The sequence below is a fragment of the Globicephala melas genome, chromosome 1 (assembly GCF_963455315.2).
Source record: "Globicephala melas chromosome 1, mGloMel1.2, whole genome shotgun sequence".
Lineage (NCBI taxonomy): Eukaryota > Metazoa > Chordata > Mammalia > Artiodactyla > Delphinidae > Globicephala > Globicephala melas.
Genome location: NC_083314.1, coordinates 169,113,221 through 169,184,650, shown reverse-complemented (window position 1 = coordinate 169,184,650; position 71,430 = coordinate 169,113,221). Strand labels below are relative to the sequence as shown.

At 48.8% G+C, this 71,430-nt stretch overlaps 1 protein-coding gene across 1 annotated transcript; it reads left to right on the top strand.

Annotated features, from left to right (window-relative positions):
- The first annotated feature begins 34,289 nt into the window (after nucleotides 1-34,289).
- GRHL3 (grainyhead like transcription factor 3) lies at nucleotides 34,290-68,817 on the top strand. The gene is made up of 16 exons (XM_030874431.2): nucleotides 34,290-34,396; nucleotides 46,158-46,344; nucleotides 49,084-49,145; nucleotides 51,362-51,707; nucleotides 51,965-52,038; nucleotides 52,498-52,651; nucleotides 52,855-52,966; nucleotides 54,372-54,466; nucleotides 56,702-56,860; nucleotides 57,450-57,528; nucleotides 57,650-57,783; nucleotides 59,482-59,516; nucleotides 60,713-60,801; nucleotides 61,653-61,738; nucleotides 64,188-64,252; nucleotides 68,703-68,817. Exons 1-16 carry the CDS (start codon nucleotides 34,380-34,382, stop codon nucleotides 68,815-68,817), a joined length of 1,809 nt encoding a protein of 602 aa, XP_030730291.1. The 5' UTR covers nucleotides 34,290-34,379.
- Nucleotides 68,818-71,430: the final 2,613 nt, after the last annotated feature.

Sequence of the window (71,430 nt, the reverse complement as noted above, 5' to 3'; positions counted from 1 at the left end):
ACTCCCACAAATCTGCCACCTCTATTCTGCTATGAACCTTTTAATGCACTAGCTTTCCTTACATATAAAGCTATCCCTCTATCCATTCATTAACATGTCTATTTTATTATGCATTTCAAACAAAGTTGCAGAATTCAGTTTCCTTCCTCTAAATACTTCAGCATGCCTGTCATTAAAGAGTTTAATGTTTGTTCACAATGTTTGTCCTTTTGATACAAAATTTATATATAATGAAATGCACAAATCTTAAGTGTGCAGTTATTGAGATTTGATAAACATATACACATGTGGAACCCCCAACCCTATCAAGATATAGAACATTCCCATCACCCCAGAAAGTTCTCTCCTGCCCTATCCAAGTCAATACTCATGCTTACCACCTCCCACTCCCCCACCCCACACCTCTAGGCAACCACTCTTCTGATATTTTTCTACAATAGATTATTTTGCCTATTCTAGAAGTTCATATAAATGGAATCATACAGTATATACTCTTTTGCGTAAGGCTGCTTTCACTCAGCTTAATGTTCTTGAGATTCATCTATACTGTTACACATATCAGTAACGTGTTCCTTTTCATTGGGTAGTATTCTACTGTAGGAATGTACCACAGTTTGTTTGCCCATTCTCCCACTGATGGATACGTGGGCTGTTCCCAGCTTGGAGCTATTGTGAAGAAGATGCTATGAACACTCTTGTACAAGCTCGTTTGGAAATATATGCTTTTATTTCTGTTGAATAAATACTTAGGACTGCGCTTTGTTATTATAAAAAACTGACATCCTTTTCCAAAGTGATTGATCATTTTCTGTTACCACCAAAAATGAATGAGAGCTCCAGTTGCTCCACTATCTTGTCAACATTTGGTATTGTCAGGCTCTTGAATGTTTCAGATAAGTATGTACTAATATCTCATTGTGGTTTTAATTTATATTTCCATGAAAAGGTGGATATAGCTCCATGTCAAGGGTCACAGCTTAGCGAGCAGAGTACGTGCTCTCTTGCGCAGACCACATCCTGTCCAACTGTACATGGCATCCCTGCTTCCCATCTTCCTGTCTAGTGGGCACAGTGAATAAGAGCCAGCCCTTGAGGTACCATCTTTATTTTAAAGAAAAATAGCATTTATAGTGGTTGAGAATGGCCTCTGCAGTCAGACTATCTGGATTCAGATCCCAGCCCCACCACATAACAGCTGGGTGGTGATGAACAAATTACTTAACATTTCTAACTTGTTCTCTCAAATCTACTCATAGGTTTGTTGTGAAGATTAAGGAGATAATACACATAATATGCTTAGCACAGTGCCTGGCACACAGTAAACACTAGTAAATGTTAGCTGTTTTGTTATTGTTGTATCTGACTAGAAAAGTTATATATGATTATTGTAGAAAACTTAGAAAGTAAATAAAAGTAGAAAGAAGTTTAGAGTCATCCTAACCCCACTACTCAAAAATAACTGTTATTAACACTTGGTGCTTTTTTTTTTTTTTTTTATTTCCTACGTAAAATTTTTTAAAAAACAGAGTTGACATCATACTCTATATACAGTTTCATTTCCTCTTTCCTATATTTAACTCGACATCATTAACATCTTGCCATGTCATTGCATATTCTTTGAATATTCTACACTTAAAGGGTGTGTAATGTTCCAGCAACAGATATACCACATTCAGAATGTGTCCTACGTGTGTAAGGTGATAAGGCAGTGAGTTCAGGATCAATGACTCTAGATACAGTCTTGACTACATGGGATATTTCCTTAAGAAATTTTTAAAGCCATTAACAAACATTGCCAAATTGGAGCACCATGTTAAAAACATGTTTTCACTTTTCCCTGAACATAAATGTATGAGGCAATAAAAAACGAAAAAAAATGTTGTAAAGAAAAGAAGTGAGACCATATACGAATGTGAAAAAATATTCTACAGTATAGAAAGTAAAAGGCTCTCCTCCCTCTCTTTACAATCCCACTGGTAAAGGACAATCACTTTGACATACATGCTTCCAGACCTTTTTTCCGTACATATACAGCCATAGGTATAAGTACACTAACCCAAGGGTATGGGGGTTCTGGAGCCTGCCCAAGCCTGGTTCCAGTCCTGACTCTGGCATGTGTAACTGTGTGACCTTGGGCAAGTTAACTAGCCTCCCCGGACCCTGTTTTAAAGGTCTCAGGCTATTGTTTCTGTAGGGATTTTCAAAACATCTCCAAGGCCCTCAACCTCCTCAACCCTGGATAGCAGAAGGAGAGTGGATGAGTGCCCATTCTTGAAGCTGGGAGTCACCTGAGCCCCTTGGGCCAGACTTCCCTGCTGAACTGCTTCCCCAGACTCCCCACACCACGGGCAAATTTGGGGCCCCCCAGAACTGCAGCAGCTAGAATGGATTCACCTGGACAAATGGGAAATAGCACAAGTTTCCTATGCAGATGGGTGGCCCAATGCTCACTCAGGAGGGTGTGGTTACCTGGGAATTGGTGGGTGTCTGGGCCTCACGTACCACTTAGAGGCCCAATCAAAGTCACCCTGTCCCTGTCGTGGGGGTGGGAGGGATACCACCACTTAGAGCTTCCTCAAAAACAACATCACCCTCTCCAGCCCGGGGAGTCAAGCTGTGATTGTCACTGTGGCACAGGGGGACAGCTCACCGGACTTCTTTTTTTAATTTAATTTTTACTTTATATTGGAGTATAGTTTATTTACAATGTTGTGTTAGTTTCAGGTGTACAGCAAAGTGATTCAGTTACTCATGAATATATATCCACTCTTTTTCAGATTCTTTTCCCATGTAGGTTGTTACAGAATGTTGAGTAGAGTTCCCTGTGCTATACAGTAGGTCCTGTTGATTATCTCTTTTATATATAGTAGTGTGTATCTGTTAATCCCAAACTCCTGGTTTATCCTGGACTTTTAAATAAATGTGGAGCAGGTCACAGTGAGCAGCCCTCTCCTCGCTTAGGTCTTCACCAGGAATCGCCAAATGCCACCTTCAGTTTACTCGCCCAGGATCCCAGTCACATGGGTGTTTTCATCACCTCTCCAAGCTGACCTTATTCAACAACACAGGGAAAATCAATGGTGTGATTAATTATTAATCAGTGGTGTGATGAATTGAACTAAAACCACAAGACACGCCCTGTTTTGTCTGGAGACTCCGCAGAGCTGCCTCCTCCAGGGGGAGGGAACTGGGCCACTTGTTTGGCTTATTTACTTACGTGCGTGCATCTGGCCTACTACATCGCATAGTGATTCATTTCAGGACAGGTCCATGCACCCAAGGTGGAACCAGGCTGGGGAAGGATGCTGGAATCCGGGAATCAGCTTCCCTGTAACCTCAGCAGCAGAATTCTCCTGTTTTCCATTCACCCTCTCTCTCTTTCATGATGTGTTTCCTCCCCGGAAATCTCATTAACCCTGAGACTTTCTGAACATTTTCCCCAGGTAGATGGGGCTGGCCTTTGGAGGGAGGGGTTACTCAGGTTGAGTTTCCAGGAAAACCCCACGTGCTCAGGATGCATCTGTGGACCCCCGGGAAGGTTACATAACCTCCTCAAGCCTCAGTTTCCTCATCTGCAAGAGAAGTTTCCTTGTGGGGCGTTGCAGGGTTTCAATAATATGACACCATGTGCCAAGCTTGCTTCCGGGCCTTTGCATGTGCTGTTCACTCTCCCTGAGACACAATTCCCCTCTGTCCACCGCAGCCCTAGCCCCGTCGCTTGATCGACACCAACAATCTTTCCAGCGGAAGGCAAATGTTATTTCTTCAGAGAACACCCACAACCTGGTCAGGTGCCCGGTGAAGAGCACCCACAGTTCCTCCTACTTGCCCTCCCCGGCCTCTTCACAGCTATGATTTAAGTAACGTCCGCCTCCTCGGCCCATACTGGGGGCCCCACAGAGTAGGGCTGGGTCTGAGTGGCTCATCCCTCCGTCCCCAGTCCCTGCACAGGTCGGAGCCTTGGTTGGCACTCAGAAAACGTCAGAGTCCTTTTCAGAACCACGGCCTGTGGATCTGAAACCTCCGACACCCGCCTGAGGCCCTTAGGCTTGGCATCTTGTGGGATGAAGTTTGGGCGGAGGCCAAGGAGACTGCGGCAGAAGCCTCGGGGTTCAGCCTGGGGAGCCTCGTGGCTCTGAGCCCCAGGCTGAGCTCCCCTAGAACTTGGGGTTCAGTCTGTTCCCTGATTCTGTGGTCACATTACTGGTGGGCAGGCTCAGACAGGCCAGCTCTGAAGCACAGTCCACTGGGGCGGGCAAACCCTGGGCCTCACCCTGTACCCAGCACGCACACAGGCTGCTACACGCCTGGTGAAACTCAGAGGGCTGCCTCCCCCATGCAGTTCCACCTTGTGTCCATTCCAGGAGAAAGGAAAGCGTCTGACAGAGAGCGTGGCCTCATCAGGCTCCTGCCCAGGAGGGAAAACACACAGACACGCAGGCTAATAAGCACACACGCGCACACACACACTCCACTCGGAGAAAACTCGGGAGCCAGGCCCAGCCCTCTGCTGTGGTTTTTCACGGGCCCAAATATTTCTCCTCCTTGGGTTATGGGCTGAGGAGGGTGGGAATCCTGATAAACATGGCCCAGGGCCACGGGGACCTGGCTGTCTGTGTGCCCTGGGCAGTTACACTGAGAATAAGAATAATGCCCACAGCAGCAGGCCTTTTATCAAAGACTTACTATGTGCCAGGCACTGCGCAAGGCTCTTGGGAGACAGTAATGAACAAAAGAGGTAAGAAGCTCTGCCCTCGTGCACCTTATGGTTGGAGAAGACAGCTGATAAATGAACTAAATAAGTAACTTATATAGCGGGTTAGGTGACAAATCCTACGTAGGAAAATAAAACAGGAAAGAAATGTGGGGCTGGGCAGGGGACGTTGAAAGTCTAAACAGTGTGACCAGGAAAGGTCTCTCTGAGAAGGTGACCCCTCACGGTCTCACATAACCTTCTTAACAAGCTCTTGAAGTTATGACTATTTCATCCCCATTTTATGGATGAGGGAACTGAGGCTGAGAAGGGAAATGAACTTGCTCAGGACCTGTGAGGGCAGAGTCAGAATTTGAACCCAGGCCTTCCTGACATCAAAGCCCTAACCTGCCCTGAGAGCCTGCCTGCCGGACCCAAGGCCCCAGCCTGCCATGCCCCTTGAAGTGCAGGTCTGCAGGACCCGGAGCTGTGTTCATAATTCCAGCCACTGGGTTACCTGAAGAGGGCCGGGCATGTGTCTCCAAGTCAGACCTGTTTGGGCTGGACAGCCCGGCCCATGAAAAAGTTCTTTTGTGCTTTCTCGAAGGGCCTCACAAGAGGGTTAAACACCCTCACATTAGTGCTAATTTGGGGCTGCCTTTCCTATTCAGCCAGTGACAAAGCCGGGTGTTTGCACAAGGGCCTGAGGAATGGGACCACACGCACTGCCAGGGAGCAGGCTCCGTGCCCGCAGCCACGCTGCCCTCGCAGGCACCTGTTTCTCTCTGCAGAGATTCCTGGTCTTCCTGCTCTAGCTCTGCCCCGCCGCCATCTGAACAAGCCTTTGTCCCCCCACCCATCCCCGTAAAAACCCACTGGGGAAGAACAGAAGCCCCATGTACAAAGGACACCGTTGGATCTTGATTCAGTTACGAACCCCCATCGACATGAACCAAAAATGTGTGTCATAAGGCAAAATGGAAACAACCTCATTGTACATCAAAGGGAGAAATGGTTAAATAAACGAGAGAACATGCACACCACAGATGTTTAAAAAGAGCGAGGCAGATCTGAGGGCGCAGAAACACAGAAAGTGCTGCGCAACCTGCTGTTATGTGAAGAAAAAAATGGCAAAATAATATATATATATATGTGTATATATATATATATATATATATATATAGTGGGCTCTTATTTAGGCTAATTTTAAAACAGTCCCAAGTAGGTGCCTAGAGGCTTTGATATGATTGTAAACACATATGAGTCTGTTAAGAAGATTTAAAAATCATTGCACTTTGGTCAGAAAAATAATAAAAATATGTTATAAACGCTTAAAAATATAGAGGGTCTGAAAAGAATCCATCAAATTGTTAATGGGGAAGGAGCAGTTGGACGCAGGTGGGGATGGAGAAATGAAGGCAGACTTTCAATGTTTTGTTGCATTTTCCCCTGAAAGTTTTAAAATATTGGGAATATATGTGTGTATATATATATATATATTTATGTATGACCATATCTGTGTGTGTGTGAGAGAGAAGTACTTTTTTTAAAATAAATTTATTTTATTTATTTATTTTTGGCTGTGTTGGGTCTTAGTTGCTGCTCGTGGGCTTTCTCTAATTGCTGCGAGTGGGGGCTACTCTTCGTTGTGGTGCGCTGGCTTCTCATTGCGGTGGCTTCTGTTGCGGAGCGTGGGCTCTAGGCGCGTGGGCTTCAGTAGTTGTGGCACAGGGGCTCAGTAGTTGTGGCACAGGGGCTCAGTAGTTGTGGCTTGCGAGCTCTAGAGCGCAGGCTCAGTAGTTGTGGCGCACGGGCTTTGTTGCTCCGCGGCATGTGAGATCTTCCCGGACCGGGGCTTGAACCCGTGTCCTCTGTATTGGCAGGCAGATTCTTAACCACTGCACCACCAGGGAAACCCGAGAGAAGTACTTCTAATGAAGAACTCCCATTTTGTTATGCACAGCCAATTCTCGTTATTTGTGACAGTTACATCCTATGACGTTGACACGAACCAATGAATTGAATGAGACAATTCTGAACCAATGATCCTACAGGAAATACAGGGTTAAGTTCCTGCAAGCCTCTGATCACAATATTTTCATCCACTGACTAACATACAATCTTGTTGTGTGTGTTTCTGTTTAAATGCATCTTATTTAATATAAATCGTTGACTCACTAACATCGACCCCAGCCTGTAACTCGTGGCCAATTGAAGCTTCTGACACATGTGTGTTCTCCGTAAGCCCCCTCACGACTTTCCTGCTGTAGGACACCGGACAGCACTTCAGCACTAAGCTTGGGAGCCATTTTAAACAGCGAAATCAGCAAGAAAAAGCACAAAAATGTGAAAAGCGTGACACCAAATAGCGCACAAAAAGGATCCATGTTTTTGTTTTTGTTTTTCTTTGCCAGCCGCACCGAGTGCTTGTGGGATCTTAGTTGCCCAACCAGGGATTGAACCTGGAGTCCTCGGCAGTGAGAGCACGGCGTCCTAACCACTGGACTGCCAGGAGATTCCCCAGGACCTATGTTTACAGTATAAGAACTGACATAAGAAGGCAGAGCCACGGCCGGGAATGTGCTGCTGGGCGAATCAGGTTTTTGTCACTTTGTGCATGTCCCAGGATGATCACGAAAGTGCCTTGAGTATTGATTTGGGGACTACAAAGAAATTTTAGCGAGTGGGCATGTTCACAAATGGGGATTGACTGTATATACTTCAGCCTTCCTCCCACACCTGGGATCACTCTCATCTTGGGTTTTTAAGGTTCCATTTGGCTTCTGCAAGCTCCCTGGTGCTCACAGCAGACCACTGTCAGGCTGTGTGATCAATATCTGAGCTCAGTTTCCTCTCCCTTGCAGGGTCGAGCGTCTGCACACTGCCTAACACAGTGCCTGACATGTAGCAGGTGCTCAAAAACGGCCAATGTTACCATCACCACCATCGTCCCGTGATGGGCATTGGGGGTTCCACTGAGGTTTGGTAAAGGGCTGTTTACACCAGAACTCCAGGCTGGCATCCTTTTCACGTATTCTTTGTCCCACCTTTCCCTTCTCTGGCTGCACCTACAAAAGCAGACAACAATCTGAATATTGGAACATTGAAGCCAATAAAATGACTTCCTGACACCAGGTTGAATGGGAACTTTTCCCTTTGAAATGATGGTCCTCTTCTCTTCTCTCCCATCACCTCAGGTGTGACCCTGGGGCTCTGCTCTCTCCTTGGGATTCCCATGAGTCTGCTTAGCACAGATCTCGCTGCTTATGGTTAACAGTAAAAAAAAAAAAAAAAAAAAAAAGCTTCAGGCTCGGAGCCAGGATGGCAACTCACTAGGGCTGGGCTGCTGCTTACTCATCAATATTCCCTGTGCTCAGCACAGATCAGTGCCTTGTGAAAGGCTATCAGCTGAAAAAATAGGGCCCAGGAGTGAACGGAGCTTCCCACTCCAAACCTCCCCCAGTACCAAGTAGAAGGCAAAGAACACGTGTCAGCAGTGTGTGCTCAAGAAGCAGTATCTCACTTACTGGTATTTTCAGCTTAGTCTAGTGTATCTAAATTTCCTAAATGGCCCTAGACACATTTTTTCACTCTAACGAAACTGTGATTTCATTAGAAATTTCACCCTAATGCAACCTGGGAGAATAATGTAAATTTCAATTTTTAATTTTAAGAAACTTTTAATACTGGAGAGAATAGTCAGAAAAACGAAGGGAGCAGTGGACAGAGTTAGCACTCAAAATATATTTGTGGAGGGGTAGGAAAAGGGAGGAGGCTAAATGCCTGACAACTGGATGACCAGACAAACTAGCAAATGAACCAATGCATGAATGAAATGGAACCACTGTATCTCCCCTACACCTGACCACGGCTGGAAAGGGAGAGTGGTGAAGTGAGTTGGCCAATATAGAACAGGCATTAGCACAGCAGGTATATTTGCTATGTGACTGGCTCTGTGCTGTGCCTTTTGAATGTATTAACTAACTGAAACCTCAAGCCAATTTCTACAAGATAATTATTGCTGTCCCCATCTTACAGATGAGCAGACTGAGGCCCCTGAGAAGCAAAGCAACTTGCCCAACCTCACAAGGCTGGTTAGCAGGGCAACTGGACTTGAACCCACACGGCTGGCTCCAGAAGCTGCCCTCCCAGCCACTATAAGACACTGTCCCTCTGGGCTGTGATGGCTCTGGTCCCTCAGAGACACTCCCAGGAGGCCAACACCCTACCCGGTGGTGCGAGAGAGGGGTTGTGCCCTGCTCAGGATGGTGCCTAGATCCTGCTGCCCAAATCACTGGGTCCGGACTCCTTTGCTGCCTCTTTCCCATTTCTCCACAGTCTGGTTCCAACAGAACTTTTTGCATCTTATCTCTTTCTTCTTCTTTTCCTGTACCAAGTGCTGCGTCCCAGCCCGGCTGCTCCCTGGTCACACCCATGCGTTCCTGTCTCTACGCCTATCCTACTGCTGCTCCTGCCCTGGCCCAGAATGCGTTCTATTGCAATCCTCTCCACATCTCCAAGCCAAGCTTCCATGCTACCTAGCCCATGAAGACCTCCCTGGTTGTCCCTGCTGGAATGCATCACACCTTGCCTGCCTTTAGGCGTCAGTAGTTAACTATCATACCCACCCCCGCCCCCCCCACCCCGCCCTGGTCCTCTCCCCCTCCGCCCACCATTCCCATCCTAAGAAAGTCTCATTGACCAACAGCGTGCGCTGCAACTTCACACCCCTCCCCACCCCAGACCTTAAGATGCTGGAGAGCAGGGAGCTTAGTCCGCCTCATGCCCTTGTCCCCACAACCTGGCACTGCAACTGACATAGTAAATGAACATACCTCTGACCTTTTGGATACAATGAGGGTATTAACAGTAAAAGTCGATGACAGTTTAAAAGTCATCTGCTCCATGAGTCCATGTTCCGCTGCTAGCTGCTAATAACATGCTGGCGTCCCAAAGTCCTTAATTCCAGGACTCCTTAAGACTCCCTCGGTACACACCGCTTTTCATCACGCTTCTGTGCCTTTGCCATGCTGTTCCAATATTTGGAATGTTCTTTCCCATCTCAGTTGCTCAGAGAGAGAATCCAATCCTTGTAAACTTGGTTCAATGTCCCCTCCTCTAAGAAGCCTTCCCTGATCACTTAGCGCCCTCCTTTGCCCCAGAGTGAACCACTTCTTCTTTCGAGTTTCTCTGCACGTCACACCTACCTGGGAGGTTACCAGGCTTGCTGCTGTACTGCAATGGGTATTTCCATGTGTCTGTCCCCTGATAGCTCTTTGAGGCCAGGAACATGTCACATCATCTCTATGGCCCCAGGACCAAACATGGTAATGTTCAAGCATATTTTGGGGTAGATTTCTCCAAAAGAAAATCTATGTGTATTTGGATAAATTACTACACATGTAGTGCTTAGAACAGCATCTGGCACATAATAACTGCTACAGACATATGAGCAATTGATACAGCCCAACGGAGCTGTGGTGAGGATTAGATCAGATCATACTTAAAATGTGCCCTGTCCAGAGCCTGGTATATGGTAAGAGTTCAATTGACAGAAGCTGTTATTTAGTATGAATTTAGCTCAAATTCAGCACATTACATATGAGCTCTTGGGGAAGAAAAACAAACCTGGACAGAAACTCCAAGGCTTTCGATCTCACTCTGCAATCTCCTGTGAAAGGGAAGTGGGTGTGTCCTGCTGCCTGACTCAGAGAGAGGCGCCCCCTCCCACCTGGTCCTACCCGTCTTCTTGTGTCTGCCCATCCATGCAGTGATCAGACTTGACCCTGGAGAGTAGCAAAGATCCTATCACTGCCCCAGGGTGGGGGCTGGCAGGAGGGGTTATAATTATGGGTTTCACTGAAATTGTGGCTATAAGGAACGCTGCTTTCTGCGGCTCCTCTAAGGGTTCTGTGGGCCCCTCCACGACCCCTCCTGCCTGGGTGCCCCCAGAAGTCAGCACTCCCAGCCCAGCGACTAACTTAACTGTGTGTGCTAAGCACTTTATGTGAAGTATCTCATTTAATGCCCACAAAGGGCATTCTTTTCCCCATTTCACAGATGAGGAAACCGAGGCTCAGGGAGGCAAAGGGGGTGGCCAAGACAGGCTCCAAGGTCTTTTTGAACCTCGGGCCCGTGATCTTAACCTCCACTTGGTACCAAATGGTACCATTTGCGTCCCAAATGGTACCAAAATCTGGTAGTAATCATACAGTTAGGAAACTGGCCTCTGGACCCCAAGAGCCCTGGGTTTGATTCTTGGCTCTGACCTGTGTCATCCCGGGCAGTCACATCACCTCTCTGAGCCTGGGTTTCCTCCCAGGTTTGTTGTGAGGACTAGCTGAGAAAATGTATGTAAGTGTCTGTAAGTGCCTGGGACAGATAAGGGTTCAGTAAGACTCGGATAATATTCATTCACTGTCATTGTCGTCGTTAGGCTGCAGAGTCCTGAAATCACTGTCTACATACATACAGACATCAAGGCGTTAAGAAACCTCTTGGTATTAGACATGCCACATGCGACATTTCCAATTTTGTCCGGATCCTGAGTCATGAAAAAATGCACTGAGTCCTGGGCTTTCCGTTTTGCTTTTATTAAGCCATCGAGTTGTGGGATGTATAGTAAGCAACAGGATCTTCAATGGAAAGCAAATGAAATGGAACCCTGATTTGCTGTGTGAGTTGCATCCAGTCAATGAACCTCTCTGTTCCTGAGTTTCTCTCTGAGGTTCATAGTGACCATAGGGTAGAGCCCGGAGCTCTCGGAGGGAAAGGGGTTTTAGAAGCCCTGGGTCATCCTGTCCTTGTTTCCCTTTTCCTGTCTTCTGTTTCCGTGATGAATGCCTGGGAGGGGAAGATGTGCAACAGGGAGGAGGAAAGGGAGGGAACTGTTATTTACCGATCTGGGAGCAAGACAAAGCACAGAGCCTCATGTCTCCTGTGACCCACTTCCCTCTGTGGCCCCGAGCAAGTAACACCCTGGCTCACGGTGACTATGCTACGATCACCTCCCTCCAACTTACTCACCTCTCCAGGCGAAGCAGGAAGGAAATACCGTGCCTGGCATTGGGCAATGCCAAGGCCCAGGCAGGGCTCCATTAAACCCCGAAATGAACCCCGGGTCCCATCTGCTGGGCCCCATCCACAAGTGTGCTGGGGCTTCCTAAGTAATTTGTGAGCTTCTTCACTTTGCCTGTTTTTTGTGTGTTTGTTTGTTTGTTTTTGTTTTGCGGTACGCGGGCCTCTCACTGTTGTGGCCTCTCCCGTTGCAGAGCACAGGCTCTGGACGCACAGGCTCAGCGGCCATGGCTCACGGGCCCAGCCGCTCCGCGGCATGTGGGATCCTCCCGGACCGGGGCACGAACCCGTGTCCCCTGCATCGGCAGGCGTACTCTCAACCACTGCGCCACCAGGGAAGCCCGACTTTGCCTGTTTTTATGTTCCTCTTATTAACGAGTGGGCTTAGGACATTCAGGACTTCCTTAATTATGGCTTCCTCCTTCCTGAGCATTCTGTCTTAGGATTTTTGACACTGTTCTAGACAACTCGGTCTTTCCACTGGAAACGACAAGGTGCGGGATGAGAGACGGAGATGCCAGGCCCAGATGGGCTCTTGCTCCCCAGGGCCACCAGCCCACCACCTCCTGTCCCCGGCGGGCAAACCCCACACACAGCCAGAGTGGACCTGCGGAGATTCCGTACACACATTTCTTTTAAAATTCAGAGGCCCAACACTTGGTCTCTAAAGGTAGTAGAGTTCTATCTGGTTCACTGCTCTTTTGAGCTTCCTGGTTTCTGAGGTAGGTCCGTGGGGCAGCTTTTAACTTTTGAGGCACTTTTCCCTCAATTTCTCTCGGGCTGAGATGGGTGGGGGGGGAAGGGTTGGAGGTGAGGGGACACAGTCTCAGTGAACAAAAACGCCTTTCTTTTCATTCCATGGCATTCGACACACCAGCACGCTTAATAAAACAGGTGGCAGGCCCGGCGAATCCAGGTGCTGATTCAGCCCTGACACCACTTCCCTTTCATCTTGGGCCTCAACTGTTTAACAGCCGCTTAAGGAGAAGAGATGGAAGAGTTGATCTCCTTAATACGCCATCCTGAAACTGCTGTGCGTAAGCGTGCTCCTCTCCCCGGAGGCTGGGGGCATCGTTTCTGGTTATATTAGTAATTTATCTGGTGTGTCTAAGAACTATTCATAAGGTCATCCTAAAAAACAACAACAACAAAGATGAACCATTGATATGGTTTTTTTGGGGGAAAAAAAAGCAAGTTTATAAAACACAGTATCTGGTGTGCAATTCCATTTTTTGGTGGAAAAAAGATCCACTTATGGACAGAAATACAGTTTGGAAGGTTTAAAAGGTAGCACTGAATGTTGGTATAATGCGGTTTAAAATTTTTTTAGTTATTTATTGCCTTTGGCAATTTTGAAAAATTTCTCCAACAAACATACATAATTAGAAATTTTCTTAAAAAAAGAGAATCCCACAACCCCCAGGATATCCATGGTTAATCAAACCCAGGCTTAGCTTAAACTGTCTCTCCAAAGCAGACAAAAAATCTAGATGTCAGTAGCTAATTTCCACTTTTATCCCTCATTCCTCAATTCAGGCCCACCTCCCCCAAAGCCCAGGGGGTTGAAGCTAATGAGAAATTATCGTTCATCATTTGTGTTTGACTCTGTAGCACATTTTTTCCCCTAGACCTGGTTTCTCCCCATAATGAGAGCTGTCACCGAAGTACGCAGGGGTGGGAGCGGCTGTCTTTCCACAGCCCTAAAATGTTTAGTTTCTCCAGCCTCTGCTTTCTCCTGAAAGGCCAGGGATTAGAACTACTGTTCCGTTCTCAGAGGGGGTTTGTTTATAAAAATTTTCTGTTTAAACCTGGGTTGAGGTAACCAGAACCTCGAGTGTGGAACCAGCCTTCTCTCTCCCATCTGTCTGGGGCTGTATCCTCTGCAGAAGCCAGGCACAAGCGAGGACTCAGAGAGAGGCTTCTGTTACTGTCTCTTCAGCTCTCTCGAAAATGGCCTGCCTCCCCCCTCACCTGAAGTTAAGCCTGGAAAGTCTTGGCATCACGTCACTTTAAGGAAGGAGAAGGGCTTATAAAAAAGATCTAGAAGATCGGGAAGATGACAACCGGTCGTTTGAGAGTAAAACAACATTTTTGGCTGATGAAGCTTGAAAACTGATTTTGAAACCTCAGATCCTAGTTCCCAGGGGAAGGGGAGAAAAACCCTCCAGGCAGGCCATCGCTCCTCGGATGTTCTCCTGAGCCTCCCTTCCACTCACGGTCACAAAGCACCTTGGTCCGTGAGGAGGGCCTTCCGAGTGGCCCAGCGCTCCCTTGGGCCTGCTGCCCTGCTGCTGTTTCAGATGACAGGATGCAAGCTTCAGAGGGAGGCAACCTCCCAGGAGATTATATTCACCCCAAGGAAGACTTGTGCGAGGAGGGCTTGGGGGAGACAGGGTATTCGTATGAATACCACGTGCACAGTGGGCGCTCGATACATGAATCTTGGAAAGCTGTCGTTAGGAATGTGAACTTTGGAGCTGGTGGATCTGGGTTCACATCCCAGGGCTGGCACTGAGACCTGAGTGGTCCTGAGCAAAGGAGAGCTGAATGCCCATGACCTAGGGCTGCTGAGGAGATGAAGTAGGAAAGCTGTCTTGCAGCGCAGAAATGAAAGCATAAAACAATAGTTGGCAGCACGAGGGAACTTAGGGAGTGTCAGAGCTGTGCTGTATCTTGACTGTGGCGGAGGACACACAGTGTCACGCATCGTCAAAACCCACAGAACTGCACACCACAAAGAGTGAATTGTACTTGATGTACATTTTTTAAAAATTATCTCAAAGATTTCTTCTGGTTTTGACATTCTGTGGATTTCCTCACCTGTAAGACAGAGTTGTTATTGGAAAGGAATGATTAAACGGATATGTTTTTGCATTATGATGGGAAAAAAGATGTGTATCCTTTTATAATTTCATTCACTCACCTCAGTGTCCTGATACCCGTCAGCCTCTGGTCCCTTCAGGATTTACCCAGGCCAGAGATGGCCAAGGATGCCCCTCAGAGCCTCTTGTGGTCGGTCACCTGGAGCAGCAATACCTCAGAGCTGCACCATCCAGTATGGTAGCCCTGGCACACGGCTATTGAGACTTGAAATGTGGCTATTGCTACTGAAGGACTGAATATTAAATTTTATTTAATTTTTCGTTAATTTACATTTAAACTTGGAAACTGAATCAGTGTAAAATATTTTCCTATTAAAGGCAACTTTATTCAGACAGAGAAAGACAAATATCATATGATATCACTTGTATGTGGAATATAAAAAAATGATTCAAATGAACTTATTTACAAAATAGCAACTGACTCACAGACGTAGAAAACAAACTTATGGTTACCAAAGGGGAAAGGTGGCAGGGTGCAGGGTGGAGGATAGATTAGAAGGTTGGGATTAACATACACACACTACTATATATAAAATAGATAATCAAAAGGGACCTAGTGTATAGCACAGGGAACTCTACTCAATACTCTGTAATAACCTATACGGGAAAAGAATCTGCAAAAGAATAGATATGTGTATATGTATAACTAAATCACTTTGTTATACACTTGAAACTAACACAACATTGTAAATCAAATATACTCCAATATAAAAAAGAAAAAAAGGACAAAAAAAAGACAACTTTATTGCTTTGGTAGGACTACATTTTAATTTTTAATATATTGTATAATTAACTTTAAAAATTGAGATATAATTCCTATATCATTAAATTCACTCTTTGAACGTATACAACTCAATGGCTATTCATACATTCGCAAGGTTGTGCAACCATCTCCACTAATTCCAGAACATCTCTTCACCCCCAAAAGAAACCCTGTACCTATTAGCAGTCACTCCACAATCCCCCCGACTCCCAGCCCCTGGCAACTATCATCTACTTCCTGTCTCTATGTACTTGCCTATTCTGGACATTTCATATAAATGGAATCATGCAATATATGGTCTTTTGTGTCTGGTTTCCTTCCCTTAGCCTCTGTTTTCAAGGTTTCCTCACGTTGTACTTTATTCCTTTTTAAGGCTGAATAATACTGCATTGTATGAATATACCACCTTTTGTTAATTCACCAGTTGGTGAACATCTAGGTTTTTCCACTTTTTGGCCATTAGCCCTTGAAAATGTAGCATCCAAATTGAGATGTGTTATAGTATAAAATATATACCAGATTTCAAAGACTTGTACAAAAAAAGGAATATAAGATCTCCTCATTAATACTCTATTTATACTGACTACACACTGAAACTATTTTTAATACATTGGGTTAAATAAAATAGATCATTTTTTAAAAAGAGAGCTTAAGAACAAGGCAGGGGAGGTGTGAGCTGTTGAGGAGGGGGCGGGGACTGTCCCCCCAGGATCTCGCCCTTCAGTGCCCCCTGCCCAGTGGTGAGCCTGAATGAGGAGCAGAGTGGGCCAGGCAGCAGGAACAGCCACCCTTGGAGTCACCCTGCCTTGGCACCGAGGGGAGCTGCAGAGAGGACAAGTCCAGGCAGGAGTTGGTGAATGATCTCCCCCTGGGAGGGGAGCCGGGATTGGAACTATTGGGCAAAAGGAGTCATTGGAGCGGCCAGTGACAACAGCGCCTTCTCCTTGTATCTGGCTTGTGCCGGCCCACAGAGTTGCTCAAGTCCCCACAAGCTCCTGGGCTCCTGTCCTCGCCTGGGAGCAAAGGCAGCAATGGGAGAGGCTTGTTCCTCTGGGCACCAGGTGGCTGGCTCCTGAGCAGCCATTGCGAGGCTGGAGCCCAGGCCCTGCTCTGTCACTACCTTGCTGTGTGTCCTTGGGCAAGTCCCTTCCAGTCTCTGGGCCTTGTCAGAACTGGATTAGATCATTTGGAAGGTGTTTTCCAGCTTTAACCTTTTAGGGTTCTGCAAAAAGTCCTGGCTTTATCCTTACCAGCTGTGTAACTTCTCTGCTCCTCATTTCCCCGTCTTTAAGATGGAGAAAATAGGGACTTCCCTGGTGGTCCAGTGGTTAAGAATCCGCACTTCCAATGCAGGGAGCATGGTTTCGACTCCTGGTCGGAGAACTAAGATCCCTCATGCTGCATGGCGTAGCCAAAAAATAAAAATAAAAAAAAAAAGATGGAGTAAATAATCGTTACCTCACCGTGATACTGCAAGGTTTAAATGACATAGTCATTGCTGACACTTAGCACTCACTATGTACCAAGCACTGTTGTAATTGCTTTGCACAGATGAGTTTATTTAATCTTCCCACCAAACCCTCTAAGGCAGGTCTCATTAGTCCCATTGTCCAAATTCATATAGTGAGGATGCTTCAGAGCAAGGGTTTTGAACCCACAATGCCCAGCTCCAGAGTCTGTTTCCTTATCCACATGCCAACCTGCCTCCAGCACAGATGGGAAGCATAATAAATCCTCGATAACTGTTGGAAGGGAGAGAATCCCATGATTGTTAAAATACCTCTGCTGGAATCACTATTAAGCAGAGGGGGACACCAAGCCCCAAAGGATAAGGTGACGTGTCCTGGGCCACTGCCAAAATGGTGACAGTGTGAAACCCGAGTATCCTGGCTCAGAGCTCCCCTAAGTATTTGAAACTGGACTGGATCTCTAGTGATACATGCAAATCTGCCGGCAGATACAGAGCCCCGGCCCAGGCTGATCTCAGAACTTATCACATGTCTGATTAATATCTGAATATCAGGGCAGCGCTTCTGGAACTGCCTTTGCCTTCCTCTGTGCAGAGTCGCTGAATTTCCTCCAGGTACCATTCTTAGTTGTTAGGTTTTGCATTATTAAGAAATGGCTGTTCAGGGCACTTAAAGTCACTCTGTCTTCTGAGACTCAGTTCAGATATTTCGTGAGTGTTTATTATGAATAGAGCATGTACTAGGCATGGGAGCTACACGTAGAAGGAACTGCCTCCCTGCCCTGCCCTCTGGGAGTTCCCAGTTGAATCAAACAGATAGAAGAAATCTCCTTGCTCAAGAATAATTGCTTATAGATGGACAAAAATGATAAAAGCCAGTGTTGGTGATGGTACAGGGAAACAGCCACTCTCATTCCTTGCTGGTGGGGAAGGAACTTGGTGCAAACTTTCTGGAGGGCAGTTTGGTAACAGGCATAAAAAATCATAAAATTGTGCCTACCCTAAAAACCCCTGCAATTCTACTTCTTGAAATTGGCCCCAAGGAAATAATGATGGCTGGGCACAAAGATTTAGCCATAGTTAATTTCACGCAGCATTGTTTCTAATAATGAAATATTGGATATGACCTAAATATCCATCAATGGAGGACTGATAAATGAGGTCAGGTCTTCCATATAAAGGTCGTCATGAAATATCTGATGTTGGAAACAGATTCAGATTGTTGGCTAGTGGGGGTAAAAAAGCAGGTTACAAACAGTAGCTATGGTGTGATGGCCCTTTTTTTTTTGGAAGAATATGCATTTGCTATAATAAGAGCTAACATTTGTTGAGTCACTTTTAGGCATTGTTTCAACCGTATAACATAGATGCTCTGTTTAAAATTTAAAAAAAGTTTTTATATCATAGATGCTCTTTTTATTTTCATTTTACAGTTGAGGAAATGAGGCTCAGAAAGTTCAAGAGACTAGCCCACAGGTATACAGCTAGGATTAGAGTCCAGCCAGAGAGGCTGTGCCTTTAATTGTGGGGCGACGGTCTTCCTCTAAACAGAATAAAGGGTAGGAAAGAACAATGGTGGTTCTCTTTGGATGGAAAATTATCAGAATTTAATTTTTTTCTTCATTATATTTACCTGCATTTTCATTTTTTCCCCCTCTCAAAGACCATGGGTTGCTTTTGAAATGAGAAAAATCATTATTTTATTTCAAAAACCACTGACCTGTTGAATTCTACAAATCAAAGAAACCGAAAGCTTGACCTGTCAAAAGGGTTTTTCCCTGGCAAGTCCTCCACTTGCCAGAGGGTTGTTTCAGGCTGAGGGCAGAGAACCCTAAGTTCTGATCTTCAGAACTGTAATGGGGGAACCTCATCCCCCGCCAGCCCCCCTCAGGCAGAATCCCAAAGGGCAAGGTTCCAGCTGGTGGAACTTCCCATCAACCCCTGAATTCCAAGGCCTGGACTTCACCGGCAATTAAAAGGTGGGCACTCAGGTCATAGTGGCCCCATTCTTCCTGTTGCAAGCCTTCCAACCAATCCACTTCAGAATGAGGTAGGCAAGGAGAAGCCCAAAGCAGGTGGCAAAGATGCTTAAAAAACAAAAGAAACATTTTTTTTTTTGTCCCAAATCAGCTAGGGATCCCCTGGAGTCATCCCCACCAGGGAGTTAGCTGACTTTTTTTCCTCTTGGCCTGACTGGCTGCTGTGATGTGTTTATGATGAAAGTATCTGTCACAACAGCTCTTAGAGGACTATAGCCTGGGTTTCCACCCTCTGAGGAAGGGAGGGGTTGGGAACAGGCCACAGCACTGTTGGGGGAGGGGGAGGAGGAGGCAGGGAGTTGTAATCATAGTAAAAATAGCAAAATGATAATAAGCTCAACAAACATTTACTGAGAACTCACACATTCTGAGAGGTTTACATGCATTGTCTCATTGAATGAATCCTCCCTTAAAAGCCATGAGGTAGGCACTGTTATTATACCAGTCTCGACGGTGGGAGAACCCAGGCTGAGTGATATTAAATAACTTGCCCATGGTCATGTTGTGCGGCTGATAAATGGTAAAGTTAGGGTTATAAACCCAAGTCCTCCTCTTGCTAAGTACCCATTTCCTGGAGCTGTGGGAGACCCCCAAAGCCTTTACTTCCCAGAAAACACACACACACACACACACACACACACATTTTCAATTTCAGGGAAACTGCTGTTTTCAAGTCTCTTGGCCAGAAAGATGTCACATTTCTCCTGGATTTATGTGAAGCCACTTTGGAGGCAGTCCAGCTAAATGGATCTGAGATCAGGCAGTCCTTGGTTTGCATCCTATTTCCAGCACGACACATTTCTGTGACCTTAGGCCTCAGTATTCTCGGTGTACAATGGAGACTCATAATAATAATACATACACACACACACACACACACACACACACATGCACACGATCACATAAAGCTTGGAAACAAAGATACTATTAACTTGCCTGTATTATAATGTAATACAGCTAAACCATTCACATTTGTTATGCATGTTTTTCTGTTTTCAGACTTAATGGCTACTCTGAATTTATCTCATGGGGGTTGTGTGTGTGTGTGTATACCTATATATACTTGTGTAAACACATGCATATATATATATAATTAAATATATGTGTAAGGAACTTAGCACACAGCTTGGCACACAGTAGGTGCTTAATACATGATAGCCGTTTTTGTTGTTCTTTTTTTTTTTTTTTTTTGTGGTACGTGGGCCTCTCACTGTTGTGGCCTCTCCTGTTGCGGAGCACAGGCTCCGGACGCGCAGGCTCAGCAGCCATGGCTCACGGGCCCAGCCGCTCCGCGGCATGCGGGATCCTCCCGGACCGGGGCACGAACCCGCGTCCCCTGCATCGGCAGGCGGACTCTCAACCACTGCGCCACCAGGGAAGCCCTGTTGTTCTTTATTTTTATGAATCTAGCCTCAACTCAATCTCGCAAACATTTGTCAAATACTTGCTGTGTGAGGGCCTTCCATGAATAATTATGGAAGGCTGTCTATGTTGAGTGATGGGCTGCCAGTGTAGACAGAGTGCTTTGAGGAATAACAAAGGAGTGCATTCTTGGCAGGGAGATCTAACTGGTAAGATTTTAATTTTTAGATTAAATTTACAATACGGGGAAATACACAAATCTTAAATGTACAATTCAATGAATTCTGACAAATGTACACACTCATATAACCACCACTGGAGTCAAGATATAGACTTTTCCATACCTCAAAAGCCCCTTTGCGTCCCTTCCAATCAATCCTACTCCTCAAAGGCAACCACAGCTCTGTTTTTTTCCACAATAGATTAGTTTTGCTTATTTTTGATCTTCGTATAAATGGAATCATTCATAATGTCCTCTTTTTGTGTCTGGCTTTCATTTAACATGGGTGGCGGGTTCTGAACTGAGCCTCGTTGCTAGGATTGAATAAGTATCAGTGCGGGCAGGGGAGGGAATCTGAGGCAAAAAGAATAGCCTGAGAAAAGGCAGGAAGGGAGAAAGACAAACATAAAGTGCTTTGGGGGAGGTGCTGTGACTAGAATAAGGGGTACTCAATGGGGAGTGGTAAGAAAGAAGGATGAAAAGGTAGGTTGGAGTTTTATTTCGCAGGGTTTTAAATGCCAGGTCACGGCATGTGGACTTGATCCTGAAGGAAACAGGTTGCCACACAGGATTCCTGGACAGAAAAGTGGACTGATGAGATCTGGGTTTTGAGACGATATATACACAACAGGAAGCATAAAATCGAGTAGGAAGAGTCTGGAGGCCAGGAGACCAATTATTTGATCATTCATTCATTCACCCAAAAAGTACTTATCTGATTCTGGGCTCTGGACTTTGATTATTCTCCAGTACATTCCATCCCTGGCTCTGGTCCTTGGAATAGGAAGTAAGTGCCGTAAACCCTGTCTGCTGGTTGTTTCAAATTCTACTCCTCCTCTTCCCAAATTCTGAAAAATCCCTGATTTTTTTCTGAAAGTAGCATCCTCATCAAATCTTAAGAGAATCTTCATCCCCATTTAGTATGTAATTCTCAAAGACCCTACTGAGCAGACATCACCTTAGATTATTTTGCACGTTAGACTAGCCCAGAGAAATATGAAGGTCAATTTTATACTTTGGTGGTGGGCTGGGGGTAGCATTTCTCTAAGTGTGTTCCACAACGGATCACTGGTTCTATGGGTTTTCTAGGTATGTGGTGGAGATGGGGGCAGGGGGAGATGATTTCATGGTCATCTCAGTTTGGGAAACCTTGGGTTGAAAAAACAAACAAAACAGGATCCCTAACTGCAGAAATTTTCAGACACTTGATAGCTGTATACTGTTCATTTCTAATGAGAGCATCTGGTATGAAGCTTTTCCCAAGTATTTCGATCCCAGAACCTTTTCCGCCTGGAGCATCTTTGGCATTCTTGGGTCTCCCAGAATGTATTTGTGGGATTCCCTGACATGACTTGAGGGGACTCGGAAGCAGTTTGGGTCCAGGAGAGTTACAGAGCAAACTGCCCAGGAAGGTTGAGCCAGAGCAGGGTAGAGCCCACGGCTGTGAAGAAGAGGGAGCTACTTCCTCAGGAAGGCATAGGGAAAGGAGCAAAGGAAGTGGGCTTGAGCTGGGCCTAGCAGTTACACAGAAGTAGGAAGAGGAAAGAAACTTCCAGCTAGAGACGGAACTGGCTCAGGGCTGGACTGGAGCCTGGAAAGGACACCCACACGGCAGAATTCTCACAGAAACGTTATCTTCAAAACTGGCTGCATCTGGACCCTGCATTTGCTGGACAGGAAGAAAAGGACCATGGTTACTGGCCATTGGACATGACAGTGATCAGGAAATAGCGTCCCCCATCGCAATATCTATCCCTAGAACCAGCCTCTTTCCCACAGACAGAGGAGCCCTGAGCTGTCAAAGGACTAAAAGACGATCAGGTGTGTCTTCCAGAAAACCGAGTCTGAGATTTCATAAAAGGTGAGCAGATCTCTGCCTGAGCAGACTTCACCAAGAAAGCTTCTTTTAAGTTTGCACACTGAAGTCCTGGCTGCAGCAGATGTTCTGCAATAACACAAGTTCCAGCACCACCACTTACTCTAAGCAAATCACCTTACTTCTCTGGACCTCAGTTTTCTCACCTGAAAAATTAAAATCATATTTTTTCCCCACAGTGAAGCCAATATTTTTTTTTAAGTAAGATAATGGGTATAAGATGTCTGGTACGATGTTGGGTACTCAGGGCTTCATAAAAGATACCTCTGTTTGTTAGTTACCACCAATAAATTCCTCTTAGGCCCACCGTCTCTGTAAAGGGAAATTTGTTACGTTAAAATGGTGAAGTGATGTTTTACTATAGAGGGTAAAAACTGGTAGAACGAGTTGAAACCAATTGCTTTTCATTTTCTGCAAATCCCACACGCCTCATCCCCCTGCGGGTTCAAACAGAGCATAAGAATAACTCAGTGGGACTCTGCACTAACGGAGACACAATGGGGAGGGACCCTTAGGGATGCTGAACGCCTCCTCCATTCCCAGCATCTGTCTCCTGCAGGGGGTGGCTCAGACTGCTTGGGGGGCCAAGAAGGGGGGTAGTGTCAGAGGTCACTAGACCAAAAAGAAAGCGTTCTAGTTCCCTGGCGGGGCCTGTTTTATGACAGATCAGAACATTCCCAGGCTCCAGAGGAAACATCCCTCCCTTGCCATAAACTAATCCATTCTGGTAGAGTGAAGGGTGATGCTTGCTCAAGGCACAGAAGGGTAAAATCCCAGGGTATGATGCTGGGGGCTGGCTAGTTCATTGCGATGCCTGCTTTGCTTTCTACACGGAGTCCTGGCTGTGGCTCTAGAAAGCATCTTGGGGTCTTTTTAACAGTTCCTTGGGTCGAGAAGCTTCAGCCTAGAGGCTGCTGGATGGGGCGGCTTTTGAAGATGGTGTCAAGGTCCTGGGATTTGTGAAATGTAATCTTGGCAGATAAAGGCATCTGGTACTAATTCTTTTTTCCTTTCTTTCTTCTTTTTTTTTTTTTTGTACCTTCAAAGTCACAGTTCACAGATCTTACACAGCTAGAAAGAACCCAAGTGACCTTCAAACCCAAAACTTTCATTTCACAGTTGAAGAAACTGTGGCTCAGAGAAGGGAGTTAACTTGCCTAAGGTCAACACAGCCAATGAGCAGCAGAGTTGGAACTCAAACCCCAATCTGTTGACTCTGGGTCCAGCACTGTCTCCCCCACTGCAAGACAATAGTACTGATAACCACTATGTGCTGGGCACTATATTAAATGCTCCACATGCAGTTAACCCTCATAACCACCCTATGAAGTAAATACTTTTATTATTCCCATTTTACAGATGAGGAAACAGACTCCGAGACACAAGTTATGAAGCTCAGGGTCCTAGCTAACAAAAAGCTGAGCCAGGTTTTGAACCTGGCTCTAGGGCTCTAGAGACCTGGAGCTTGTCATCATGAACACTAAACTATCTAATGCACAATTAAGTCTTTAAACTGAGAGCTTTAACTTTCCACACCCCAAGCCACATCATAGGCTTCAGGGAACCCCCAGGGACTGGAGAGTGGAAGAGAGTGAAACGTAAGCTCCCGAGCTTGTCCCATCCAGACAGGGCTGTGTCTGAGATGCCACTTAGTCCAAATGAAATACTGTGACCCTCTATTGCTTCATAAATCCAGAGGCCACTAGTAGTTTGGAAATATGTACAAACAGCCAAAGCCACTGGCTAGAGAGTCAAGTCACCGTCATCTGCCTATCAAGACTCTCATCTCCACAGAGGTTTCCCTAGGGCCCATCAATGGGTAAAACTGTGGGTATCTGCACATGACCTCGGAGGGTACGAATGACTGAGTTTATTGTGAAAGGGGAGTAGGTTGAGGCTGAAGGAAATCTCTCTTTAGGGAGAGCTGTCAGGCTGTGACTCAGATTTCAAAGGCTCCTGGACAGAGGGGAACACTTATGCTCACATGCCCTGTGAGGCTGAGGAACCTGGTGACTAACTTCCATCACCAGGCACACCTGCCCTGGGCTGAGTGGCAGGAGCAAAGGAAGAGGCAAGAGAGGAACTCACTCTTTCACTGGGGAGGCCAGATAGGCCCATCCCTAATGATAGCAACAATAGCTCACTTTATCAGGACTTAGTGTACAAGAGTGGTGTAAATGTTTGGCATGTGTTACCTCATTTAAAACCCTACGGGGGGGCAGGGAAGGGTAAGCTGTGACAAAGTGAGAGAGTGGCGTGGGCATATATACACTACCAAACGTAAAATAGATAGCTAGTGGGAAGCAGCCGCATAGCACAGGGAGATCAGCTCGGTGCTTTGTGACCACCTAGAGGGGTGGGATAGGGAGGGTGGGAGGGAGACGCAAGAGGGAGGAGATATGGGGATATATGTATATGTATAGCTGATTCACTTTGTTATAAAGCAGAAACTAACACCATTGTAAAGCAATTATACTCCAATAAAGATGTTAAAAAAATAAATAAAATAAAAATAAAACCCTACAGGCACTTCCCTGGTGGCACAGTGGTTAAGAATCCACCTGCCAGTGCAGGGGACACGGGTTTGAGCCCTGGTCCAGGAAGATCCCACATGCCGTGGAGCAACTAAACCCGTGTGCCACAACTACTGATCTTGCACTCTAGAGCCCGTGCACCTCAACTACTGAGCCCGCGTGCCACAACTACTGAAGCCTGTGCACCTAGGGCTCGTGCTCCACAGAAATAGAAGCCACCGCAATGGGAAGCCCGCGTACCACAACCAAGAGTAGCCACTGCTCCCTGCAACTAGAGAAAGCCTGCGCACAGCAACGAGGACTCAAGGCAAACCAAAAAAACAAACAAACAAACCCTACAAGGTAGGAGTGACTTTAAAGATGAGGAAACTGAGGATCAAAGAGATCAAAGGACTTGCCCAAGGTCACACAGGCAGTAAATAGTAGAGTCAATATTTGAACTCAAGTAGTTCATCTCCAGAATCTAAGCTCTCAACTAGATGTGCTCTACCGTCTGTGCGTGCGTGTGCATGCGTGTGTGTGTGTGTGCTGGGGCAGGTGCTCTGCAGTACAGACTCCTGCATCACCTGGAGGGTGAGATTAGAGAATTCTCATGGAATCCTCCAACACACATGAATCCGTGAAATTCGATAGCAAAAAAGATTGAGCAAAACTCCAGTTGTAGATAGAGAAACGAGGAAAGGTTTTCCCCAGTAGAGGGATTTGATGAACGTTCACCCACCAGGCTTCCTTGTGGGCAGAAAGAGACAGTATCCGTTTCTCTCCGCAGCCTGTGGTACACATGCCTGACCAGAGCAGGTCCTCACTAGATTTACTGAATGACTGCTTGTTCAGGCAACAGAAAGTGGTGGTTCGGAAACTGAGTTTTTGAGGCAAACAGCCTGAGCTCAGTTCCCAGCTTGGTCACTCTAGGGCCGCGTGACATGATGAGGTTCCTTAGCCTGTGTCCACACCTGTAAGACAGAGGTGATGGCTGTAACGAAACCTCTGGGCATTTGTGAGGATTGAGTGGAACAGGGTGGGTAATGTGCTTAGCACAGTCTGGCATATAGTTAAGTATTAAAAAAATGAGAGCTACTCATTAAAGAATACCTTTTTAAATAAGTATTAAAAAAATGAATAATGTGTGAACACAGCTGGGTCAAGAAGTGGAGGAGGTTCCAGAGCAATTGGGGAATGCAACGGGGGGGTGATGGAGTCAAATAAATGAGCCTAGTCTGGGAGGGACAGCTGGCCACAGCATGGCACATGCCCAGGCAGCGTGGGCAGCCTGTCCAGACACCAGCTGAAAGGTGAGTTGGGGCGAGTGAGGGGCGGTGAATGGTTGGTGACCTTTGCGTGACCGCCTTCCCAAGGGCAGAGCCCGAGGGGCCTGATCCCGGTGTAAGATATGGCTCTTAGGCCCCTCTAGACCACAGTTTCTAAATCATTCCCCTTTCCCTTCCCTACTGCTTGACCACCTTACCCCAAACTGAGGGACTTAAAATTCTTCTGGGCAGGCCAGCCGTGGATTCAGAAAAACCCTCCCCTGAATGCCCAAGGTCCAAGGTCAAGCACTTAACCTCTGACCACATGGCCTCTGCCTTCCACAGAAGGTACTGAGCTCAGAAGGCCCTAGCAAATCCCTTCCCCTCCTACCACATCCCCCTCCAGTGAGATCAGATCTAAACAAACACCAGAGGCAGCCTAGGAAGGAAAACCCTGAAGGAAAAGGAAGGGACCTTATGGATTAACTGTGCCTATTTGAACCTCCCTGAGCCTGAAGCAGGCCACACCCCATCCACCCCACCCGACCGCACCTCACTCTAACCTAGGAAGGCAGCCCTGACCCCAGACACTCACTTCTTCCATTCAGCACTGGGGTACCAGGACCCCCTCCGTCCAAGCCAGGCCTTGGACATTTTTCCTCTGTAGTTCCGCAAGGAAATCCTCATCTGAATCCCCAAGTCCCCAGTTTGACTCCTTCAGATAGATGAAAGAGAGGGGGAAATACATTTTTAGCCTTGTTGCCAGGGTGGTAGGGATTAACAGGTGTTTCTCAGCAAAACTCTCTTATTTGGAAGTGGGCAGTATCTTGTTCAATGGCCCTTTTCTGATGCAGGCTGATGATGGCCCACAGTAGCAGGTGGGCTACTAGGGCCCGAGGCCAGGTCCCTGGAAAGAGTGGACCTCAGGGGCTGAGCCAGCTGGGTTCTGTTCTTTCCAGTGGGTCCTCTCCTTCCAGGATTGAGGCTACATTCTTCCTGGCACTCCTCTCTCTAGCTGCCTCCTGTTCTGTCTGGTTCCTGGCAACAGAGAAGGAATCTCCAGACAGCACTCTGGCCTCTTCTTCCTTCTCAGCTCAGGGGTAAGGCTTCTCTGATTTATTACTCTTTAATAACTGTAAATAGTTTCTTTTTTTCTATTAACGGAAGAAATAATGTCGACAGATAAGCAAAAAGAACAAGCTATAAATCACCCCTGATCCTATCACCCATGATATTCTCTGGTGTGTATCTTTCCTCTTTTTTCTCTATTCATGTAAATGGATTTTAAAAATAGGAATGGATTAATTTACTAAAGGTAGAGTAAGTGAAAGACTTAAAGTAGGGAATCAGACCCAGGTTCAAGGCCAGCTCAGAGACTCCCTGGAAATGACCCTGGGTAAGTCACTTCAGTCCTAGGCCTCACTTTCCTCATCTGTAAAATAAGGATAATGGTACTTACTTCACAGCGTTGTCTTGAGGATTAAATGAGATTAAACAACTGAGCCCGGTGCCTTGCACACAGCAAAGACAAAAATGCTAACAATTGTGCTGTAAGTGTAGGAAGTAATTTCCATGGTGCTAAGGGGCCTTCTGTAGCATCCTTTTGAACCATGACTCAGTATCCAACTACAATTCAAGTACCTTAATTTACTTCACTGAATCTCTGCTGAAGGGTATTTATATTAATTCTAATTTTTCAGGATTGTAACAATGCTCTGATGCATATCCTTGCAGATAACTCTTTGCATACAGATTATTTGCTTAGGCGAAATTCCTATGAGTGAAACTGTTAGGTCAAAGGATGGGCTAAAATCGAAAGCCCAAGTCTGGACTGATTCACACTCACTGCGGCAAGGAGAGCCTGTTTTCTCTCACCCTTGCCAACACCAGGGCTCAGCATCTTTTCTCTCATCTTTATCCACTTGATAAGTGGAAAAAACAAACTAACAAACCCTGCCTGTTTGCTTGTTTCCAGGGCTTTCAAACTTTCTCTTGTTTTTTTTTTCAGGGGAGCTTCCAGGATGGCTTTAGACCCCATGATTCCTCATGTCCTTCCATTCCTCTAGAAGGAATGTAGGCCATGTTATTGGCAGAACTGTGATAAAAATCTAAAGTACAGAGTGTAAAAGGGCCTGGAGGCTGCCCACTCCTTGTCCTGACTCTTCATGAGCACAACTTCCAGGTCGTTCCACGCCTTCAAATCAGGGCTATATTCTCTATGTCTGGTGTGTGGCCTATCCCTCCACTTAAGTCCAGTGACAGGGTAGAGAATATTAGGATGAAACAGACCTTTAGGTGAACATCCAGGATGGTACTTACGGGACCCACGGGATCCATAATGGTGTCTACGGTAACGCTTTATCCCAAACTTGAGGTTCCAATCCAAACTCCTTTGCTTAAGTAGGGGTGCTTTCTCTAAACCTCAGTTTATGTATCAAATGGGGCCAGTAATACATTGTGCCCCCACCTCTCTGTGGCCTTATCAGAGGAGATAAAGCATAGGAAAACACTTTGTAAACTGAAAAGAGCTTTACACATAGAAGGGGCTCTTTCTAAGGGAGGCTGAGCGCTGAGTGCTGTGAACTAAGCTGTGTATTGAGGCTAGAAATAGGTGGTGGCTGGGGACCCCTTCCTAAGCTGAGTGCTCACCTATAACACCAGCTACCCACTACTCCTTGCCACTGGCTCTACATTGAGCTCTTATTTAATCCTCAGGTCAACCCCACTGAGGGATGATGGGGACACTGAAATTTACAAAATTGAGTCACTGGCCCAAAGGTATATGCTAAGAAAAGGGAGGGCAGGGATTCAAACTTTGGAGGTCTTCCCTGTGGGGTGGGGTAGAAGGCCACACAGCTGATTTGTCCAGAATGATCTTGTGTAAATTATACACACTCATTTTTCATTTATTCAACAAATATTTATTGAACACTTGTTGAGATCTGGGACAGGTGCCATGTGAGATTCATTTTTCCTTGTAGAGTTTCTGCAGTCCAGAAGCTAACAAATCCTTCCTTTCTTCCTTCCTTCCCTCTTTCCTTCCTTCCTTCCATCCGTCCATCCATCCATCTTAGGCTTTGTTCCAGAAAGGAACTCAGGAGACTGAAAGGACCGTTTCCATGGTTTTGGGGTCGGGTAGAGGTTGCTTTGACCCTATCTCTGTTACTAAGTAGATAGCCAAGTGACCTTAGATGAGTTACCTCATCTCTCTGAGTCTGTTCCTCTTCTGTAAGATGGGGACAATTACGACAACTACTCCACAGGACTCAAGAGAATTACATGATACACAATAAAGCTCCTGGACTGTGTCTGGCAGTAAGGCACTAAGGACACTGGGTTACCTCCTTTAATCCTCGCGGTGATCATGTCACTGAGGAGGAAACGTGGGTAATGAAGAGGTGAAGTTGCTTGTCCAAGGTCTTGGGCAGTTGACTCCAGAGTTACTCCTTTAGGAACCTGGTCAGTCTCCAGGAGTTTGCCAATCTCTGTCTGGGATGAATTATGCGATCCCATAATGCAGGGAGGAGTGAGATAAAGCATCTAAAGACAGTATCATAGAGTAAGTGCTCAGCAAATGATAATAATTCTGATTAAGATCCGATTCCTGAGCTGACTAGAGCCTGCAGGTTGGACAGCCCCCCAGTCTCTATCCATGGACCTCACAGGGAAGCTCTGAGCAAGGACTGAATTTTTACTATCTTTATCTCCATGTTTACTCCAGGAAGAATAGGGACATGATGACCATTGAGTCAAAGGGCATTTATTTTGGTTTAATGACATTTACACTGGGGCTTTGTTTAGAATTCCTAATTACAAAAGCACCATCAATGCAGAAAATTTGGTGGGAGAGGGGAGATAGGGAAACAATTAAAATCCTATCATTTCAGCACCCACAGAGAAGCACTGTTGACATTTGGGTATTTGTCCTTTCTATATTTTTATATATGCCAACAAATTTTCATTAAGTTTGGGATAATCATGAAGTTTTTTTATATATATATAAATTTATTTATTTATTTATTTCTGGCCGCGTTGGGTCTTCGTTGCTGCGTGCGGGCTTTTCTCTAGTTGTGGCAAGCAAGAACTACTCTTCGTAGTGGTGCGTGGGCTTCTCATTGCAGCGGCTTCTCTCGTAGAGCCTGGGCTCTAGGCGTGTGGGCTTCAGCAGTTGTGGCTTGTGGGCTCCAGAGCACAGGCTCAGTAGCTTTGGCACATGGGCTTAGTTGCTCCGCGGCATGTGGGATCTTCCCAGATGAGGGCTCGAACCTGCGTCCCCTGCATTGGCAGGCAGATTCTCAACCACTGTGCCACCAGGGAAGCCCAACCATGAAGTTTTAATGTGTTAGAAAAGGAAGGGCTGTTAGCAGGACCATCATGCCCAATAGTGCAAGTCTCCTGCTGTAAACAGCCCTGTGACTGTGCAGTGCACAACCTTCACAGATGTACAAAGCAGCCCTGGCTCTCAGCACTCACTTACTCAGTGGTCCTAACCTTTACTCCTCCCCAGCATGCCAAGAATGTCACCCTCTTTTGGAACAGTGGCTCACGGGCAGTCATGACCCTGGAAAGCAGAGGGAGGAATGAAGGACTGTGCCATCCTCCGGAGGGGCAGATCACGAAGTCTGGAGGAGGAATATTTCTTTTCCAGAACTAATCTAGAAAAGAAAACCTAGGTGACGATATGTACCTCCGCCCTTACAGTGATTCACTAATCTTGTCTTATAGAGAGGGAAACCAAGGCTCTGAGAAAAGAGATTTACCCAGTCACACATCTAGCTGGCAAGCAGCCAGCGGTTGGGCAGAACTTGAACCCAGGATAATTCCTAACTTAGTCTAGTTCTACAAGAGTGGAGGCAGAAAGATGTGGGTTCAAATCTCAACTCTTTCACTTAATTAGCTTTTGACTTTTGACAAATCATTTAACCCCTCTGAATCTCAGTTTCTTTGCTTGTAAAGTGAGGTAACAGCTTCCTCACTGAGTTTAAATGCGAATTAAATGAGGGGAAAAGAAGCTTTCCTAACAATTAGTGAGTGCTCTGTGCCAGGCGCTGCACAATGCACTTCACATACATTATCTCATTTAATTCTCACAATAAGCCCATGAGGGGGATACTATTTTTATAACAATTTACAGGTGAGGAAACAGGTGAGGAAAGCTTAAGTCACTTGCCCAACATCACACAGCCAGTAAGTGGCTGGGCTGGGATTTCAACCCAGGTCTGCCAGTCTCAGAGCAATACTATCAGATGACACAGGTAACTCTTAGCACTGTGTTTGCAAAATGCAAACATGAAATGAATAGCAGCCATCATTGTTTACTATTACTGTGAATATAATTATTATGTCACATAGGATTGGATGGTCTCTGTTTTCAATCTCCTCCGCCAAGAAACCAAGAACGGGGCCAATCTGAGAAGGGGAAGAGATGCCAGCCCAGCCAAGCCCTGGGCCATGCCCATGCTACCGAGGAGAAGGAGAGGGGCGAGAGCGGGAGCGAAGCTTGGGTGGTGTCTAAAACCTTGGCGTCTCTGAGGCTTTCAACGAAGGCCTACAACAGCCAGTACCTCCATATTGGGAGGCTCAGCTCCTGCTGGAGGGGTCTGGTGACCTTATAGACTGGCTCATGGTACCCTGCCTACCTACCCCAGACCACTAGTCCCTCTATCTCATCCAGGGTGCCTTCTGGAGCCTTCCGTGTGTGGAGACATAGAAAGCCTGGGCCCCATGATTTGGGCCTCTGCTGATCTCTGCAGATGGGTGCGGGTGATTAAAGACGCAAGATCCAGAGGTAGATGGAAAGGACCCATTTTAAAGAGCCCAGCGAGCACAGACACGCTGCCTGGAATACCAGCCTCCACCTGAGCCCAGCCAGCATGAGTCACCCCCATGGCCCTTTACCTGTGAGTTGCAACACAGCTGACAGAAACTCCACAGCCTTTCAGGAGGTGGGCGGACAGGTACACAGACAAGCGTGCCATCCCTTGGGCTATAGTAAGCTCTGCAGTTACAACTGGCACCAAATGGCCCTCCTGCCACCAGTAACCCCTGTCAAATGCTTGGGTACCCAGGCTATGCTGCCAGATCAGATCCCAGCTCCAGCTCTACCACTCCCAGGCCCTGCAGCTTGAGTAACTTATTTAATCACTTCGTACCTCAGTTTCCTCATCTCTAAAACAAGCATAACAGAAGTGCCCATCGCATAGGGTGGCTGTAAGGATTAGATGAGACAATGTATGCAGAGGCTTAGCACAATGCCTGACGCAGGCGGTACACTGAACGCCCACCATGTGCCAGACACTGTGGAAGGCGCTGAAGCTACAACAGTGAACAGACAGACAAGGTCTCTGCTCTTATGGAGTTCACACTCCAGAAGAAGGGGAGAAAGACAATAAACAATTAGAAACATGTCCAAAAGTCATAAGGGATTTGCAGAGAACCAAATTAAGTGGCGTGATACAGTGACTGAATGTCTGCTTTGACAAGGGTGGCAGGAGAGGCCTGCTCTGAGGAGGTGGCTTCATTAGCAATTATTATTTGCTATTATTTGTCACGACCCCCTTGGCTATCCCCAACACAGCCTCCAGTGAGAAACCAACCTGACAGTTCTCAAACCTGGTACCCCCTTTCCACAGGCATGACTGCACCCCAAGGGGGCTGCTCTGGATCCTTACTTTACCTTGAAAACCTCCATCAAATTGGCAGGAGTAGCTGAAACTCCGCCTTTCCGTGAGAGAGAAAGGAGTGGGCCAAGGTGAGGCTCCCAGGAAGACAGAGCAAAGAGATAATTTGCCAAAAGGGGGGTGGTGGGGGGAGAACAGAAAGAGAGAAAGGAGAAACAAAAGATACCAAGATTGGCTTAGATTCAATTTCAAATTAATCCTGGTGGAAGCTCTAAAAAAAACCTCTAGCATTCTCCTGTCTGTGTTTGTGGACCTTCTGGGTTTACCAACCTTGTTTTTTACAGGAGACAGCTCATGGCAATCATTCACAATTACTTAGTCTAACGGGCAACTGATTTCTCCTGCGTTTCCAACACAGAATGAAGCACTTATTAGAGTTTGTGAAGTGACTGGCGAGCTAAGGCTTTGGAGGTGACTGACTTCGACTTTTCCATCCCTTCTGTGCTGGCCGGAGGTATGTGGTTTGCTCACCCCTCATTGAGATCTGTATCACACCAAATAACAGGCTGCCTCCCACCCTACTGCCCCACCCCCCCACACCACCAACACCCGCCCCCAGACTATAAACTCCTCTAAGAGCAGTGACCCTGTCTTTTTGGCCTCTGTCACCTCAGAACCCAGAGTAGGGCCTGGCACACCACAGGTGCTCAATAAATGTCTGCTGAATTGTGGCCACTGACTTCAGCTCAAAGGGAAAGCCAAATTTGCAGTGAGATGACTGAAGATTCAGATCTGGGCTCTGACACTCACTAGCTCATGCCCTTGGGCAAGTCACGTTACCTCTCTGGCTTCCATTTCCTCACCTGTGAAGTGTGTGTATTGGGGAGGAAGAGAGCGTGATAATCATAGCTACCACAGTGGGTCACTGTGAAAGTCAAAAGAAATCACCTGAATAACTGAAGAAGACTATTCAGAAATAAGATGTCGTTATCTTAAAGGGAAGCTCTAGGAAAAAGAAAGGGAACTTTTACAGAGACCCACAGGGGAAGATCTGCTCTCTCTTTTGAGAATTCCCTGGTGGCTGTGAAGTAGTTGATGCTGGGTAGAAGAGGGGCCCAAGGAATTTGCGGGGGTGGGGGGATGTTCCGGGGTATCCAGGATACTAACTAGAAACAGGAATCGAGGTTTCCTGCAGCCAAGTATCTGTTTGTCCCTGTACTTTTCCTCTGGCTATCTTCTCTCCAACATTTTTCTCTCCTCCCTCCTCCTTAATCTCCACCCCCCACCCCCTCACCAAGGAAGGAATTGGCCAGCTCCACCCATGGCTCCGCCCCCAGCTCGGCAGGCCAAGAGTTAACAGCTGCACCTGTTGAGGTATACCTGCTGTCGCCGGCACCTGTACCTGTAGCCAATCAGCGGCAGAGCTGCCGGGAACCTACCTGTCAGCAGAATCCCGACACTGAAACCTCAACATAAATCAAACACTTCCCTGGGCAGGGAATGTCTGTGTCAGGCAAGAATTAGAGACGAGCGGTCAGCAGAGCCTTGGTGTGCGGTGCCGATCCATCCGTCAAGCCTGCGAGCCTGGGAGCAGGAAGATGTCGAATGAACTTGAGTGAGTAAACACCAGTGGATGCCTGGCGCGCTGTGAGCATGGAGTCTGGATGGGGTTTCTAGAAGGGGAAAGAGCAGGGAGGCTGGCGCCAAGATTCACAGAGCAATTTGTAAGGGTAAATGAATGGGCTGACGATCTCATTTTGGCGTGCTGAGGCAAGCCCCGTCTCAAGCTAGAGCTGAGTGTTTCCCTGGGAAAAAAAATTTTTTTTCCTTTCTCTCTCTGCTGAGCAGTTTCGAGCCAGGTAGGGAAACACAGGACTGAAACTGTGAAGGCTTTCAGCACCACTTTCTGATACTGTGAAGGGGGCCTTGGAAATCAGAGACAGCTCCAGTCCCATCTAGGCTTTCTATCTTCTTGCCAAAAGGAACTTCTTTGAGGTGGTTCTAAGAACTGTCTTAGGCAGAGAGTTGGGTTTCTCTAAAGGGACTTGTTTGTTGGGTTGGAACAGTCCCAAGTGGGAAGGTGAAGTGTGCTGGTTAAACATATGCACTCTTTAGTCAGCTTGACCTAGGTTCAAATCCAGGCTCCATTCCTCATGGGCTGAGATCTTGATTTGGGCAAGTCATTCAACTGACCTGTGCTTCATTTTCCTCATCTAGAAAATGGGTACAAGAATGTTTTGTAGGATTCTTGAGAGAGTTGTGTGATAAAGGCTGTAAAATGCTTAGCACAGAGCCGAAGTCTGAAGATGCACTCAAATAACATGTGGTTGATTTCATCCAGAGGCGGTTCTAAGGCTGAGGAGGCTGAGATGTGGTTTTCAGTGAGGTCATCTCTACTGCCTGACAGGACACAGGTGCCTTCCTGCCCATATCTGGGATTTAGAATCCCCGCTGGCTGATGATGACTTTCACCATGGACCCCTGGCTTGGGGTCCAGACCTCAGAGAAGGTGGGATGAGGCTGGGATTCTGCGCTGCCGTAGCCTGGGTTTGGGAAGCTGGCAGAAGCCAGGCTTCTAAAACACAGACTATCCTCTTCCTGCCACCCTCAGAGGTGAGTAGGCAGAGTCAAGGATTGAACAATCTTTTTTTCTAGCTACTCCTTACTAGACTGTTTTAAGAACTTGAAGACCTGAGAGCAGAGCAGTTGGTGGGTCCTGACCGCAGACAAGTTTCCACGATACCAGTCAGCTCTTGGATTCTCTGGGGTTAGCTATGTTCATGGTACAATCACTGGGCATCGGATTTCTCTTGAATGGGCTCCCTGGGGCTGATAACATGTTAACAACTAGGATAAGAACAGGGGCAGTGGAGCCAATACCTGGGTTCAAGTTCCAGCTGCCACTAATTAGCTGTGTGACCTTGGCCAAGTCACTTCACCAGTCTGAATGTCAGTTTCCTCATCTGTAAATTGTGGCCATATTGGGACCCACTTAATGGAGCTGCTGCGGTATCCAGTAACTTTAGACAAGCAATTGACTTAAAGGCTGGTAAGGAGCAATCTAAGATAGCCTTGTTACTTCATACAGAAATAACCAATCAATGAGCATTTCTGAAACTCTTGCCTTCTATTTTTCCATACTTTGAAAACAAAAAACATCTTCTGATGTGTCTCCATCCCACTCAGATCTGTTGGTTAAAACAGCAGAGGCTGCGGACAGAAATGTATTCATTGGTGCCCCTTAGGGGGTAAATGTCCTGAAGCTGGGTTACTTGAACAAAAAGGTTTCCTGCATTTCTCCTCCTTAATGATTTGAGTTTGAAGTCAGAACTCCTTACAGTAGAGGCTTCTCCGGTTGGGGTGGGGTGAGGGGAACCTGTGCCTGCTGTGTAATTGCTGGCAGACTCTGAAGTCACCATTAAAGATTACAATGACAGTGTCTCAGTGCCTGGGGGCTCAAGTGCCTTTACTGATAAGGGGGGTTGAGGGGTGGAATCCGCTGCTTGGCTTGCAAGTTTTGAGCTCCTGCTGCTGCTGCATTCCCCCCAAACGTGTAGAATTAAGAGGACTGGTCCTAGCATCCATTTTGATCCCGACAGAAACACCACCTCTTGCTGGGCCTTGGCGTAGTAGGAAAAGCCGGACTTGCACATGACTCTAAACTCTGCCACTTAGCAACTTCAGGGTCCTGGTGAATCTCCTTCTCCTCTCTGACCCTCAGTTTCCTCCTCTGTCCAATAAAGATTATAAACACCCACCTGGTCAGGGAAACAGTGAGCTCCCGTATGTAGGCCAACCGGCCCGGAGGAGCAGCTCCATAAACGTGAGCCCTATTACTAGGCCACTTCGAAGGCCGGCGCTTGAGGAGCATGGAGGCCAAGGTGGTGGAGTTAAAAGCCAGCTCGAGGCAGCTGGTGGGGGGAGCGCACGGGACTTTTATGTGGACGGGCCGGGAGCATCTGCCAGCCTCCAGGACTCCGCAAACCTCGTGTACCTCCATCCCGCTTTCCTGGGCGCCTCGGGGGGGCTAAAGCCGGTCGCAAGGGATCCTGGGGCGGCGAGGGCGCAGGAAGTCGCTGCCGGACGCCCACTTCTCGCGGGAAAAGAGCTCCCAGATGGGCGACGGGCCCCAGCCTGGCCGCCATGTTTAGAGTCCCATCTTTAGAGTGCGCGAGGGCCTACTGGGTGCCTGGCCGGCCTGCACTGTCCCGTCCAGCCCGTCGAGGATATGAGGGGATTAAGATTAAGTGATCAGCACGTAGTAGATCTATCGAATGGACGAGAGAGAGGGAAGTGAGCGAGGCGCGCCAGGATTCCCCTCTGCAGCCCCGCTCGGGCCGCAGTCTGGGCCCCCAGCCGCCGTCTGGAATCATCTTCGTCCCTGAAATCTTGGAGAGCAGAAGCGGAGGGTGGGAGGGGGACCCGACCCATCCACCGCTCCACCCAAGCTCCGGGAGCGCTGAGCTCCAGACTGCCTGCAGCGCTGAAAGAGTTAACTAGGAACGCCTCCCGCTGTGGTTTTGTGGTCGAAACCGTGATTGCCAGGAGCAAATTTTTGTCGTGCACGAGGTGTGTTATTAAAAGTCGGAGCTACGCTGCTGGTGAATGAAAAGTTAAAAATCCTCGTTAAGGCTGGGCTGTAAAACAGGCGGACTGGGCCCCGGTCCGAGAGATCCCTCGACGACCCAAACGGCGGCGGTCCCTGCCACTCGGCCCGCTGCCCTCGCCCAGGAGGCCCGGTCGGTGCCTGGAGCCAAGAGGGTCGTCAGGGGTCCACATAGAGGAGGAGGAGGGGGAGGAAGGGCCGCAGGGCTGAAAACACAAATAGCATACCCTAAGCGCCCTTCGGTTAGAACAAAAATAACAGCCAAGCCTTTTCTTGAGCTCTGACTCCACAGCGGACACAGTGTCCGGTACTTGATAAATACATCATCTCCTGTAACCCTCCCAGCAATCCACTGAAGGATGGGAGTATAAATTTAAGGATGAGGGGATTTCAGCTTGCCCCAGGCAATATCTTCCCAACATCTCACTGAAGAGCTGAGATCTTACCAGGGGCCACAAGGATGCCCACACCAATGTGCTACCCTGCTTCCTACCAGCACAGATGTTGAAAAAAGACTAAGAGTTATAACAGACTGCTTACCAGTGCTTATTTCTGAGCAGAGGAATGCAGGTGAATTCTAGCCTCTGCTTCTAATTTTTCTATATGTTCCATATTTTATATACTGTGTTTTACAAATCTGTGTTACTTTTGAAATGAGGAAAGGAAGGAAAGAGAGTCATTATTTTTAAAAGAGAGAATTATTGGTTCACCTAATTAAAGAAAAAACGGTGTTCTCAAAGTGTGGTCCTTGGACTAGCATCGTCACCCGGGAACTCCTTAGAAATGCAAATTCTCAGGTCCACCCTAGACCTACTGAATTAGAAACTCTGGGGGTGGGGTTCAGCAATATGTGTTTTAACAGGCCCTCCAGGTGATTCTAATGCATGTTCAAATGTAAGAACCATTGGGGGCTTCCCTGGTGGCACAGTGGTTGAGAGTCCGCCTGCCGATGCAGGGGACACGGGTTCGTGCCCCGGTCCGGGAAGATCCCACATGCTGCGGAGCAGCTGGGCCCGTGAGCCGTGGCCGCTGAGCCTGCGCGTCCGGAGCCTGTGCTCCGCAATGGGAGAGGCCACAACAGTGAGAGGCCCGCGTACCGCAACAAAAAAATAAAAATAAAAAAAAGAACCATTGGCCTAGAAGACCTGGCAGAGGATTGGAAGGCAGGAGATTCCCAGATCTACCGCTGACCTACAGTATAGTAGCTGAGTAGGCAGGCTGAGAGCTTTGCTATGGGGTCACACCTGTGTTTGAGCCCAGCTCTGCCGTGTATGGACTGGGTGAGTCCGTAAGTGTCAGTTTCTGCATATGTAAAATGGTGATAACGCCCACCTCACGGCATGTTTGAGAACGAAAAGGCACAAGGCCTGACGCATAAAATAACTTAGCTCCTTTCCTTCCCTTGTCTTCCCTCCCCTTTGTGGAACTCAGCTTTTCCATTTGTAAAATGGAGCAAATAATCCTGGCTGGCTGCCCCCTTCTTCTATTGCTTTTGCCTCCTTAAAAAGGTCAGAGCAACTGATCTAGTGAAAGTCTTGAAGGGAAATTCTCTCACAAATATTTGATGTTATTTCACTGGGCCTTCCTAGGAGGTCAGCAAGAATTGAGAACTTTTGAGGGTGGGGACAGCATGATATTTACCTTTATGTCCCAGTACCCAGCACAGGGCCTATTCAGCAGAGTGAATGAATGAATGAAAGGATGTGGTGCCCTGGGTCTAGAGGTAGATTGCAACTTCTTTCACATCTCAATTGAACAATAGAGGAAAAAAATAGGAAAATTGGACAGGAAACCAAGAGGAGAATATAGCATGAAAGAAAAATTCCCATCGAGGAAGGGATTTTCAAAGGGGAGAAAGTGAGTTTGTGGTATAATTAGAAAATGGCATATAATTAATTTCCGTGCAAGTAGAGGTGTTGGCTGGAGCCTGATGGCTCTCAGTCAGCTTGCCCACCTGGATCCAGAGGATGAAGCTGGCAGTGCGTGCCCCTCTTTATCTGGGACTCTCCAAGCATCAGGTCTCCTTCTGCCGCTAGTAGAAGGAGAGAGTGAGGTTGTGAGTTGTCATGCAGTTTTCTGGGGGCTACCCCACAAAGTGAGTGTTAGTAGTAATAGTTCATGTTACTATGTGCTGGCATTGTGCTGATCACTTTGCCTCCATTATCCCATGCCTCCATTATCCCATTGCATTTTCCAACAGTAATACTTCACAAAGTTCTAAAGATTAAACAAAACGATGACTAGAAATTGTTGGGCCAGCACCTGGCACTTAGTAGGCCCTCAGTGAACAATAGCTATCATAATAACTCTGTGAGGTTAGTGCTCTCATCGTCCCCCATTTTTTTACAGGTAAGAAAATTGAGGCACAGAGAGGTCAAGTTGCATAAAGTCACACAGCTAGTAATAGCAGAGATGAAACTGGAACCCAGATCAGCATAGCTCTGGGGCCCACCCTGTAACTATTAGTTCACACTGCCTCATTCAAACTGGAGTCATTGTAGAGCCATGCCCTAGGCGCTGCCATTTCCCAATTGAGGCCCCCAAGTGAGCCCCAGCATGTGATAAGGCACATTTCACAACCTGTGCATCCAGAAACCAGATGGGCCACTGTCAAGCACAACAGCCCTGGAGTGCTCCTGTCATGCCCAGGGAACACCTTCCATGCGGATGACTGAAAAATGATTCCTCCGTGAGCAGCGGCGGCAGGGCCTCCCTGTGGGTAATTAGTGAATGTGATTGATCACTGCTGATGAGGCTGGGTGGCTCACAACAGGGTTTGACAAGTCATTGGGTGTATCTGGGTGTCAACACCCAGCTCAGGCAGCCCCTGGAACTCTTCCTCCTCAGGCTGGAGGGAAGTGGGGCCCAGGTCACTGGATCTGTCCTGTGTCAGGCACCTCCTTTGGTGGGGTTTGAGGCTGCCCCCTTGGTGGTGAGTTTTCTTCCCCCATCTGTAAGATTGAGTCAGAGGCCTTACTTTTCCATCTCTGAATTATTGAAATGCCTTTGAGATAAGGTAGTGATTGAGCTGAGTACTGGACAGGAAGCTAGGAGACTTGAGTCCCAATCCAGTTCTGTGCTGTGTGTTCTTAGGCAAGTCACACCTGCTCCCAGAGACTAGATTTCTAGGGAATTCTCTGGCGGTCCAGTGGTTAGAACGCAGCTCTTTCACTGCTGAGGGCCTGCGCTCGATCCCTGGTCGGGGAACTAAGATCCCACAAGCTGCGTGACACAGCCAAAACAAACAAAACTAAAAAAAAAAAAAAAAGAGAGAGAGACTTGATTTCTAAAGTCTCTGCACCCTAACTGGAACCCCAAAAGTCTCAACTAATGGCTGAGACACATTGACGTACTCTCACTGGGAGTTTTAAGTGGCTCAGCCAGAATGCAGGGAGCATTGGAGTCTGAAAGGACTTGGGATGAAACCCTACTTCACCACTGTAGGCATTTCACCACTCCAGCTTCTGAGGAGGCAGCCTTGTGAAGGTTCTTGATGATGGAAGACAGAGACCTCTATTCTAGGCCTGGCACCATGAGATACCAGCTGGGTGGCCTTAGGCAAACCAGTGGCCTTCTCTGTGGTTCATTTTATCCTGCTATCAAATGGGGATAGTCATACCTTCTCTCCCTACGTTACAGGGGCGTTGCAGGATCAGAGGTGATGACAAATGTATGAGAAGCATGTTGAAAACTATAACACGCTATGCAAATGTGAGGGATTATCAAATCTCAGACTTGAGTTTCCTTCTTAATGGGCTGGCCTTCCTTGAAACAAGGCAACATATGCAAAAAACCTGGCTCACACCTGTCACACAGTAGGCAGACAAGCTCTGGGAGCTGTCCCAGGCTTCTGCCTTTGTCTTGCCTTTCACCTGGAAAGTCCAAAATCCTCCCCACCCATCTTCACGCCCCTCTCCCCCTCCACCCCTCTCCTCAGCCAACATCTAGTCATTCCCCAAAGTTTAGGCAGGTCAGAAGTCCTCCTGCTTCTTTCCTTCATAGCTTTCTTCACCTGATAGTAGCTGTCCATTTGTTTTTGTGGTCACGTCTGCCTCGGCTGCCACTAAAATGCAACCTCTATGACAGTAGGGATCTTGTTGTCTTGCCCGCCTAGGACAAAGCCTGGCACATAGTATAATAAATACTGATACATTTTATTAAAGTGAAGCATAGATGGTTAGGTGGATGGATGCCACCCAGATTTATTGTTTTTTCCCCTCTCTTCTACATCCCTTCTTGGAAACTAGTGGCTGGTGGAAAAGTGACTAGTCATGGAATTAGATTCCAGGAGTCTCGCTTTGTAACTCACTCAGCCAAGTCCCCTGGAACAGGTCACCTAACGTCTCTTTCCTTTGTCTATTTCCTGGTCGTAAAGTAGAGATAATAACATGTCATGTATGTCGGGAGGCTCCACGAGATAATGAAGGTGAAAATCGAGGCAAGGGGTTATTACACTGTCTCTTTTGTTTTTGATGTGGAACCTGGTTCGCAAACAGGAGGCTTGGAGAGGATGTTGGTTTAAGAGCCTCGGGCAGCGTCTCCGCTTTACTTTCATTTGGGGGTTCTAAGAAGATGGTGATCATGATGACGGTGATGATGCCAGTTATCTACTAAGCGATGGTTCTCTGGCAGGCTCTGGGCCAAACACATTTCTTATGTTAATGTACTTAATTCTCCCAACAGCCCATGAGATTATCCCCACTCTAAAGTAGCCAGCCCTGGTAACTCCATCACGTGACTGTGCTCTAATTTTCTTCACAGCACTTATCACTAACTAAAATTAACTCATTTATCTACTTGTTTACCGTCTGTCTTCCCCAATTAGATTGCAAATTCCGAAGGGAGAAGAGCCTTATCTGTCTTGTTCTTGGCGGATTCCCCAGTGCCTAGAAGAGTCCCTGACTGGCACACAGAAGACTCTCAATAGACCCCATTTAACAGATGAGGAAGTAGGCTTGGAGGGGCTCAGTACCTGACCCAAGGACACATGGTTACTCGGGTCTGTCAGGCTATGACCCTGTTGCTCCTTCCTCCCATGGTGCTACAGATTCTTCTGTGCTGCGGCCTGGTGGAGACCTGATGGCTAGAAGGCTGCCCAGAGCCACTTCCTCTCCCTATACCCTCCTCCCCCGTTCCCCTTTCACCTTCTGACGGCTGAGGAGTTTGGCCTTGGACAGGGACACCAACAGAGAGTTTGTGGAGGCCCTCGGGGAAGGTGACCACGTAGGTTCCAGTCAGCTGGTTTCCCCTCTTTGTTCCGGCTCTGTCTCCCACTAGTAGGGCTCCCTCCTTCCTGGAGCCCTTTTCACATCCTTACCCACTGGACCCTCAACTCTCAATTCTAACCTTTAAGAGAACAGGGAGCCAAGAGTTTTTGGATCCGTGTTTGGCACTGAGTCAAGGCTAACTAACCTTATCCATAGCCAAGACTTTCTAGAAGCCAGATGCGTAGTCTTGGAACGTGACGCTGATTGGTAGCAAACTTGGGAACCAGGACTCTAGAGCTCCCAGCGCCCGGCCAGAAACTCTTCCACTCATCACACTTCCTCACTCAGTCCCTCTTGTCTTGTATGGGTGGGAAGTCCCTTTCTGTCTTGCAGTGGAGGATTGGTTCAGTTTATTCCAGAGGAGGGGAATTGCCGGAATAAAAGAGGCATTTGAAAGGAGACTAGCATGGGGTTAAGAGCTGCGTCTTGGAGTCCAACAAGTCCAGGTTCAAGGTAAGCCTCTGCCACTTACTAGCTGAGTGACCTTGAGCAGGTAATATCACCTGAGTCTCAACTTCCCCTAAACCTATTGTGCAGAGTAGATAAGATGATGCAGAATAATAGGTGGAACAGTGTCTACCTATGGTAAATTCTTGAGGTATGGTAGCTGCTGTGTATCAAGGAATCAGACTTTGGGATCCCAACAGGATGGATTGGAGACCACTGTAGACCAGAAAAACCCTCCAAATGAACAGCAAACATTGCCTGTCCTTTCGTTTCTGATGTGACTTTACCATTGTCTTCTAAAAATTAACTTTTGAATAGGGTAAGATAACTGATAGCTCATCAAAGCCGATAATGGTCATTCCACCAGAGTCAGCAAATTGGGGCTCCAGGCCCAGATCTGCCAGTGACTTTCAGGGTGACCATGTCTTGTACCACGTTGCAATCCTTTGATGTCTAGCTCCAGGCTGGGCCAAGAGCACAGTTTGTTTGTTTTTTTTTTTTGGCGTATTACTCCTTTATTAGAAATTATAAATGAGGAATTATTTCAACACCTGAAGACCAAACTACAGCATAAGATTCCATAGGCTCCAGATTTTTGACATTCTGGAAAGAGTGTCCTGTAAAGTATATCCTTTCCGTGGCATGGCAACACCATTCTTTTTGTATTAAGCACTTGTTATGTGCCAGAGACAGTTTTAAGCATTTTTCCTGTGATGTTGCACTCAATCCTCATCATCCTACATGGTGGGTGCTTTTATTAGACACATTTTATAAACAAGGAACAGTGCTAAGCACTGGGATTCCTTGTTGACCCAGAGAGTGGTCCACCAGGCCTGTCCCTGTTTCTCCTGTGCCTCCTTGGTTTAGGAGTTCCGTTTAGGCTGATACTGGGAGGGGTTGGGGGCAGCCACCTGGGCTTGCTCTGTAAGTTCCTCTAACCCCAGGCCCAGGAGGCAGCTGGGAGGGGCCTTCTCTCGCCTCTCCATCTTAAGGCCCTTGATTTATAGAAGCAGAAACTTGAGGTGTGCCTCCCTCTACATGCCCCTGGAGCAGGAAGGTTTCTGTCATCTCTCTTTCCTGTGTGATAGCTCCCTCTCCCTCCCTTTCAGAGCCCAATACCCCACACTCTGGGGCTCAGTGAGATGGGAGACACTGCCCTGGAAGAAGCCCCTGGGAGAGTGCCACCCTCGGCCTGTCTGGGTGTGGCCTGGCTGCTGTTCCCATTCTGTGTCTGAGAATGTAGGCTTGAGCTGCCGGGCAGCAGGAGGGCACTTCCTGTGGTGTGATTTGTGAAGGTCCTTGCCCACCCACCAGTCTGCCACAGTGCCTGCAATTCCACAACTAGAGCATTTTTCTGTTGTGGTAGGGATTGCCCTCTTGCACTATGGTAAAGCTGTGTGGCTTAGTGGAAAATGTGTGGCTTTGGTACTAGACAAGACTGGGTTTAAATCCTGGTTGTGTCATGGACTAGTTGGGTGATTTGGGGGCATTTTCTTATCTCCTCCAAGTCTCGGGTTTCTCCATCTGTGAACTGCAGCAAATGATCCTTACCTCTGAAGTTCTTGTAAGGAGCAGCGCTGATGAGTGGAAAGGGTTCATATATAGTATAGTAAATGGAAGCTGGCATTATTCCTATGTCTCTAACATTAGAGAATCTATGACACTCACCTAGAAAGGGGGGCACCGGGGCACCAGGACACCAGTCTCAGGAGTTCTCTTTTCTCAGCCTGGCTGTCCCCAGCTTCTCCCCTACCAGTATCCTTCACACATTCTTTGCTCTAAAGTGAACATAACCAGAACTTTCCCACCTCTATGCCCTTGCTCATGATTAAGAGCATGTTCTACACCAGTGATTCACAAAGTGTGGTCCCCAAACTACCAGCATCAGCATTACCAGGGAACTTAGGGGTGGGGCCTGGAAATCTGTGTTTTAACAAGCCTTCCATGTCATTCTGTTGCAGTGGAAGTTTGAGAACGCTATTCTATATTACAGCATCATCCTGCTCAAGCTTGAATCCCCTCTGGGCCACTCACTAACCCACTAACTGGGACCTTGGGCAACTCCCTTAACTTCTCAGAGCTTCAGTTTCCTCATGTATAAAATAGGAAAAATAATAGTACATGCCTCACAGTGTTGTTGTGAGAATTAAATGAGATAATCCATGAAAAGTGCTTAGCTCAGTGCCTAAAACATGGTCAGTGTTCCGTAAAGATTAGACATTATTTTCATCATCATCATCATTAATCTGTATTATGTTCCTATTCCTGGGACACTCACCCTACATATCTGAGTGATATAATCCCTCGTGCTGAGGGTTCCCAACTAAATGTCTGCCTCCTCCAAAGAGGCTTTCCTGATCTCTTGCCTTTGAGCCTATGTGGCTCGTATTTGTCCAAGTGCTCAGCGCAGCGCCCAGGTTCTGCCTGCCTAGGGGTGCCCTGCAGGGTTCCACTCCAGTTCCTGGCATCTGAGCAGCTGCTTGGGCACTCTACAATAAATGGTGATCTGAAATGCCATTTCCCAAGACCAGGTTCTGCCTATGGGCTTCCTTGCTCTGGCTCTTTCTGTCCCTCACCACACTCTCTAAGTTGAAATGATCTCCAGCCTTCTGTGTCTTTCTCTGTCTTGAGGAGAATTTCATCAGAAGAACTCATGCTGAGTTACCTGGAAATTTTATTCTTTGCAGCTTGTCATTGTTATTTCCCATCCTTGTTACAGTAATTCCCCTTGAATAAGTATCAACCATGGGAGCATTTTACTGAATCTTCTCTGAAGCCTTGCGAGGTTGGGATTACAGTCTTCATGTTGTAGATGAGGGAACTGAGGCCCCAGGTCTACAGCTTCTACATGGTAACATTTGGTGGTGACCCAAAGCATCTGGCTCCAGAGTTTGGATACATTCTACTGCTCCATCTGCCCAATGATGACAGAAGAAGCAGTTTCAAGTTTTCAAGGCTGGTAACTCTCTGAATTCCTGGGTGTTGCTCTGAGGCTGACCATTCGCGGAACTTCTGCTGGGACAGCCTAAATTTGACCTTCCTTATTTGCCTTGCAGTTTCAGATCTGTACGGCTGCTAAAGAACGACCCAGTTAACTTCCAGAAATTCCCCTACACTAACGAGGATGAGGCCTGGAAGACCTACCTTGAAAATCCCTTGACGGCGGCCACAAAGGCCATGATGAGAGTCAACGGAGACGATGAGAGCGTTGCAGCCCTGAGCTTCCTCTACGATTACTACATGGTACATTTGCCACCTCTGGGCATGCCCCCCTCTAACTGACTGTGTGTCTTCGCTTTTAGGCCTCATGGCTCACTAGCCCACCATGACCACCCCTAGCCCCTCACCATGTTCTTTCACACCTCTGGGCCTTTGCACATGCTGTTCCCTCTGCCTATACCCTCCCCTTCCCCCTAGCTAAACCGTACTCTCAGCTTTGGGCCTCAGCTTCAATGTCAGCTCATTCCACCGGAGGTGAGGAAGGCTTTCTGGGCTCTCCCATTCTGTGCCTCCTCTGGGCACCCTCAGCAACCACCATCCTTTTCCTTGAAGCTATCCTTAGAAACTTGCTGTTTGTGCATTTGTTCCTCCATCTCCCCCCTGACACTGAGCTCCTGTAGGGCAAGAGTCATGTCATGATCATTACCGAGCCCCTAGCACCCCATACTGCCTGCCACACATTGCTCAATACATATTGATTGAATGGATCAATGCCTTGGCCTTACACACCACAGCAATACCCCCAACCTACCATCTTCTTTCTGCCTCTGTACCTTAGGTCATTCCAGTTGCCCTGTCATCCCCACCTGCCTATTCTAACCTCACCACCTAGAACATGCCTTTTGCTCTTGAATCCATTCCCTTCTTTCAGGGCCCTTCCCAAGGCCCACCTTCTCTTGGAAGCCATGCTGCCACATCACCTCTCCCTCTCCTGAGTGTCTCACTGTCGTTCATACCCTCGCTGCCATTATATGCATTGTAATACCTCCTGACAGACCATCTTTTATTGTTCTCTAATTGTTTCCTGGGCCTTGGCCTTGACTCTGGGAGACTTTCAGTTCCTGAGAACAGGAATTAGGCCCTCTCATATATGAAGAGTGTGCTTAAACCTGTCAATAACCACAAGTACATAACACATGACATCACCCCTCTTCCAGTGCCTGTGCCAGACATTGCTAATGGATTACAAACTGTATTCTCACTGAGGGTATATGAGGACACAAAATCTTTTCCAACCTAGTACTCCAGGCAGCCACTACCCATCTGTCTGAATTGTCATACAGCAAACTTTCTTACTCTTCCTAGGCTGGGTTATTGCTCCAAGAGACTTTCCCAGATACCAGGCTGGGGGACATGAATAGCTAAATGTTGTGATAACTGAATCTGAACTTGAAGATTTAAAGCCACCTTGTAAATAAGCCATCAAATTCACAGGCCCAAGAAGTAGTTTATCTATTCTACTACACAAAGGAAGGTAAACTCTCTGTAAATTCAGAGGCCAAGGGGGGAAGTGGCCTCAGATATGAGAAAGCCCCAAATTATCTCTCTGGCTTTGGTTCTCATCCTGGAGTAGTATGGTTACCCTACCTTACCTTCTCCCCAGCAGACTGATAACATCCTCATAGCATTTGATGGAAAAGAAATTGGAACTGACTGCCTCAGCCTGGGGACATGGTAGGAGCCAGAATTCTAGGTCTGAGCTTAAACTCCAGCCTGGGATATATAGCTTGAGGTTGGGCCATAAAATAAAATCTAGCAGCATCTCCCCTGGGCAAGAGGCCATTCCCAGGGCCAGAGTGGTGGGGACAGGCTCTGAAGGTGACGCTTGCAGTGGTTTATTGCAATATAGTGTTCCGGTGAGATACACCTGGCCCCCTCTTCCCATCCCAGAGCATGTTAGATTCAGAGCAGCACTGTGTATAGTAAAGACATGATCTAATGGTGTGGAAAGAGCACCAAGTTGGGAGTTCGAGACCTGTTCCTACCACAAGCTGGCAATGTGGCTTTGGGCAATATAGTCCTAAAGGTGACCACTTACCATTCCTTACTGAATGCTGGTTACTGTGCCGGGCACTCTTCCTCATGCTCTTCCACGGGGTGAGGCTAAGAACCCAGGCATTGGAGTCACTAGGCTGGGTCGGAGACCTTGTTCTGGCTTTATTGGCCTCAGGGAGAAATGACCTGGATGTTCTAAGATACAACAATATTATGATCATAATCATGAAAGGTAACATTTACATAGTCCTCTCCACGTGTCAGGTGCTGGTCTAAACACTCACAACAGTCCCAGGGGTTGGTATTACTATTATTATTCCTGTTTTACAGATGAGAACAATGAGGTGCAGAAAGGTTAAGGGACGCGCAAGATCACACAGCCAATATGTGGCAGATCTAGGAACTAAACCCAATAAGTCCACACTCCTAATCACTAAGATGACGGAGCCTCTCTTGGCTTCAGTTTCCTCATCCATATAATGGGGATAACATTAGTAGACATCATAGAGTTGTTATAGGGATTAGATTAGAGGACACAGAGAAGGCACATAGCACAGGGTCCAGTGCATAGGAAGTACTCCATTAAAGAACAGTGAACATTATTTTTATTAATAAATCTTCGCAATCCCTTTGAAGTAGAGTTCATAATCCCCCACTTGACATATGAAGAAACTGAATCTCAGAAAAGCACAGTCATTTATCCAGAGTCACACAACACTTTTAAGTGGTAAAGCTAGAACTTAAGCTAGGCCTCCTTGACTCCAAATTCCATGATTCCTAACTGCTAATCTTGGGGTACTTCTCCCCACTCTGTAACTTGGGGCTCAGACTAAAAGATGGCCTGACAATTCGAAGGACTGGTGGGTTTTCTCCCAGTGACCAAGGTAGCTACCCTGCCCGGCCAAGTCCCCCGCAGGGGGTTGAGGCTCCTAACAGCCAGATCTTACCCAAGAGCTATGCATAAATCCTTGCTTCCTCTCCTCTCAGGGCCCCAAGGAGAAGCGGCTACTATCCTCCAGCACCGGGGGCCGGAACGACCAAGGAAAGAGGTGAGGCTCGCCGGCGCCACCATCTCTGGCCCTTTGCCCTTCCCCACCCCCACCTCTAGGCCCCTTATCCCCCGGGCACAGGAGGTACAGTCCCTAGGGCCCACCGTACTCTTAGGGGCCCACGAAGGCATTGTAATCTATTTTAAAGTCAGAAGAAAACAATGAATATGATCCAACCTGGGTTATATTTGTATTTATACCAATGCAATTGTAAAAGGTTTTTAAAATATTTTTATGGAGGAAGGGATCTATGAAGGCAAAAGAGAGTAGGGCCCACAAAATCATAGTGAGACCTTGCTTGAACACACAGACACACACAGACACACACACACACACACACACACACACATATCCTAGGTGCCTGTAGGCCATGTGAGCTGGAGTTTACTGAAAACAAACTTCAAAGCCATAGTGGTGGAAAAGCCCTGATGGAAGCTTTTCTGTCCTAGCTCCAAAACCCTCCCTGCAGCCTCAAAGGGAGGGGACACCTATGTTCCCATATTTCTTTCCCTTGGCTCTCTTGGGCCTCTGCCTGGCATTAGTGCCTCGGGGCACTGATGTTCCTTTTCTTGTAGAAAGCAGCCCAGGCCGTGCTCATGGCCAGATGGGCACTGGAAGGGCCCTGCCCCCTTTCTCCACTTTTCCTTTCCCCCCATTGGGCAGGGCTTCTGATGGGAAACCTTCTGGTCTCCTCTCTGCCTTTGAGAACATCCAAACTGCTAAGGCAGGCATTGCGACTCTGGCAGCTGCCTCAGGGCCCCTCCACTGCTAGAAACTGTAGGCTTTGGTTCAGGAGACTTTTCTCAAAACTAATTTTTTAAAATGTTGTTAGCTTTTCTGATTATAAAATAATACCTACTTGTTATAAAATATTCAAACTCTGTAGAAACGTATAAAGTGAAAAAGGAAGGAAGGAAGGAAGGGGAGGAGGGAGGAATGAACCGGTGGATTACATAATATACTTGTTCATCTGAAGAAAATTGTTTATAGGTGTATGACAGTTTTAGGGAAATTATGAATAGACAAGTAGAAAATTATAAAATGAAAAAACTCGTTAATATCATAATTCCAATAACAACAAAAGTTGTTCTAAGAAAAGTTATAGTAAAATATTTGACCAGCCAGGAAACAATATTTGTATAATTATAATAATTAAACTACCTATTGTTGTAACTACTTTTAAATTTAGTTTACTTTTTAAAAATAAATTTGGTGTAGTAACAAAATAAATATCCAGGGCTTCCCTGGTGGCGCAGTGGTTGAGAGTCCGCCTGCCGACGCATGGGACACGGGTTCGTGCCCCGGTCCGGGAAGATCCCACATGCCGCAGAGCGGCTGGGCCCGTGAGCCATGGCCGCTGAGCCTGTGCATCTGGAGCCTGTGCTCCGCAACGGGAGAGGCCACAACAGTGAGAGGCCCGCGTACCGCAAAAAAAATAAATAAATAAAAATAAATATCCATGCCCGGGCTGGGCATTGGGAAACAGAAGTATGGTGGTGGGAATGGAAGACTGGCACAATTAAATGAGAGCACCCACTGGTAATAGAATCATCTTATTATAAGGTCTGTGTGTTCACTCAGTGTCTCTGATTATGTGAATCTCTGGGCCTTATGTGTGAAAATAGTCTATCTGGCTCTTTTGACAACCAAGTGAGGACCATATGTAAAAATTCTTTGGATTCTGTAAAATTAAATGCATTAAAGACACTGTTATTTTTGCTAAAAAATAAATAAAGTAAAAAAGTAAGTTTCTTGTAATCCTACTTCCCTGCCCCCTTAATAGTTTGGGGTATATCCTTTCAGACCTTTTTCTCAACGTACATTAACTGTACTCACAAATACCCACTCTTGCCCACACCATGGATGACTCAATACGGTTTTTTTAGTGTGGAGACATTTGACTCTGGGTAAGAAATAAATAATTAAACTTTCAGTTTTTTAAATTACCAAGTACTGTAATGGATAAAGCAGACATTTGCCCCCTGAACTCTGAGCCTGTACTTGGTTCCATTCTTGACACCCTCCTCCCTGCTTATCCCTGTGACACACTGGCTTGCTGCAGTATCGTGTTTCACACATGTTGGTAAGACCTAACATTACAATGGATTAAAAGAGGTCAGTATGTCAGTGTGATGGTCACCCTCCAATCTAGCCAAGGAACCCCCGCCCCTCAGAGAGAAGAGGTGCACGCACTTATCCCTCCTGTCTCTCCTCAGGTACTACCATGGCATGGAATATGAGATGGACCTCACCCCCCTTGAAAGTCCCACGCACCTCATGAAATTCCTGACAGAGAATGTGTCTGGAGCCCCAGAGTACCCAGATGTGCTCAAGAAGAACAACCTAATGAGCTTGGAGGGGGCTGCACCCACACCGGGCAAGGCAACTCTCCTCACCCCAGGCCCCAGCAAGCCGGAAGCTGGCTCTGTGGACGGCTACCTGCTGCCCACCAGTGATGTGTATGATAATGGCTCCCTCAGCTCCTTGTTTGAGAGCATTCATGGGGTGCCTCCCACACAGCGCTGGCAGCCTGACAGCACCTTCAAAGATGACCCACAGGAGGTGAGGGCCCACCCCCATATCCCTCACAGCCTCCCTGGGTCTAGTCACACGTGTACAGAAGGAGAGAAGACAGTGAGGCGATCAGAGCTTTGGAATCCATGGGAGAAAGAGTCCTTGAGCTGAGGCAGGGCTGCCATGTACTGTTGTCCAGGTTGTACACTATACAACATTCACAGTTGTATGCAGTGGCCCTGGGCTGAGGTCCCAGCAGAACTGAATGTGGTCATTTATTTTCTCTGGATTGTGTTTCTCTGCAGTCGCTGCTCTTCCCAGATATCCTGAAAACATCCCCGGAACCCCCATGTCCAGAGGACTATCCCAGCCCCAAGAGGTAAGTCAGCCTCCCTGGACCCTTGGCCACCTGGGCAGTGGGCTGCAGAAAGACGCTACTGTCCCCAGAACAGGCATTGTCAGTGAATGAAAAGAGGGGAGTGAAGGCACATAAAAGAAGAGAGTCATTTCTACATCCCTTTCCTGGGCTGTGACAAGGACCTCAGAGCTCAGCACCCTGTTAGAAAACCAGGGTTCTGTTGTCCTAGTCGTCCCTATAACTTTGTCACCCCTCAGGGATCTCTGGTTTACATTATTCATTATTCAGGAGGATTATGGCTCAACAAAGCCATTAAATAGAAACTCTGAAAAAGAGGAAACTGAGGCCCCAGGAAGTAAAGTGATTTACTGAGGTCACATAATAAGGCCATAGCAGAGCCTTGGGCTTCCTGCCCTACTGCCCTTTGGGATACTCCTGCCTGGAAGCCCAGCCTCACTCTCCTCTCCCTCCTCCCTGCAGTGACTTTGAGTACACCCTGGGCTCCCCTAAAGCCATACACATCAAATCGGGTGAGTCACCCATGGCCTACCTCAACAAGGGCCAGTTCTACCCTGTCACCCTGCGGACCCCAGCGGGCGGCAAAGACCTTGCCTTGTCCTCCAGCAAAGTCAAGGTACTTGGGCAGTAGGTGCGGGGGTCGGGTCAGCCCTGCCTGCCAGGGACCCCAGGGAGAGGGTGCTGTTGTATGACTGCCCATTGCCACGGAGAGGGGGAAACTAAGCCAAAGGGCTGGGCCACTTGACCCGGGCTGGGGCAAGGGATGAGGCTGCCTGGGCCTCTTCTGAGGCTGGGGTCACAGTGACTGCTGTGTTGCAGAGTGTGGTCATGGTGGTCTTCGACAACGAGAAGGGCCCGGTGGAGCAGCTGCGCTTCTGGAAGCACTGGCATTCCCGGCAGCCCACCGCCAAGCAGCGGGTCATCGATGTGGGTGAGAGCCCGCCCGAGCCCTCCGTCCCAGTCTCCCTTCCTCTGTCTCACAACACACACACACACACACACACACACACACACACACACACACACACGCACCCCACTTAGGCCTTGCTTGCTGTGCCCCTTTTTCCCAGCCCCCTCTGACCTCTGCAGGACTTATTTCTGACTCCAGCCGCCTGCCTGGCCCCTGTCTCCAGGTCGAACGCTGTGAGGTTTGCAGGGATTTGCATCTGTTGGCTGGAAGCAATGACCTCTTTTCTGTGTTGCTTTGGGATAAACAGGACCCTGGGCACCCTAGTAGTGTCAGATAAATACACCCCTGGGATGCTGACCTGCTTGTCCCCATCAGGGGGCTTGGCCAATTGAGACACAAATGCATAAGAGTGCAGGCAGTGGGTGATTTGGAAGGCTTGAAGCACAGTGCAAGGGCAGTTCTGCCTTGGAAGCTGGAACCTTTGGGCTTTGTCAGAGGGAAGGGGACGGGGAAAGGCCTTCTGTGTGTGCCACCTTGTCCCGGGCCCCGAGATGAGTGGGAGGCACAGCCCATCCTCAGATCTCCAGGCTCTGGCTCTATCACCCTCTTCCTGGCTGTGTGACCTGTGTCACCTCCCCTTCCTGGGCCTTGGTTTCTTCAGCTGTCAATTGGGAAAACAGCAGCTGCCCTGCCTGCCTGCAGTGCTGTTTCTGCCTTGGAGCCACGTGTACTAGAGAACATAATACAAATAGGGATGATTCAGTGACTTATCTGAGAGGCCAGTTAGTAAAGTGGTTAGGAGCCTGGGCTCAGGAGACAGACAGAGCCGGACTCCAGTCCTTACTCTACCTTTTATTAGCTGTGTGACCCTGGGCAAGTGACCAAACTTCTCTGAGCTTTATTTTCCTCATGTGTAAGCTGAATATTCATAGCATTGTTGTGAGGATTAACGGAAGGCTTGCCATATTGTAAGTGTTCAATAAATGACAATAGTACTATCATTTATTTAATATGACTAGTTCAATACTAGTAGTACTGGTACTACGACTGTGACTATGGCTATTACTACCACTATTACTGCGATTACTACTACTACTACTACTGCTTTGTCTGGGGGATGTCCTAAATCACAATCCCATGAAAAGTATAAGCTCCACCACAAAACCATGAGGGCCCTGGCCTAGTTGGCAAAGTGAAGGAGTCCCTCTGGAGTTTGGACAGATCTGCTTCTCAGGCTGGACCTCAGTTTTTCCACCTGTAGCCCAGGGCACAATTACTAATTTCCTCCCTGCATTGAAGCATGGTCCTTGGGGGAGAGGATACAAGTCCCTGCCAAGAACAAGGCCCACCCCCTAAATGACCCCTCCCCATGGGGCCCCCAAATCCCTTCCCTTCTGACTCTCCTTCTGGTCTCCTGTGGTTTCAGCTGACTGCAAAGAAAACTTCAACACTGTGCAGCACATCGAGGAGGTGGCGTACAATGCACTGTCCTTCGTGTGGAACGTCAACGAGGAGGCCAAGGTCAGTGCTGGGGCCGTGGCCAGGATGGGGCTAGGCTGCCAGGAAGTCCCCATCCTGGGAAAAGGCCTTACCTGTACCTAGGATTGTGGCAGCTGCTCCGATGAGGGCACCAGTGGAGGAGGCAGGATACATAGTGGTGGAGAAGCCAGAAACGCTAGGCCCACTTCCCAGCTCTGTGACCTTGGACAGATGCCTTAGCTGAAAATTGGGGTGTAACCATAGCACCAACTGATAGGTTGGCGTGAGGATCGGGTGAGATAAGGAAAAGGTAGAGCACAGCCTGGCACATGAGCAGTGGCTGTTGTTAACTAATCCAATCCACCTATTTACCAGATAGGAAAACTAAGCCTTGTGCGTGGCCACACGGCAAGCTGCCGCTGACGCCGGGTTTCCTGACTTGTGGGCTAGTGCAGGGTGTTGCAGGAGAAGTGCTTTGGAGTCTGGTAGATGAGGGCTTAAACCCATGACCTCACTTCCTGAGCGCATAGGAAGGGAAGAATAATCTGCCTCCTAGAGCTGTGGTGGAGATCCTATGAGATCACACACGTCAAAGAGACAGGCACGATGCCAGGCCCATCGGAGAGGCCTGAGAAATGGAGCCTCTGGTGTTTTTTTTTCACACCAGTGATTAAGCCGTTTAGTGCTTGAGACCAGACTTGAAGTCACCTGTGCTGCAGTGTCCCTCTGTGTCTTGGTTTTCTGTTTGGACAAGTGGCATCATGGAAAGGGCACTAGTCTGCGTGTTGGGGACTCGAGTTGGGTAACCCTGGGCCTGTCCCTTCACCTACCTGGGCCAGACTTACCCCATCAGACCAAGGTTGGGTCTGGCTCTTGGCAAGGGCCTTTCTGGCCTAGAAAAGCTGGGGGACCTAATCCCTGTCTCCCTGGCTTGCCTCATGGGGCGGTCCAGGGTGCCTGGAGAAAATGGAGGTGAAGGGACTCTGAAAACAACAAAGGGAGGCACAAAGGCGAGGGATTATTATTATTCAAACAGACACCAGGGACTGGGGGAGGAGCTGGGGCCTCCAGTTCAGGGAGGGGGGGAATGAGTTTCGTGGGAAGGGAGAGGTGGGTTTCGGTTGGGATTTTCTCACAGCCTCTTAAGCCCCCAGGCTTGGGTCTTTCTCAGGCGTGAGCTGGGTGGGGGCTGCATTAGGGCTGAGCTGGCTGAGGGGGAGGTATGTCTGGCATGCACCTGTGGGCCTGGCCCCCCCAGCCAGGGAAGGAAGGGGGTCTGCTCAGGTACCACACCCCACCCCTACTTGTGCAAGTCAGGGTCATTTCCAAGGGAAATGCCCCAAGGAACAGGGGCCAGCCTGGAGTGGGGTCTGGCCTAGGGTCCCACGGAGGAGTCAGCAGTAGGCAATCACTAGGTGAGCTTGCCAAGTGATGCCCAACTAAGACTGACCCCAGACTGCCATCAGCTGCACATAGGCTTCGGGTTGAGACTCCAACTGTCCCACTTATAACAACAGTTACAAAATATCCAAGCCCCCTAGGTGTTCTGCCAGCCTCACAGCCACAAGAGGTAGGTTTAGTTGTCCCCATTTTGCAGATAAAGAAACTGAGGCCCGTGAGATTAAAGGACTTATCCAAAGCCACATGGCTTGAGTGGCAGAGGTCTAAGTGGCCTGATGTCCAGGCTCATTCCACCATGCCGCCCTGCCCAACTCCCTGTGGAAACGTTAACAAGTCACGTCCATGCTCAGAGCCTCCATTTCCTCAGCTGTACAATGGGGGTGCCTGGTTCAGCTATGGCTAGAGCTGGTGGTTGCCGTGCACAGGGGCAGTGTCTCACTCGCTGTGGCCCAGGGCCAGCAGGAAAGCGGTCTTCTGGAGCTGGCGGGGAGGGAGATTTGGCCGTTCTCTACCTCCTTGCTCTGAGTTGCAAAAAAATGGGCTCTGGATTTTAAGCTCCTAAAGGACCCTTAGTCTCCCTCCCAGGGCCTTGATCCTTTGGGCTGCCCTTGGCAATCTAGTGGAAGCTGCATTGTCCACTGATGAAGACCTGAGCCCAAACTCCGGTTCCCTTATACATTCCCTGTGTCGCCTTGGGACAGCTGCCACCCCTCTCTGAGCATCAGTTTCCCCGTCTGTAAAAGAGAGGTGGTGATGTTTGCCTTCCAGGGGCGTTGTGAAGTTAAGGGTGACCGCCGGGCACACAGTAGGCTCCATAATTATACAGGGGGGCCTGGTGACCCGGGTCAGCTGTTTAGCTCCCTCTTCTGTCCTCAGGTGTTTATCGGCATCAACTGTCTCAGCACAGACTTCTCCTCGCAGAAGGGGGTGAAGGGTGTCCCCCTGAACCTGCAGGTCGACACCTACGACTGTGGCTCGGGCACTGAGCGCCTGGTACACCGAGCTGTCTGCCAGATCAAGATCTTTTGTGACAAGGTGGCTGCGGTGGACCCTCTGCTGGGCCCTGGGGGGGAGAAGGGCCAGCCCCTCCTGTACATCCTCCCCAGCCATTCTGGGCGTGTCTGTCTCTGTTTCTTGCTCTCTGAATGTCTCTCCTGTGTGCTTGTCATTCGTCTGTCTTGGTTTCTCTATGTATATTTTCCTCTGCTCTCTGCATTTCTGTCTCTCATCCCTTCCTCTTTCTGAAGACCTCTTTCTAGATCTCTGTAAATAGTTCTTCAGGTTTCTTTTTCTCTGTGTCTGTCTGTCTTTTTCACATTTCTCATTCTTCTTATCTCTCTCCGAGTCCCTTTCTCTTTTCTGTTTCTCTCTCTGTTCCTCTCTCCCCACACCTCTCTGTCTCTCTCAATTTCTTCTTTCTCCGTCTTTCTATTTCTCTGTCTCTCATGGTCTACCTGACCTCAGGGCTGGGCTGCACTGGGCTGGGCCGAGTGCTGGTACCTTCCCATCTCCTGGTCTCACTCTGGGGAGAAAGCAACACCAGAGGGCTGGCCCACATTTAAGAGGCAAAGCAGCCAGCCCCTCCCAAGACCATTGGTGACCACCTTTCCCTTATCCCCCACAGGGAGCGGAAAGGAAGATGCGGGATGATGAGCGGAAGCAGTTCCGGAGGAAGGTCAAGTGCCCCGACTCCAGCAACAGTGGTCAGTGGGGATGGGTCACAACGGGGCAGGGTTGGGGTTAAGGGTATAGGAGACTAGAGGGCAGTGGTCGGAGGCATAAATGGAGGGACTTCACGGCACAATGCCTTCCTTTTCCCATCAGGCATCAAGGGCTCCCTGCTATCCGGCTTCAGGGGCAATGAGACCACCTACCTGCGGCCTGAGGCAGACCTGGAGACCCCGCCAGTGCTGTTCATCCCCAACGTGCACTTCTCTGGCCTGCAGCGACCTGGAGGGGTGAGGGTCTTGGGCTGAGAGAGGGTTGTGGCCCCTGTGTGGGGCTGTCTTAGCACAGACCAGCAGGGAGCAACCTGCTACTCAGCCATTACAGGCCAGTTTAGATGTTGATAGGTCCTGATATCATCAAATTATCTTTACTGAATCCCAGGGAACTAAAAAAATGTATATATGGCCATATAACTTAAGTGACCTTTTCTACTGAAGAGAAGAATGTTAATAAAGAAATGGACCTCATACCCATCGAAATGTTCACTCCTGGAGCACACACAGGGCAGGTTTCTAATATCAGGGTCCCAAGTTAGACTGTAGCCGCATCAAAGCTGGGTGGATAATAATCGTCACAGCAACACCTGTGAGCGCTCACTTTACTCCAGGCGCTGCTCTAAGTGCTTTCCACGCATTATCTCCTTTAGCCCTCACTACCTCCCTGTGTTGCTAATACGATTCTCCCTGGATTCATGGCATGGAAATAGAGGCTTTGAGACCAAAATTACATAGGACGTGGCAGAGCCAGGATTGGGACCCAGGCAACCTGGCTTCAGAAACAGTGCCCGTTACCATGAGTTACACCCCTTCTCAACACAGGGAGCCATTTACCAAGCACCTTGACCGGCCCGCGGTGCTGGGCCCAGCCTTTTGCTGCATTTCCCCCTCACCTCACCTGGGCAGCCCAGCCCAGCCATCCTTTGAGGTAGAGACTGTTATTCCCATTTTCCAGGCAAGGTCACTCAACAAGTCAGTGGCAGAATCAAGACCCCAGAGCCTGTCTGTGAGTTTGCTTCCATATTAAACAATCTGACTGTTGCCTTCCACTGAGCTCCCACCGTTTAGGTGGGAATGTTTGCAGAAATGGCCCTCAGTGTACGGATGTGTTCAGTGCAGTGACTTCAAACAATAAGATAGATTATGGTGCTGAAAGAGCAGCCAGTCCTGAGGTCAGCCCTGGCTCACATTCAAAGCCTCCTCTGTGTCTGCCGCACCCCCTTCGCTGCCCTGAAGTAGTTCTGTGGCCCCCACAGCCCAGGAGGCTGCATTAACCCACTCTCTCTCCCCAACCAGAGGCCTCAAGTAGGGAGATGACCACTTGGGCTCAAAGCTCCCTGTGGGAGGAAGAAGTGGGGCGCCAGTGCTTGTGCCTGTGAGCCTGAGAGAGGGCACCAGGGGTGCGGGAAGGCAGAGAGCCCGGTTCTGAGCCACAGTTCTGCCCCCATGGTGGTCCCCCAGCGACCCTGCCGTCTCGGGGCCTAGGTGTCCTACCTCACGGGGCTGGTGATGGCTGCACCAGGTAGTACAGTGCCAGGCACACGTGAGGGTTCAGAAAGACTGCCTCTTCCCCCTCCACTTCTTTTGCCTCAGCTCCAACTACCTAGTTACGAGCTGCAGGACAGTCTGCAGTTCCAGCCCTTCTGGGCCTGCTGGGGCTCAGATGGGACTCACTGATTCTGCCACCCTTTCCTTAGCACCTCATGTGTTCACTGAGTCCTGACTCATCCAACTGGGGCTTGGTACTTCCTTTCAACTCAAGGTCTCAGCTCACTTGAGGGGACACATCTGAGCAGAATGAGCTAGAAAGCCATTGAAACTGCATTCCCCCGTATCTCCCCACAAAGATTGTTCATCCCAGAAAGCCTCCGCAGCTGAGGGCTACTCTCATCTTCCTGTATGTGATGGAAAATGTCTTTCTCTTCATTGCAGGCAGTGCCCTCAGCAGGACATGGCACCTCCAACAGGTACGGAGAGAAGCAGCCAAGGGCCTCATCTCCCTGCCTGTCCCCCCTTTACTGCTCGTAAGCTCCCAGCCTGCCCTTCCCTTTGCTGTCCCCCAAGCCAGAGGCTGGGCCCGGAGGAAGCAGCCTTGAGACTCTGCCCCCAACCCCCAAGCTAGACTCATGCTCCTTTCCCACTGAAATTACCTGAGTTTTTATGGGTTTGTTTTATTTGAAAAGTTGGAGAATCTTTGGCGAGACACCTGCTTGTAAAATGGGAAAGAGAAAGCCTCTGAGATGGTGGTACAGATTCGGAGAGTAGGGAGGGGAGCTGTGTGGGAGGACTTAGGGGAATCAACCCCGTGTCCCCTCCCCCCACACCCACCAGACTCCAGGAGGCCAAGGGGGTGGCCAGGGCCCCTTGGCCCTTCAGCCCAGGATGGACCTCCACGTCCTTCCCTCTGTCAGCCACAGTCCCTTCACCTCTTCAAGCCTCAGCTAGAAAGCTGTCAAAGGAGGAAAATGGCCTCATGAGAATGAGGCAGATATGAGAAGCGGCATGTAACAGAATCTTTGTAAATGGGAAAGTACTTTATGAAGATCGTGTATTGTTGATATAGGTCTCCTCCTTATAAACAAGAAGTACTTTTCATAAGGTTCTTTCACACCAAATTATGTCACTTATTACCTCACAACAGTCCCAGTGAGTCAGGCAAGCAGGGGTTATTGCTCTACTTTATAGATGAGGAAACTGAGGCTCAGAGGAAGTGAAATGACTTGTCCAAGGTCACACAGCTTTTAGGAAGCAGAGGCAGGCTGGAAGCTAAGTCTGACTCACTCTAAAATCCACAAGCCTCCCTCCTCCCACTGACTCACGTCCAACTTGATTCTTTCAAAAAAGAATAATATTGATGATGAAACAATAGTCCATATTTATGGAGGGCCTGCCATGTGTCACACACTGTTCTAAAAGCAGTGTGCATTATCTCCTTCAACCTCACAACTTTATGCAGCACCCTGCTATAGATGGGGACACTGAGGGGCTGTCACCCTGCTAGTGAGGGGCAGGGCTGGGATTCAAACCCATGCAGTCCAACTCCAGAACCTGCTCCTGTAACTTCTGTCCCACTGCTTTGTGCCCACCCTCATAGGGTCTTCTTCACCTCTGGGGCCCCTCAGACTCTGGGTTCCTCACAGGTCTCTCCCTGCCATCCCCACAGGCTGCCTCTGAAGCGTACCTGCTCACCCTTCACCGAGGAGTTTGAGCCTCTGCCCTCCAAACAGGCCAAGGAAGATGATCTACAGAGAGGTAGCCTCACTCCCACCCCGTCTGTCCTCTGATCCCAGCCCCAGCCCTCCATGAGGCCTCCCCAAAGCCTCAGACTGATTCTGGTCCAGGCAGCCAGGGCAGCGCCCACCCCAGTGGGGAGAGCACGAGGGGCTGCTTTACTCCCTGGAGTTTGGGCCTGGGCCAGGATTTGAGTGAGGGGTGGAGCGGGTAAGGAGGGCATCCAGGGTGCTTGGAGGGACAGCCACGGAGCTGGGGGGCTTCTGCCTCTGACCTTGTTTGAACGTGGGCGTCCTGGGGCAGCTGGTAAGACAACAGGCTCATGATGTTGGGCAGGTCCTCCCCACTTTCTCTAATGGGGGCAGGAGTGGGGTGGGTTTTCAATACCTGGCTTTCTGTCTTTGACACAGTAAGTCTGTGACTTCCTGAGAGAGGGGCGCTCTAGCTGACCATCAGGAAGAAACCAGCCAGCAAGCAAGATCAGAAGCTTCCAGCAGCCTGGAGCTGAGCCTTGCACCCCACTTGGTGTTCTATCAGTACTGCCCACAACAGCTCTGTGAAATAGTGTGTGGAGCTGTCTCCATTTTCCACCTGGAAAAAATGAGGCTCAGTGATATTAAAAGAACTTCTTCAGGGTCACGGAGCTGGCAGGTGGCAGAGCAGGGATTCAAACCCACCAAAATCAGCAAAGTCTGAGCAAGTGTGTGGGACCCGCAGAGCCAGGTGGGGTGTTTCCCAGCTGGGTACACACCCTCAGCAAGGATTTGCTCTTTTTGCAGAAATCAATCGTAGGTTACAAATAATATTTTTTAAGATTCTCCCACCCCCAGATGTTCCCTTACACCACTAAAAGCCACCCCTTTGCTTCTCAGTGCTGTTGTACGTGCGGAGAGAGACTGAGGAGGTGTTTGATGCCCTCATGTTGAAGACCCCGGACCTGAAGGGCCTGAGGAGTGCGGTAAGAGGCCTTGTGGACCCTGGCCGTGGCCCTCTCTGCACTCCCATCTCCCCCGACTCTTCGCCATATAGTTCCGATTTCCCACAGGAAGACTCTGGGAAGGAATATGCTGGAACGCTGGCTTTCTGGTGGCCCATCCGTCCCACCCATCTGAGGGCGCCTGTGGGGCCCGGCTGGTGGAGGTGTGCCTCTGAGATGTTATCTCCCAGCCAGAACCCGGGCTCCACCCTGGGAGTCGCACACACCATAAATCCTCCTTAATCTGATGGCTGCTGTCTGACAGGCCAGAGCTTTTTGTTGGCTTTGCAAACCTGTTTCTATTTTAATGGGAATGAAACCCCAAAAGGCCAGGCCCCAGAGATACCCTTTTTTCTTTCCCAGAGGGCCTCATTCCTCCAGCTTGTGGTTGGACGGGGGGCGCTGGCTGGGGCGGCTGAAGGTGGTGTCTGGGCAAGGAGACCTTCCCCAACCCCCCAAACCGCCAGAGAGCAGGTGAAACAGCCCCGAACAAAATCCACAGCAGCTTTGTGGTTCAGCTAAAAACTGAGCAAACACAGCCTCCGCCAGGGCCAGCTGTGTTTCAAGGTCGAACCACACAGAAAAGCCAGCTGGTTCTAAGATGTCAGGTTGGGGAAGGGAAAATGAATCAAGTGATAACATAGCTATCTTTTATTGAAGCCCCACTACGTGTCAGGCATCTTGTCAGGCGTGCTGCATTCGCTAGCTCACCATATTCTCTTAACAGCCCTGAAAAGTGGGTGCTATTAGGTCAGGTGACTTGCCAAGGTAACTAGAAGTGACAGAGCTGAGGTTCCAGCCCAAGCTCTCTCCACTCAGCTGTGTTATCCTGTTCTCTTCACATAGCATCAGCCCTGCTTGGCACCAGCCCCAGGAAGTTGGGCTCGCAAAAGGCCATTAATGTCACTAGAATATAGACTCAGAACCTTTGGGTTGGACAGTACCTTAAAGGGTCAGCTCCCATCTGGTGCCCCAGCTCTCTCCTCAGTGACTCTTCCAAGCGGGTGCCCACTCTTGACTTGCATACTTCAGGGGTGGAGAGCTCATCGCTTGGGGACAGCCATACAATGCAGTTGTCTTGGTACAACATATAGTTAGAAAGCTCCTAAGTTCTTGCTTAGACTGACTTGAGATCTTCCTGATAGCCTCTAGCCACATTGCCTGCCATTAAGATAAGTAGTCTAAGAACTTTTCTTGCCTGGAGAGATCTCTGTCAAGGCAGAGACCAGTTGAGGAGCTGAATCGGCTCCTCTTCCTGAAAGGCCCAGAGAGGACAACCTCAGCCTGAAGCTTGTTGCTTGCCGCTCCCTGCAGCTCCAAGGCAGCCAGCAGTACTAACCAGCGGCATTTGACCGAGCTTTCCCCAGGGATGGCGCTGGGCCGGGCCCTTGACGTAAGCGTCTCAATTCCTGTGCAGAACCACCTGTGTGTACATCCCATCATGGCGCCCATTTTACACATGAGGAAACTGAGGCTCCATGAAGTAAGGTGACTTGTTCAGAGTTCTGCAACCCCAGGTGGTGGAACTGGAACCAGACCAGTTCTGTCCACCCCACAGGAGACTTCAGGAGGTCTGGGGAGAAATGGGCTGACTCTGTGTGAGCTCAGCCAGGTTGCTGAGGCCTCTGAGCTGCAATTTCCTCACTTGTAGACTAAGCTCCAATGTTCTGGGATGTGATGGGGGCAGGAAATCTGGGTTCTAGGCTAGGCCTTGGGTGCATACCTTATCTTCTTCGAGTTCAGCACCCTCACCCATCAGATGGGGTAAATAATTCCTGCTAGAAAGGGCAAGTGTTTGGGTTATCCACCCCTCCCCCCACGGCAGGACAGGAGCATCCCTGTCGCACCACTTCTGAAGTAATAATGACCATTTATTTGAGTACTGACATTTATTTAGTACATGCCAGGAACTGTCCTAAGTGTTTTACATAGACCAATTCATTTAATTCTGTCAACAACCCTATGAGCTAGGCACCATTTCCATCTCCACGAGTGGTTTGCACAGCTGGTCAGCTAGCTGGTGAGTGGGGAGCTCCCAGCACTGGAAAAATCCAAATGTCTGATGATAGGCAAGGATTGAGGGAAATGGCAGATGACCTTTGGAATAGTTTACAACCACCAAACATGCTGTTGGTCAAGAGTTTGTCGTGATATGGGAAGGCTTATAACATACAATGATAAGTAAAACTATCTACGTGGAATATAAAAATACCCGTGTACATGGCCAAAAGACAGGAAGGAATACACTCAGATGTTATTAGTGTTTATCTCTGGGATACAGGATTATGGATGAGTTATAATTTTCTTCACTGTATTTTTCTACAATATGGGTATATATTTTATAATCAGGAAATTAAAAGTCATGACAGAAAAGACTGGTATAAACCCAGTTTTGGCCGCAGATGGTGAATCTCCTGTCATTCTCTTCCAGATCTCTGAGAAGTATGGGTTCCCTGAGGAGAACATTTACAAAGTCTACAAGAAATGCAAGCGGGGGTAAGTGCCCAGCACAGCTCTCCCTCCTCACACCCCCACCCTGCTCCTTTCCCTCTAAAACGTTGGCTCAGGGAGCTCCCAGAAGGTTCGCCCTGCCTGGCAGAGGCCTGCTGCTCGGAGCTGAGCTGTGTTTGTACTTGGCTTTGTGGAGAGGTAGAGGCGATGTGGAGTTGGGGTGGAGAGTGCCCTATCAGGCCAAGGCCACCTGCAGAGACCAGACACTGATCACTGTTGGGAAGGAAAGGAGTGGGAGCCGGATGCAAGGGTCTTTATACGCCACCTACTCAGGGGGAGAGGGAAGCACAGGGCCACATGTCAGGAATCACCAAGGTAACCAAGTCATTTGACTATAATGGTAATGATGAGGGTGACGACTATCTTCACTTAACCACCTACTACGTGCCACATACTAGGCTAAGCTTATCTCATTATCTCATTTAACCCATACCGTGAGGTAGATACCATTACACACATTTTACAGATAGGGAAGTTGAGGCTCAGAGGTGATAAGCAATGATCAGAGGGGCAGGAGCAGTGGAGGAAAGACACAGAAGCAGAAGGGCCCAGCAGAGTTGCTACCGGCTGATCAGAGGGTCCGAGAACGAAATGGCTGGCGATGAGTCTGGGAAAGGGACTGTGATTGGATGTCATTTTTTTTTTTTAATTTATTTTTGGCTGTGTTAGGTCTTCATTCCTGTGCAAGGGTTTTCTCCAGTTGCGGTGGGCGGGGGCCACTCTTCATTGCGGTGTGCGGGCCCCTCACTATCGCGGCCTCCCTTGTTGCGGAGCACAGGCTCCAGATGCGCAGGCTCAGTAGTTGTGGCTCATGGGCCCAGTTGCTCTGCGGCATGTGGGATCCTCCCAGACCAGGGCTCGAACCCGTGTCCCCTGCATTAGCAGGCAGACTCTCAACCACTGCGCCACCAGGGAACCAGGGAAGCCCCCTGGATGTCATTTTGAGGGAGCCCAGCCAGGGATGCTCCACAGGCCTCCTCCATCTTCAAGTCTGGATGAGGCAGGAGGGAGTAAAGCTTTACCTTCCAGGGGGCCGGGCAGTGACTGCCACCTGCCACGGGCTCCAGAGGATTAGTGCTAAGGACCACAGTAGCCTTTGCTCTCTGCCCAGGAGATCTCTCCTTGGCAGGGGTGGCATGGGGGGGTGGAGTGGGAGGGCCACGTGCTGACGGCCCTCCCAGGCTTCCACCCCCCGTCAGAGCCAGTGAGCCGGGCCTCTGCAGCCCTTGCTGCCTAGGTCGCTTCACCAGCCCAGCATGGGGGCCCCCGTGCAGTGAGGAATCGTGACTGCCATTACCTGCCTAGAGGACCCTGGACTAGGGCCCTGGGAAACACGCCCAGCCCCTCCCCGCCCCCGAACAGCTCGGACTGACCCTCCAGCTCCGGACAGCCTGAGACTAAGTCCCGCGGCTCTTCCTGGAAGGTGCTCAGGCTTTGCCCTGGGGCTACTGTCTGTAGCTCTTCTTTCAGGGGACTGCACAATGAGGCATGTTTTGTACTCAAGCTGAGGGCCATCCAGTCAGGCCCAGGGGCCACCTCCTTCCTCACAGACAGGCCTCCTTCCCTCCCCTTTTTGGCTCCCACCCAGCCTCCCATAGAAGGGCCGGCGGTGGGGGGAAGGTGTGCAGCCCTGCAGCCCCTGGGAAAGGATCGTTTGGTTTTGGTTGTATGAACGTCTAGGGTTCTTTGTGTATTTTTTTCCTTCCAAGTTTCGGTTTCAAACTGGGAACTGGAGCTCACATGCTCTGTGGAGCGGAATCCACCTCATAGCAGAGGGCAGGCTCTGCTTTGCCCAGACAAGCCCAGCCCCACTTCCCCTTTGGTGCCAGTATCCACACCCCCTGGCTGCCACCCCACCTGCCACTGCCGTCCTCTCTTCCAGTTCCCACCTCAGGCTGCGCTGAGGGGCTGGGAAATGCCTTGTGTGTGATTGCGTACAAAGAAGCCCCATAGCCCCACTGCGGAGCTGCAAGTCTTCCCTTAAGCCCCAGCCAGATATTTCAACTATAATTATAATAACTTCCATTTGTGGAGCACTTCCTACATGCCAAGCGCTGGGTCAAGGAACTCCCAAGCATCATCTCGTTGACCATTTGAATTTGGTATGATTATTTCTACAGATGAGGAAACTGGGGTTCGGGATAGTCCCAGGGTTACAAAGTTAGTAATGGCAGGAGCAAGCATGGCCTGTCTAAAGCCCATGCACGCACCCACTGTTTTATCTTGCCTCCTGCTTGTTCCCTTAACCGCTAAGCAATGTGCAAATAAAGGCTGTGGCCAGGCCAGCAGATTTATATTTGCCCAGCTCTATAGCCCAGGGCATCACCCAGCGGCCCTTCAGAAGCACCCACACCCCATACACACCCCAGCTATGAAACCTCAGGCCTAGGATTGTCTGCGATGCCTAAATGAGAAGAATCCCCCAAAAAACCTGTTGGGAGAGCAGAGGCAGGCTCATCTGCTGCTTCCCTCATCTGAGGAACAGGAAACTGTAATCACTGGCTTCGTTTATTTTCACAGAACCCTCCAGAAAGTCCTCTGGACAAAGGTAGATACAATCAGCTTTACAAGCACCACTGAGTGTGCTTGAAAGATTAACAAATACATTGTTTTTGCTGGCGGCTGGCCAGGGGTTCTGTGCGAACTAGGACAGAAGACAGCCAGAAGCTGGCAAGTGACAGGAGGCCCCCATTCTGGGACAGCGGCTCCTGACAAGCCCCTGCCTCTAGGGCCCGGTTGTCATTGACCTCTGAGAGGAAAGGGTCTGTGGGCCTGTGTGGGATCCCCTGTGCGTGGGCGTGCGCTCCGGGCCTTCTGGGAGGCCCTGCCTGAGAGTAGGCCTTCAAGTTAGTGCACGTAGGGCACTCAGTAAATGCCACTGTAGGAGACGAACAAAAGCACCATCACCGACAAAGCGCCCACCCCTCTGCCCCAGCCCTGGTCTCCTCTGGTCTGTTCCCAGCCGGCAGCTCCCAGACAAAGATCCCTCTGTGAAATGAAGGCACTGCACACAGGACCCAGGGAAGCAGGATCTTATAATTAGATGCTGGCAGTCAGCACCCAGGCCTCGGAGCCTGAGCCCAGACCTCCTTCCGGAAAGCAGCGGCTGCTTGGTGCCACTGCAGAGACGACTGGACATGGGCCGCAGGCCTCAGCCTACTGCTGTCTCCATCACACCTCCTGGTCTGGGGGATGCGGGGTGGGGGGACAAAGCCACTGCCTCTCCTGGGGTCCCCGGGGAAAGCAGATGGCTGGCTACCTGCCAGGAGTAGTAGTCTGGGATTCTCACCGCCCTCCCTCCCGTCCCACTTAAATAATCTTGCCTTATCTTGAACTCTCCCCCAGCCCTGGATTTTCCCTTCCTTTTATATGCCACTTCCTAACTTATAATTACAGGGTTTTGGGTTTTGTTGTTGTCTTTCTAAAAAAATGATGCAGTGGAAAGAGACAAAAGTCCAGATTCAAATTCCAGTTCTGCCATCTCTTAACTGTGTGATCCCAGGCAAATGACTTTGCTCAGCTGCCCCGTCTGTGAACTGGTCTAATACGGTTATAAGGATCCATTCTCCCGACCCCTAGTAGATTCAAAACTCCTGGAGGGCGGGACCTAGGATCTCTATGTGGCCCTTGTTTTTGTTTGGAGCAAGGTCTTGAACATGGAAAGACCTCAGCAGATGCTGGTGAAGTGGATGGAGGGGTGGATGGAGGAAAACACCTGCCCCATTACAAAGAGGAAGCTGCTGTGCTCAGGTCAGGTCACAGCCCGGTGGGTCCTTCACTGGGGAGGCAGCTCCTAGAGGGCTGCCCTTGGCTACACTGCAGCTTTGACCCTCTGCAGAGGGCCACACCCACAGAGGCTCTGTCCCTCTCAAGGGCCTAGGTCCTTGCCTGAAGACTGTGGGGGGAGAGAGCCAAGCCCCTCAAGTCCACGATGCCATCCCTGAGATTTCAGCTTCCTGGGGTGAAACCGAGGCGGCCTTGCGTGGCACCTGCTTGTGGGTCAGGCGGGCACATCTGAGTGCCACATCGCAGCCTCCTGCTGAACCCAAACCTCACGGGTCCACCCGCCATGCCTCCTGCACTTGAACTCACTCCGTGTCCGAGTGCTCAGTCTGGCCTGGTGACTAAGGCGCCCTGTGCTGGTTGTGTCCACGCTCGTGTGTGTGAGGAGAGGCAATCTGGTGCAGTAGGTGGGCGTGGCTGCCAGCAGGCCTGGGTTTGAGTTGGGCTCGGCCACTGGGAATTGTGTCCTTCCCTGTAAAGTGGGACAGTGAGTGCCCACCTTGTGGGTTATGAGGGTCAGAGAGAAAGTCCAAGAGGTGCCTGAAGTGCTGGGGGCGCCCGATAGGTAGAGCCATTACTGTCCCCCTTTACTCAGAGGCCCTGTAAACAAGGGGCCCAGCCCATTCTACACACACCTTCTCTTCTCTTCCAGAATCTTGGTCAACATGGACAACAACATCATTCAGCATTACAGCAACCACGTCGCCTTCCTGCTGGACATGGGGGAGCTTGACGGCAAGATTCAGATCATCCTTAAGGAGCTGTGAGCCCTGGGCACCCACAGCCTCAGACCTCTTGAAGTGGACCCCAGGCGAGGAGCCAGCTGGGAAGTGGCCCCGCGCCACACACAACCTCTCCGCATGCCTCAGTGCTGTTACTTGAATGCCTTCCCTGAGGGAAGAGGCCCTCAAGTCACAGACCCACAGACGTCAAGGCCAGGAAGGGACCTGGGAGGTGTCCTGATCCGAACCCTCATCTCGTGCTTGAATCTATTCTCTGAACTTCCGGCCAGGGCCTGCCCAGCCAGAGACAGTGTCATGTTGGTTAACAAGCCCAGCAGGCTGTTTCCTCCTCGGAAGACCTTCTCTACAGCCCCTCCCCTGCGGGCTGCCGTTCGGATGGGGGAGGTGGGCCCTGTCTCCCCAAGCTGACTTCACTCTTCCCGTTCTTGACTCTTCCATCAACTTCAGACCAATGAGTCCTCACCCTTTGGTCAGTTGTTAACTTGAAAACACTTGATTTCTAGTGCAAATGACTTTTGAAAGACACTGTAGTGGATATACTCTCCTCATAGATGTACTTCCTCAACACCAGACAGCAGTCAGAGCCGGCCGACTGGAACGAAGTGGCCTCGGTGTAAAACGACCGCCATGCCTGCTCACTACTGTATACATTTCTTATTTACAATTTTCATTTATGTTTTATATATATATAAGTATATATTGTATATATATGCAACATTTTATATTTTTCATGGATATGTTTTTATCATTTCAAAAAATGTGTATTTCACATTTCTTGGATTTTTTTTTAGCTGTTATTCAGTTATGCATTTTGTATACTTGTATGGTATTTAGTAATAAAATTCTATGTGTTTATTACTTCAAATGCTACACTAGTTCCTTTTGTGAAAGTCTTCCAGAAGGAGAGGGTGAAAGTAAACAAGGCCTCTCTCCTTCTCTATCCTGTAAGTGGTTTGCCTCGAACTTGAAGGGTGCTGGTAAGTGCTGGGCCCTGGTGAAGCAGAGGTGTCGCCATGGAAGGCGGCCGAGTCCTGACGCCCGGCCTGTCCTGTGCGGCCCGTCCTGTGCGGCCCGTCCTCTGCAGCCCGTCCTGTGCGGCCCGTCCTGTGTGGCCCATCCTGTGTGGCCCGTCCTGTGCGGCCCATCCTGTGTGGCCCGTCCTGTGCGGCCTGTCCTGTGTGGCCCGTCCTGTGCAGGCTGTCCTGTGTGGCCTGTCCTGTGTGGCCTGTCCTGCGTGGTCCCACAGGCTGAACGTTATGACGTCGGGATCACTGACTCTGGAGGGGAAGAAGTCCCAGGATGCCCTTGCCAAGGACCTCACAGCTGGGGCAGTGGGCAGAACCCAGGGCCGGGAGCCGTGTGACCACACTCTCCTGCCAGTTCTGCCCCCATGCTCTCGACCAACTCATTTTTCCTGTTGCCGGCTCCTACCCACTCACAGACGCGATCCAGCCGTCTCTCCCCGACTCTGAGGTCAGTGACGTCCTGTCGGTATGTTGGAAGGAGTGTTTACACTGCAGGAATTGACAAATGCTACAAGTCAAGGCCTTATTTTCCCTAGAGAACAAATGGCAAATCAGAGCTTCCTCCCTCCCTCGGCCCTTCTGGCTTACCAGCACACCACCAGCTCTAGTCCTCAGCTTCTTTGGCTGTAAAATGGGTCATTGGGTAGCTATCATCTTTGGAGCCCCATGGTTCACTGGTGGGTCTCAAAGGCCCCTACAATGTGGGGGAGGAGACAGCAGGCAGCCCTTAGGCATCCTCCCCAGACTCAGTCATAGCAGCTCTGCTTTCCTTCGTTTACACACTAAGATTTCTCGTATTAACTTTTGTCTGAACTAAACTTAAAAAAAAGAAGTATGAAGACCGTGGATGTCTCCAAGGGCCTTCCGGCTCTGACAGGAGGTCTAGAGTCCTAATTCTCAAGGCCCTGTGGCCAGGACTCAGGTCAGGCAAGAGAGGCCCTAGCCTCAGGCACAAAATTAAGAGGAGCCAAAGAGCTCAGTAACCAAGTTAAGTCACAGTCCAATGCGATGCTTTTTGAAATTAAGGCCAAAAAAACATGATAACATATCAAAACTTTGACGTGAGGGTCAGTATTACTGATGTTTCCTGTGGCTCTGACTCCAATACAGCTTGCCCGGCACTGCTGGAGTGACCCCGTGGAGCACGCAGAGCTGCTCTGCCCACTCCGGGCCTCGCTGCTACGTCCCCCTGGGTGCCGCGTGAGGGTGAAATGGCAGAGCGGATGCAGAGTATCAGCACGCGGCCAGGTACGCAGAGGTGTTCCGCGTCTGTTCGTTTCCTTCCAGAGCCTCCAGAAGCAGGAAGGCGATCTTCTCAACCTTGATCGCACGTGGGAATCACCTAGGCAGCTTTCATCCCCACTGCCCAGACCACACCCTGCAGCAATTAAATCAGAATTTCTGGGGTTGGGGCCCAGGCCTCAGTGCTTTTAAAGCCCCCCAGGTGGTTACAATGTGCACTCAAGGTCGAGAACCACTGCTCTATGGCCGTCGTTCCATAGGCCTTGCTGCCTTTGCAACCTGACAGTGTCTGGCTGGACTGATGCACACAGGGAACTATGGGGACCAGTGCAAAGCCTGCCGCCGAGCTCAGGGGTGGGGCCTGCAGCTC

Excerpts from the sequence above, each read along its gene's own strand:
- GRHL3 (XM_030874431.2), top strand. Across the intron at positions 51,708-51,964 it reads TCAAAGATGACCCACAGGAG|TCGCTGCTCTTCCCAGATAT; the intron begins GTGAGGGCCCAC and ends GTTTCTCTGCAG. Across the intron at positions 52,967-54,371 it reads GCAGCGGGTCATCGATGTGG|CTGACTGCAAAGAAAACTTC; the intron begins GTGAGAGCCCGC and ends CTGTGGTTTCAG.